Here is a 72,089-nt window from a genome sequence, read left to right as displayed (position 1 = left end):
CTACAATCTGTGGGGTGAGTGGCATCTCATCAGTTTTGGTTGGTCAGCCCATCCTCTGGCATGTGCCACAATTAGTTGTATATGTCATTGCATACTTATGTAATGTTGGCCAATAATATCCTATTGCAAGTATCTTTAGTGTTGTTCTTTTCCCTACAAAATGGCCTCCACATGGTTCATCATGAAAACCATGCAGTATGTCATATATCTCATCTTCCCTAACCCATCTCCTCATGACTTGATTTGGTCCTACATAGGAGAGAATGTTATCTATCTAGGAATATTGAAAACTCTTCTCTGCTAGCTTTCTCTTTTGTTTATGAGAGAAGTGTGGGGGCATTTTGTTTGCAGCAAGATAATTTGCAATGTCTGCATACCATGGTGTATGAGCTGCTATATGGAACAAGTGCTCATTTGGAAAGGTGTCTTCAATTAGAGTTGGATCTTCATCAGCAATGGTCAATCTAGACAAATAATCTACAACTATGTTGGATTTTCCTAGCTTATTAATAATAGTAATATCAAATTCTTGTAACAACAAGAGCCATCTTGCCAATCTACCAGTGATAGCTGGTTTGTTCATTAAATACCTTATATCTGAGTGATCAGTATGAACAAAAATAGGATATCCAGTCACATAATGTCTGAATTTGTTCAATGCATAGAATATAGCTAAAAGTTCTTTTTTAGTTACTGTGTAATTCAACTTGAGTCCATGCAGGCTTTTACTAATATAGTAGATAGCATTCTCAAGATTAGCAGGCTTTTGTCCTAATATGACTCCTAGGACATAGTCTGATGCATTAGTATGAATATGAAATGGAATTGACCAATCCAGTCCCCGTAAAACTAGTGCCATGGTGAGGAGTTTCTTAGGCTGCAAGAAGGTTTCATTAGATTTGGGTGTGCAAATAAATTCAGCTTCCTTAGTCAACAATTTGTACAAAGGACTAGCTATTTTGTTGAAGTCTTTTATGAAACACTTATAATATCCAACATGACCTATAAAAGATCTTACATCTTTTGGTTTTGTAGGTATGAGAAATGTTAGAATTGCCTCTATCTTAGTTGGATCCACTTGTATTCCTGTAGCTAATATGAAATGACCAAGTACCACTCCTTCCTGCATGAGCATGAAACACTTTTCACTATTAAGTGTTAGATTATGTTCTTTACATCTAATGAGAACCTTTTCAAGATTCATCATGGCTTCTTCAAAGGTGACTCCAAATGTTGTGAAATCATCCATATATATTTCCATACAATCATGTGATATATCAACAAAGATGTTGATTACAACTCATTGGAATGTTGCAGGGGCATTACATAGGCCAAATGGCAAAACAAAATATGCAAAAGTACCCCATGGGCATGTAAATGTGGTTTTGTCTTGATCTTCAGGAGAAATACTTATTTGATTATAGCCACTATACCCATCTAGGAAAAGAGAAATACTTCTTTCCAACTAGAGTGTCCAGAACTTGATCAATGAATGGTAAAGGAAAGTGATCCTTTTTAGTTGTGTTATTCAATTTTCTGTAATCTACACAAATTCACCATTTCTCTCCCTTTTTAGGTGCTATGACCAGGGGTGACACCCATCTACTATCAAATATAGGATAAATAAAACCAACATCAAGCAATTTTTGCAATTCAGTTTTAACTATTTCTCTAAGGGTTGGATTAATCCTTCTCTGGGGTTGACAAGGTGGCAGGGACCCTTCATTGATGTACATTCTATGAGTACATAGTGTAGGACTCAACCCTTTCATATCCCCATAATCCCATGCAAAGGCCTTTTCATGTTTTTGAAGTAGCTCTATTAATTGTTTCATCTATGTGGAAGATAATTTGGGATTGACGTGGAGATTATGACCTTTTGATAGCTCAAAAGTAGTTGTAGACTCAATTATAGAAACTTTAGAGATTGGACTTGTATCTAATTCACATGGTAAGAGTTGATGAATAATGTCTGGCTCCTTGAGTAGAATACAATTCTCATTGCATTCCTCATATGTGGTTAATTCTAACACGGAACTATAAGATACATCTTTTTCCACCACACAAGTGTTAGTAAGAAAACTCTAAATTATTGAATCCTCTTCCTGTAGCTTTATAAAAGATTGTCTATGTAACATCATAAGCTGTGCTATAGAGTTTAACTCTTCTTCTCTATCCCCTGAATTTGGCCAGACATATGTGCTTAAATCTAGTTGTGGTTGTACTAAGGATATAAATCAAATTTGTTTGTTGCTTGACCATTAGATATGCTCATATTCCCTAACCTACAACTTATATTTGCATCAGTTGTAGCTAACAATGGTCATCCTAAAATGATAGGGTAACTAGATAAATTGACTTTGGGAGAGAGAATCATGAAATTTGCAGGGTACTCTAGAGAGTCTAGGGTTACAACTATGTCTTCTATCATTCCATCAAGAGTGGTAGTAGAACTATCTGTAAGTTGTAGAATTGTTGGAGTAGCCCTCAATCCCTCTATTTTCAACTTCTTCACAGTATCCTTAGTCATGATATTTATAGTAGCACCAAGGATTAATTAAAGCATTTTTAACAGACTAACCATTTATAATCACATTCACAACTAGACTTCCTGGATCAAAATATTTAGGAATGATTATTTTTCCTAACATAATGTTAGCCAATTGTCCTACAACATGGACTATAGTTGGGTCCTTTTTCTTCCTTCTAGGCTTTTTTAGGCAAGCTTCTCTGATGGCTTTGCCATAGATAGGAACATCTTTAATAGCTTGGAATAGGGGTATTTGGACATGCATGTTCTTTAACTTATCAATAATATCAAAAGACTATTCTTTTGTTTGTGTAGGTTTACTTTGTATGAGCTTCTCTGGAAAAGGAGGGTCAACTACTGACTGGGCTTGAGCTAAGCTAGTGACATTAGTTGGGTCAACCTCTTTAGAAACTATGTGTTATGATGTTGTAGGAGTATTTAGTATTTTAGTTATAAGAGGTGGTTTAGGTGCTAGTAGGGTTGTACCAAATCTCAAATGTATATTTGCGACATTCAAAGTGTAAGCAGGATATTGTTGAGCATCAACAGAGTACATGGGTTGTTGTGACTATTGGTTATTTGGATTTAGTTGAGGTTGTGTAGGTAACTGGGTCTACTTTTGAGGTCCAAGACTTGCAGGTGGTGGCATTAGTGTAGGTTGTTGGACTAGAGGTGGTAATTGTGGTAATTGTAGATTACTGGTATTTTGGTTAGGCCACTATTGAGGTCCTCTCCATTGATTTGTTGACTAACAATTCCCTTGGGGTGGTTGCCATTGGTTCTACTAATTTTTCCATTGATTATTTTTTTGGTTTGGCTAGGAAGGTTGGGAATTCTAAGGCCATTGAGGCTACTGTGGATTATTTTGCCAAGCATTATTCAAATTAGGTTGACTATATTGTGGAGGGCCTTGGGTATTATAGTTTTTCCATTGATTACCATATAGATTTGAATTTTGAAAATGGTCCTGAAGCATACCTTGACATTGGGCCCATGGCCAGTGTTGAGAAACAAAGAATACTTGCTCATCATCTCCATCTATCTTGATGTACTCAGTTGGAAGATGTTGTTTTTCCATGCTAGCAACCAATTTGCATTGGCAATCTTTCTTTTGCTTCCTATAATGTGGGTAGTACTTAGCTAATTGTACCTCAGCTTCTGCATGTTTCTTCTTTGTAGTCATTGTGTCAAGATGTGTAGCAACATCATTTATAATGTCCTGCTTGAAATCTAAGAGCATATTAGATATCTTGAGCTTTGAAATACCCTCGCTGATTACTTTAGTAGTTGCAGTCTAGTGTCCTTTTCCTTTCTTCATTGTTGATCTTGAGTAATTAAGATAAATTTTCATGAGATCATTCCAAGAAGATTGATATAAATATCCTCCAGTCATCAAGTCTAATAGTTCTAGACAACTATCATTCACGCCTCTCAAAAAGACTAGCTTTTGCAAATCCTCAGATAACACATGCTGAGGGTTCTTCTACAATGTATACAAGAAATGTAAAACATAGTCTTCCAATGTTTCTTCCTTCCTTTGTGATATTCTAAAGATTTCATCTCCTCTTGAATCATTTGCTTTGCAATACTCTTTATATTTCTCTAGAAACAGAGTTTGTATTTTATCCCAAGTACCTATTGCATTGGCTCCTAAACCCATGAACCATTGTAAAGCTAACCCTTTCAGTGTTGCTAAAAAAATTTGAGCTTATGGGCATTAGTGTTGTAGTCAAAGCTATGGCAGAATATGTCAAACCAAACAAGAAGGTATCAAGATCTTTAGTTGCAAGGGCATAAAACTTTGGTAGAGCGTTTGGAGGTATATTTTTAAGATTAGCATTGAAAAGAAGGCTTGGGAGAGGAAATGTTAAAGTAGGTTGTGTCATTACTGGAGGTGTTTGATTATGAGGTTGTTGTTGAAAAGGAACATTGGGCATTGGATTGTTAACAATTGGTGGATTTGGAGCAAGACTAAGAAAACTAGCTAAAATTTCAGCAAAAGGTCAAAGACCACTTGTATCCAAAGGTTCTGCTCTTGAGGACGATTTTATAGGAAAAATAGGGCTTGCATCCAAAAAAGGCAACTCAGCTTCTTCTTCAATTTCTTCATTCAAATTAATAGGTTCTTGTGGAAGAAATCTCCCATATTCATCTCATTGTCTACCTCTTCAATGCATGCAATTGAATTGGTGACTTGTGAATCAAGCACTCAATCTTGTGGTTTCTAACTAACACATTAATCTAAAAACAGAGGACTCGTGAAGGTTCCTAGTTTGACACCATCCCTGGAAATGGTGCCAAAAATGGAGGTTTCCACAATAGGTTAAGATAATCACACCACTATTTCTCTCACAAGGATACTATATCAATTTTAAGGACTATCTATTCCATTATGAAAATACATTTGAATTGTCAACCCAAGGACGTAAGACTTGAAATGGTTTAGCACAGTATGTGTACTAAGTTCGTTTAAGAGTCTTAACACCTATGCTACAGGAAAGTTAAATGCATGAAAAAAATCTATACTACTAACACAGAACAGTAAACACACTTAGACTATAAACAAAGAACTATGAAAACTATGGTAAAGAGAATTCTAAACTAATTAACAATTCAAACATCCACTATGATCATTTTCCACAAGTGTTGCAAGAACTTTCACAGTAATTATGCTACAGGACTAATATAGTAAATCTATCTTAAACAAGAAATTGAAATAAATGAATCTACTCTACCTAAATCTATTCCACCTCCCATGTGGACCCCCTTGGTTGGCTTCAACTAACTAAGAGCACAACAGGTAGTCCAAAATCACTCTTTTATTAGAATTCTTCTTTTGTTACATGATTGAATAATTTGTAGAGAATAGAAAAAAACAACTTCAGAATCCTTTCAACTCACTTGAACTTTTTCCTTTTCTCCCATATATATACAGGATTGGAACTTATTACAAACATAACTTAAAAGAAACTGGGAGAAAACATTGTCAAAAGGAAAAGGCATAATGTCAACCATGACTTTAGAACATTGATTAAGCAATAGAATAAGGTCCGCAAATAATGTAACAAGTCGGGTCTTTTGGAATAACTCCCCTCACAAATGTGGCTTATTACCTAGAAATGACCTACACTTCTCATGCTATGACTGGTCTTCATTACTCCTTTTTAATATGGTGCTCTCCACTCTTTGCGCCACTTCTCCATTTTCTAAAAATTAGAAACATTTGAACCATATGCACAACAACATTTCTACTCTCATTCAAATATAAAAACATAGCTTAAAACATTTATGAAACACTGCACTTTATATATAATATTAAGTAAAGTATGTTATATCCACTATCCATAGGTTTAATAAGTTCTAGCTGCATTTAGCATATGTTCACAAGACATTTAAAACAAATATATTGGAAATGTTTTCCACACAGCTCAAAGAGTAAGTTCACACTATGTAAAAACTATATCAAATTTGAGACATTAATATGCCTCATCACATGATATCTTGGTTTTTGTGCATTTGGAGGGCTAATCCTTGTAGCTTTTTTCCAAGCATTTGAGTACAATTTCACTTATGGATTGCAGCTTGATTAGGGTTTCAGTGTGGTTTTTGGTGTTGAAGTTTGAAGGGAGTCCAAAAACATATCAAGATGGTTATCCATCCATTTGGAGGTAAAAACAAGCAATTGGGGTTATTTGTGTGAGTGAGAAATGGAAGCAAGTTGTTCTACCTTATTGGTGTGTGCCAACTAAATGAATAGGAACTATTGAATAGATTCCTATGGATCATAGGGAAGTAGAAACCCTATTTAGGTCAAGTGCATGACCTGAGGAGACCCTGAGATAGCTTGGGGAAATAGCAAGGTTAGTTGTCTCATCAGAGTGGTATCAAAGCAAGTTAAAAATTTGGGAAAAAGTGGTGGATGGCTATAGCTACTAGAGAATAACTAGGTGAAACCAACATGGTGACTAATACAGAACTAGTCAAGGAAGTTGATGAACAAAGTGAGAAGAACAAAGTTCTTGAAGAATTCCTAGAGGAGGTAAAGGTGAGATTGGATGTAGTTGCTAATGTAGCCAAGAGGAAGGAAAAAGAGGAAAATGAAAAGGTTAAGGAGATAGCAGAGGAGGATGTAGTCCCTGAACCTAACCGAATGAAGAGCCCTTCTTGAAGGCTATCAAAGCCCTAGGAGGAAAATCTTTGGAAGGTGTGCCACTTTTTAGTAGAAAGATGGACATAGATGTAGTCATGGATTGGATAAATGGAATGAAGAACCATTTTGAGTGTGAGAGGGTATCAAAGGCACAAAAGGTTAAAGTGGCTAAATCAAGGCTTAAAGGCTCAACTCTAACCTAGTGGAAATATGTACAAGATGAGAGAATCAATATAGGTAAGACTCTTATAGCTAATAGGAATGCTATGGGTACTAAATTGAAGGAGAACTTTCTACCTGAAGACTTTGAGATCCAACTCCACAAAAGAAGACAAGGACTGAAACAAAAAGACCTAGATCTAACCTCTTATACTAAGGAATTTCAGAGGCTATGTCTGAGATCCAAAAAGAAAGAAGATGATCCAGTCAAAGTGGATAGATACTTAGGTGGTTTGAAGTGGAATATACAAGAGGAGCTTAGTTTGTGGGCACCTACCACTATCCAAAGGTGTCATCCACTAGCTCTAAAGGTGCAAGAAAAGAACAAAAGGAAAGGGGATTCCAACTTCAAGGATAGAGGCAAGGGTAGAAATCAAAGATGAAAAAGAAGTGGCTACTAGGGTAGAGGTAGTGAACAGAAGAATCAAGGTGAGAGCAAGCTCACAGAGAAAACTAGTGACAACTCTTCAAGAGGTGGTTATAACAAAGGAAGAGGTAACCAAGGAGGAACATGTAGAGGAAGAGGACTAGGTTGATCCAACTCATACTTTGCAAGTATGAAATGTTATAACTATGGTCAGTTGGATCATTCAACCTATAGATGCCCAGAAAAACCTTCTTCCTCAAACTAAGACAAAAGAATGACATATGTGAAAGAGAACTGCAACAATGAATATAACATGGACCACATTAAATTTGAAAAAGGTGAGAATCTCATGTTTAGGAGAGTGTTGATCAAACAATTAGCTCCTAATGAAACTAGACATAGAAGGGCATTATTTAGGATAAAGTGTAAAATCCTAGGAAAAGTGTGCAAAGTGGTGGTGGATTCAGGGTCCACTAATAATGTAATATAAGAGGAGGTTGTTACTAAACTCAAATTGCAAAAGATACCTCATGAAAACCTATACAAGGTTACTTGACTTAACAAGGGGGTGGAGCAGCTTGGTTAATGAGCAAGTTTGGGTGCATTTTTTTACAGTAAGATACAAGGACAGATTGTTGTGTGATGTATTTCCCATGGATGCTTGCCATCTTTTGCTAGGTAGGCCTTGGAAATTTGATAGGGAGGTTATGTATGATGGTAGAGCCAATGCTATAACCTTTAAAAAGGGAGGAAAGACCTTCAAAACTCAATCTTTATTGGAAGGGGAGGAATCATAATCTAAAGTACCTATTGTGTTGTTTTGTAGTGGGAAATAACTTCTTAAAGATCTCAGAGATGAGGAATGTCAGAGTTATGTAGTAGTGTTGAAGTCTGAAGCAAAAGAGAGTGCAGGAAAGGAACCCTTAAAAATTAAAGTCAAAAATTTTCTTGAAAAGTACAAGGATATAGTGAGTGATGGCACTCCATCTACCTTACCTCTTAGGAGGGCTATAAGTCATCAAATTGGCTTTGTTCTAGGTGCATCCTTACCAAATAAAGCTTCTTATAAGCTCACTCTAGATCAAAACTTAGAAGTGGAAAGACAAGTCCAAGAGTTGATGGATCAAAGTTTGACACAAAAGAGTATAAGCCCATGTGTAGTCCCTATTATGTTGGCATCTAAGAAAGGGGGGAAATTAAGATTATGTATAGACTCAAGAGCCATAAATAGGATCACAATCAGGTATAGGTTTCCCATTCCTAGGATTGAGGATCTCATGGATTGCCTTGGAGGAGCTAAATACTTCACTAAGTTGGACTTGAAGAGTGGTTATCACCAAATAAGGATTAAGGAGGGAGATGAATGGAAAACAACATTTAAGACTATTGATGGTCTTTATAAATGGCTTGTAATGCCATTTGGTCTTTCCAATTCTCCTAGCACATTCATGAGGCTTATGAATGAAGTGCTCAAGGACTTCACAAGAGGATTTGTAGTGGTGTAGTTAGATGATATACTCATCTATAGAAAGACTAAGGAAGACCATACAATCATGTTGATGCAGTTTTGAAAAGACTTCATGCAGAGAAGTTTGCCATCAATCTTGAGAAGTGTGATTTCTTCAAACAATAACTTGTGTACCTAGGCTTTGTGGTGTCCCAAGGAACCTTGAAGATGGAAAAGGATAAGGTTACTACTATATTGGATTGGCCAACACCTAACACATCTACCAAGGTAAGACATTTCCATGGATCGTCTCAATTCAACAGGAAATTCATTAGGAATTTTAGTCGTATTTGTGCAACTTTGCTTGATACTATAAAGGGTGGAGTCAAGTCTAAGTTTAAGTGGTGTTTTGAAGCTAAGAATTCATTTGATGTTGAAGAAACAAGTAGCTACTCAACCTATGCTACAATTGCCTCATTTTAAGAAATTGTACACCGTAGAATGTGATGCAAGTGGCTTAGTAGTAGGTGGGGTTTTGAGTCAAGAAGGTAGGCTCATAACCTTTTATAGTGAGAAACTTAATGAGGCCAAGAAGAAGTATTCATCCTATGACTTAGAGTTCTATGCCTTAGTTCAATGTCTTAGGAAGTGGAGACACTATTTTTTGCCCAAAGAGTTTGTTGTGTTTACAGATAATCAAGCTCTTAGCTACATTAACACTCAAGAGAAGTTGTGCAACATACATTTAAAGAGGACGCAGTACTTGCAAGCCTTCACCTTCACAATTGAGCACAAGAAGGGGAAATTGAACAAAGTGGAAGATGCACTAAGTAGGAGGATCATGACAACTAAGGAAATTCAACTCTAAAGCATTAGGATAGAGAGTTTTGATGAAGCCTACAAGGTATGCAATGATCTTAAGAATCATTTTCATAGAAAATTTTCAAAATATACTTTGCAAAATGGGTTGTTATTCAAGGGAAACCAATTGCGTGTACCAAGGGGTCCAATGAGAGAGAACCTAATATAGGAGAAGCATAATGATAGCCTAAGTGGACATTTTGGTGTCAGCAAAACCTTAGAATTGGTGCAAAGTTTCTATTATTGGGTAAATCTTGCAAAGGATGTGACTAAATATGTGGAGCAGTGTATGGTATGCATGAAATACAAAAGAGGAATGAGAAATATAGGTCTTTATCAACCTTTACCAATTTCAAGTAGTCCATGGAATTGTCTATGTATGGATTTTATTATAGGTTTACCAAAAACCAAGCAAGGGTATGATAGCATTTATGTTGTTGTTGATAGATTCAACAAAATGGGGCATTTCATCCCATGTAGGACAGCTAATTATGCAAGTCATATTGCCCATCTATTTTCCAAGGAGGTTGTAAGGATTCATGGACTTCCACTAAGCATTGTGTCAGATACAGATGTCAAATTTATGAGTCATTTTTGGAAAACCTTGTGGAGAAAGATTGGCACAAACATGTCTTTTGGTTAAGCTTACCATCCCCAAATTGATGGTCAAACTAAAGTGGTTAATAGGACCTTAGGCAACCTTTATAGGTGCCTAACTAAAGAATATGGTCAGACTTGGAATGTTATCATCTCATGGGAAGAATATGCTTATAATGATAGCAGGAATAGGACTACTGGCAAGAGTCCTTTTGATTTTTTTTATGGAATGCATCCAAGGTGTGTATGTGAACTAAGATATCTTGGAGACATGGATCAAAGAAGTCGTCAAGCTGAAAACTTTGTTCAAACCATGAAGGAGATTCAAGAGCAAGTCAAGAAGACCATATAAGATAACACTCAAAAAATAAAAGCCAAAGTGGATGAAAACAAAACAAATGTTCAAGTTGGGGACTATGTAATGGTCCATTTGAATAAATCAAGGCTTCAAAAAGGTGTGCCTACCAAGCTAAAAATATAGAGAGTATGGCCTTGCAAAATATTGGCAACGTATGGAGCAAATACCTATAAGATAGATCTACCATCAGATTTAGGCATATCCCATGTTTTTAATGTTCTCTTGGTGGCATTCAAAGGTATATTACATTAGACTGGTCAAGATGTTCAAGATGACATTGAACCTACTACAACACCTAGTATGAGCAAGTTGGAAGTAGATAAGGTCTTAGACTCCAAAGTGAAGAAGTATACAAGGCACAAGGTGTATATGGAGTACCTTATCCATTGGAAGGGCAAGCAGGTTCAAAGGATACTTGGGTTACTGAAACAAATTTCAAGAAGGTTGGCATTCCCCTGGACATGTTGCCATTAGGTATAACTTAGTTTTTTTGGTGGGGGGAGTATGGTGTAGGAGCACCTAAGTAGGATAAGGGTAGACCTAGGGCTTCTTTGATATTTTTGCTTTTAGTGATTCTAGCCACATCACTAGTTCAATAAGGGGACTAACTCGGTTCTAGGGTGTGGATAGATAGATTGCAAGAGCCTAAAATGGCAATGTTGCTCATAGTTGCTCAAAATTGCTCATTTGGCTTAATAGAGCATTTTTGGGTTTTGAGGGCTAAATAGGTCAATTAGGTGTTTGGGGGACCTTATTAGGTGTTTTGTATCTATCTAAGGTATTTTTCATGGTTTTGTAGAAAATAGAGCAAGTTTAAGAAGCAAATATGTAAAATTGCAAAAATTGCTCATTCTTGCAAAGTTGACATTGACAACTTTTGCAATTTTCTTGCAAAATGAGCAATTTCTTCATGAGAGCTCTTCAACCACTAAATTTAGTTGGGAGTGTTCTTGGGAAGTCTTTATATGGAGAATCTTAACCTTTTCAAGGGGTTGGAAAAACTAGATTTGGTTGTGTACGAACTGTGCAAACAACATTCTTAATGACAATTTGTGTTTTTCAAATTCTTGGCATGTGTATAGACTAGTTTTGGTACTGTTAGTATTGGAAGAGTTAGTAGAAATTGTTTTGTGTTTATGTACCTAGTTTATTTGTCATTTTACCAAGCTTTGTGGGTTAGGGTTAGAATTTGTCATTTTACCAAGCTTTGAAACATATCAAAAAATGTTGATGCATCTTTAAAATCTTGAAAATCCTAATTATTTAGCATCACATGCATATAGGAAGCTTTTAACAGAGATAGATATAGAAAGAGATATTCAAGCTCAAGAAACATGTCATATGCTATTAGAACTTCCATTGGTGGAGTGCAGTAGAAATTTTGTTAATCTAAATGTCTCGTGTGAAGTTTTCAATCTCGTGGTAATCAATAATGATAGAAATAAGGAAGAACTCACAAAATATTTTGTTGATGGTTATAAAACAAGACCACTTTGTATGGAAGGTATCAATTTGATTGATGCAACAAGGTCCTAGATGTATAATTCTAAAAGAAGAGGAGATAATAAATGGGGTCCAAGAAAGACAATAACTATTGTTAGAGTTTTCCTAGGTATTTTTCTATTCCTCTGCAAGATTCTAATAAGTGGGTGGACTTTTGTTTGTTTGAGTTGTTACTATACAAACTTTTTCGTAATGTCGAGAGAGACATTGCTCATGATGATGATACTATAGTAGAAAATTGGAACTCACTAAAATATAATCCTTGGCATGTCGAAAGGTAAGAACATGCAGAAAATGATGAACCTTAAAGTGATTCAGAGATAGAAGACAATGGAGCCATTCAGGAAAATACTACAGAACATGAATGGGAAATAATATTTGGGTTACACTGTGGTCAACATATGCTAGTTTTTTAAATTGACATGTTGGGAAGAATAGATACTCATAGAAATACAAATTGGTGTAGTGAATTTCAAAGTGGAGAGGAGAGACAATCTAAGCAATAAACTTCATGGGTAAAAGCACAAATTCATGTCACCTTTTATAAAGGAAAAGGATCCCTAAACGCAAATTGTTCAACTTTAACAACATAAAAATGATATTTGTGTTTAGAATTTGAAGATGACATAAATTGATGAAATGTGTGAAATTGGATGCATTTTATGCCTATAATCTTTTTAAATTTCTTTAGTAAGAATGTATTATGTTTTAAAATTTTTGAAGTCCTTTTTTTAACTGTGAAAAATATAATGTGTAGTTCTCGCCAAACAAGTATATGCAAATCATCTTTTTTGGCTTTGATTTGACAACATATTATAGATGACATGTATAGCTAAGGAGGAAAAAAATAAATATTGGTTTTTGATGTATATTTTCTTTGTAATAAGTACTTGAGGTCAACTTTATCAAAAACCAACAATTTTTCCCTCTCGTCAAAACTTCCCTATCAAATCTACACCTTTCTAAAAATAAATCATATATTCTTGAAGATTACTCTCCTCTAGGGATAAATATAAATTATGACATTTTTTTATATGATTTACTATTTTTTTTTTTCATTTTTTGAATGAGCGTGTTTTCAAATGTTAAAATACCTACTTGTAATATTTTGAAATTATAACATATTATAATTATTCAAAATGCTATGAAATTTATATAATGATGACATTGACTCCAAGATCTACAAAAGGTACTTTTTGTTTTTGAAAAAAGTTGAGTTTTGATAGAGAAATGAGATTTGACCAAGCTAGGTTTAGAGATCCTAAAAGGTGACATAGATATGTACTTTTCCCCTCATACCTGTAATGAATTGAAAAACATGGATGTCTTAAGTATGATAACATTCCACAATGCATCAACTTTACAACTCTTAGTCACAACCAACAAAAGGCAATCAACATTATTATGACACATTACCATAGCAATCAAGTGGGCAATCCTTTATTTATGATAATTCAAGGAACAACAGGAATGGGAAAGTCTTATCTAATTGGCACCATCAATCAATATCTTTAGATGGCATCGATGGCAAATCCTTCTCCGCTTCTATTGCTTGCACCAATTGGAGTTGTAGGTTTCAATATAGGAGTGTCTACTATTCATTTAAAGTTGTGGATACCAATTACAGATTTTGCGCAACTAGAAGGGAAAAGACTTACAAATTTTCAACAAGAGATGAAAAATATCAAATATATTTTGATTGATGAAATGAGCTTCATTAGCCAAAACGTGCTAGAAAATATTAATTGTTGACTTAGACAAGCCTTCTCGCATAAATAAAACATTAGCTTTGAAGGTATCCCTTTCCTTACACCATATGGTGTTATTAATGTCTCCTAATTCTTATTAACATTAATCATATAGAATGCATATCTTGTGATTTTACTTTATGGGCGTAACTTACAATTTTGCAACTATCTTTTAGGTGTATCTATTATTTTAGTTGGTGATTTGGAGAAATTATCTCCTTTTAATGATAGACAAGCATATGATAGCAACAGGTGGGAAATGTTATTGTGGCAGGAATTGAAGGCAGTGGTTACACTAAATAAAATATATAGGCAAGATGGAGAAAATATCCAACAACAAAGATTTCATCAACTTCTCGTAAATATGAGAGATTTGAATCCACAAAGAGATGACTGGAACTTTCTCATGACAAGAACACCTATAAAATTAGATTTTGTAAGCAATGTTGAGTTTGATAAGACAACACATTTGTTCTCTACAAATGATAATGTTCGTAACCATAACATGAGGATGTTGTATTCTTTAAGACATCAAAGTTGCACATAGCCTTGCAACTAAGTTAGGGAATGATAATAGAAATGAAGATTTCTCAATTAAAGAACTTGATACTGAGTTATTGATTAGTAACAATGCAAGAGTAATGCTAACTATGAATCTATGGATAGAAGTCGATATTGTGAATGGATCATTGGCATGTATTAGAAATCTTGTTTATAAACCAAGAACTGCTCCAACTGAGCCACTGACATATGTTACAATTGAATTTGATAGTTACTTCAAAGTACCATTTTATGATAATCATCCGAACATAATACCAATAACACCATTGCAGAGGGGTAGGACTTTCCAACTACCATTAAGGTTGGCATGGGTGTTGACCATACACAAATCTCAATGGCTAACTCTTTCAAAAGCCACAATTGACATAGGTCCAAGAGAAAGAGAAAGATTGACATTTGTGGTTGTATCTTGTGTTAGGTCATTGGAAGGTTTGAGGATAATGCCACCCTTCACATATGATTGCTATGAGAAAATGAAAAGTGTACACATCTTTCAAAGAGAAAAGTAGAAGAATGTAGACTGAGAAGTCTTGAAAATCATTGATGTTTTGCAACATATTGTTTAATAATAAAGATTTATTTTCTCTCCTACATTACGTGATCATATTCATTAACTATTATGTTGTTATTCTTATTATGTACATTGATAGTTTATATTCAACACTTAATGTCAACTAAAATTGGATATGCTGAATGCAACATGATAACCTTATTATTTGCACATTTTAATAGTTGCAAGTACCATTAGGTTAAAATTTCATTATACTAATTCTCTAATTTTTAAATAATATATGATCATCAATTGGGTCCTTAAATTAAGGTAGCTATAACATTAATTCAAATTAGAAAGACCACTTCAATTGAAATAAATCATAATGATTATGCTTTATGACTTTCAACCAATACATTGCTACTCAATATTTGAAAAGTATGTTTGCGTATTCTTCACTATCTATGAATGGTCATAATATTACCATGTTTTCATGCCCAAAATTTCATTACAGATTCTAATGCAATATGGTTTTATATTGATTTTCTCTACACTTGATTATACTAAGTGACCTATTATGCTTTTCAAAACTATTATTGATTTAAAATGTATATCCCTCCAATTAAGTATATATGTGTTCTTTTTTGTTGGTGCTAATGATTTCAAAATTATTTTCCATGAATTTTTATAGGTATGGCAACTTCTAATAGACCATCAAGCATTGTCGACATGAGTCAAACTGCTTCTATAGGATCAAACCATTTTTTTGAGACACAGTTTGAGAAGTGTGCATGAATAATTAAACAGTTTTGTACAACTATGGTAAAAGCTCTTGAGAATTCAACTTTATCAATTGATCATGTACAAGAGGTGGAGATAATTGAGATGGAAGATGTTGCTAAATATGTATGTATGACATTTGCAAAAGTAGATGTGTTTCCACCCATGATGAAAGAGGTCTATGATGATCATTGTACAAACAAAGGTCATAATACAATTTTAACATCTGAAGAATATGTGATGTACTTAAATCATTATGGAGAAGCGTACACGTGGTCCATATAATGATTTTGCATCTTTCAATTTTCACTTATTACTTCATGTGAATAATTGGACTAGGAGATATAGTTCTCCTTTCATCTACATGTATTAGAATAATAACAATTGATCTCACTATTTAGTCCAAATTCTTCTCAAGTATACTTGCAAACATTTCAAACGTGTTACCTTGAACTTTGCATTTGTAGTATTAAAGCTTTTGCATGACATATATCACTACAATTTAGAAAGTATACTTGTAAACATTTCAAATATGTTACCTTGACCTTTGCATTTGTAATATCAAAGCTTTTACATGACATATATCACTAATATGTTGATCATTAAATTATGTATAAAATTGATGTGCTATTTCTAACTATTAACCTACTCAAAAGCATAGTATTCATTTTATACTCATTTTAAGTGTAATCATTACCTGAATAACATTTACTAGCCCTTTATTGTACACAATTCACGCTAAGCATAATTATCATCAAGCAATGGTCTATTTATAAATGTAACTAATAAAATCATAAAACTACTTAAGCAACATCATAATCCTTATATTGCTCTATTATGATAAGAGGCATGCATAACAAGAAGAAGATGCCCTCCTAAATGTAGCTCTAAACATAATCATAACCCTAATAATAAGTCTAAATCTAACCCTAATATTAAATATATGCCTAACACTAACTCTAACTCTAACTCTAACCATGGTCCTACTTCTTTCCCTAATCTTATCCATGATCGTGAGAATATACTTATTATTATATAGGGCACCTTATATAATAACAAATAATATATAAAATCCCAACCCTTACTCCCTTGGTAACTATAGTTGTGACCCTAAGAAAACTCCTAAATGTAACCCTTTCTCCAATCGTGTTTTCTAAGCTTTACATCTATCCATAACTCAATCAATATTATAGGTCCTAACTCTAACCCTAACCCTATCTCTAATGCTAACCATAGCCATAACTATAACTCTAACCCTAACCTTAATCCTGACTCAAACCCCTACCCTAACTCCCACCCTTCCGTTAACCCTAAATAAAAATATGCTCCATATAGTGAATTCAAATCTTTCAATTTTTACTTATTACTTAATGTGAATAATTCTATAGTAACCCTAACCTTAACTGCAACCTTAAATATAATCCAAACTCTAATAATTAACCTAACCCTAATCCTAATTGTAACCCATTATGTACCCCTATCTCTAACTCTAACCCTAACCCTGATCTTAACCCTAGCACTAACCGTAACCCTACCCCTAACTCTAACCCTAAATCTAATCCTAACCCTACCCCTAAACCTAACTCTAAATCAAACTCATACCCTGACTCTATCTTTAATGCTAACCATAACCATAACTTTGACCCTAACCTTAACCCTTACTCAAACCCTAACCCTGACTCCCACCCTTCCTTTAACCCTAAATAAAAATATGCTCCATATAGTTAATTCACATGTTTCAATTTTCACTTAATGTGCATAATTGTACCCTAACCCTAACCTTAACCATGACTTTAACTATAACACTGATGCTATGTCATGTCCCCAAATTTTAATGTAATAAATTTAATTTAATTAATTAATTAATTGGTCTTAGAATTTAAATAATATAACAAAATGACCTTTAATTAATTAATATAGGGCTTGAGTCAATAATATTTGTATTTGTGGTTATGATTGATTTAGAATATTTTAGACCCATTTTTTATTTTAACTATCTCTATAGATGTTTTCGTTGACTACCTTTGTAGACCCTCGAGAGTTCCTCCAAAGGGTATTTAAACATGATGTGTAGGTAGTAGTTGTTCTGCGATTTGGATTATTTCTTTGTACTATGAATTCTTGTTGGAATTCTGGATTGTACACCATTTCGGAAGTGAAAGATCTTCCCTACTTGACTTTCTAGTTTCAATGGGACTCAACCTTCACCCTATTCCATTCAAACTTCATGGCTCAACTCTAGAAAATTAGAGCATCATTATTGTTTACAAGTAACATTATTTGTAGAATCTATTTGTGTCTAGACTACATTTATATCTATCATTGTTTTGTGTACTGGCAAGATTGAATTCAAATTATTTCTAGCATAGATAGTGGTTAATTGTTTCCAACCCTCAGCTACCAAGCAATCACCATACGAATTCCTATCCATTTTGTATGATCATCCCACAATCACCACACTCACCCATGAACAACCATCATCCATACCCATTTCTCTGTCACCATTTAAACTTGCAACAACAACCGCACGGATCACCCTACATATCATATAATTTGACCATACGGTCCCTACTCTGCTACACCATATGGCTACACTCATTGATTGTATGACCCTTGGCTTACTACATCATACAACTGCACCCATTGATCATACAACCCCCTTGCTATATCGTACGACTCCACTGTCTTGTTTTGACTGTACAACCTACCTTGTTACTAATGTACAACCTCTACTCTTCCCTATGTATGGACATTGGGGATTACAGAAGTTGATTTGGATTTCAATGATGCATCTCTATAGAGAGGAAAGACACCCTTGGTCATCTTTTAGAAAGGAACATTACATGCCAACCCCATACATAACCCTAACTCTAATTATAAATTTAATCCTAACCTTAACCATAACTCTAACTATAACCCTAATGTTAACCCTATATAAAACCCTAACTATAATTATAAACCTAACCCTAACCTTAACCTTGATGTTAACTCTTTATATAACCCTAACTCTAATTATAAACTTAACCCTAACCATAACCCTAAATCTAAACCTTTCTCTACCCTTTTCTCTAACCCTAACCCTAACTCTAACCCTAACCCTACCCCTACCCTACCCCTAACTCTAACCCTAAATCTAACTCTACCATAATTGGACTTTAACCCTTACCCTAACTCTAACCTTAACCCTGACTCAAAACTCTAGCACTAACCCTAACTCTAACATTAATCCTAACTCAAACCCTAACTGTAACATTAACTCTAGTGGTTACTCTAAACCTAACCCTAACCCTAATTCTAACTCAAATTTAAACTCTAACTCTAACCCTAACTCAAAGCCTAACTCAAACTCAAACCCTAAACCTAACTATAATCCTAACCCTAATTCTAATGCTCTCTCTACCCCTAACTCAAACTATAATCCTAATCCTAACTCAAACTCTAATCCTAATTCATACTCTAACCCTAACCCTAACCCTAACCCTAACCTTAATTCTAATTTCCTAACCTTAACCCTAACTCTAATCTTAACCCTATTCCTACTCCTAAATCTAACTCTACCATAATTGGACTTTAAACCTAACCCTAACCCTAACTTTAATCCTAACTCAAACCCTAACCCTAACCCTAATTCTAACCCTAACCTTGACTCAAACGCTAACCCTAACCCTAGCCCTACTATAACCCCCTAACCTTGACCCTAACCCCAACCTTAACTCTAACCCTAACCTTAACCATGACCATAACTCTAACCTTAACCATAAACATAACTCCACCCCTATCTCTAACCCTAAATCTAACTCTACCATAATTGGACTCTAACCCTAACCTTGATGCTAACTTTAATCTTGACTCAAACCCTAACTCAAACCCTAACTCTAACCTTAACCTTGACTCAAACCCTAACCCTAACCCTAACCCTAATCATAAACATAACTCTACCCCTAACTCTAACCCTAAATATAACTCTACCATAATTGGACTCAAACCCTAACCCAAACCCTAACCCTTACCCTAATGTTAACTTTAATCTTGATTGAAACCCTAACCCAAACCCTAACCCTAACTCCAACCTTAATCCTAACTCAAATCCTAACCGTAACCGTAACCCTAGCCCTACTATAACCCTAACCCTAACCTTAACCATAACCATAACTCTAACCCTAACCTTAACCATGATCATAACTCTAACCCCAACCTTAACCATAAACATAACTCTACCCCTAACTCTAATCTTAAGTCTAACTCTACCATAATTAGACTCTAACCCTAACCCTAACTTTAATCCTAACTCAAACCCAAACCCAAACCCTAATCCTAACTCAAACATTAACCGTGACTCAAATCCTAACCCTAGTCCCACTACAATCCTAACCCTAACCCTGATCCTAACCCTGACCATAATGTTAACCCTAACCTTAACCATTACCATAACTCTAACCTTAATTATAACCATAAATCTAACCCTAACCTTAACCATAACTCAAACCCTAATCCTAAATCCAAGCTTAACCCTAATGCTAACCCTAACCCTAATTCTATCCCTAAGGTTAACATTAACTATAACATTAACTCTGTCCCTAACCATATATCTACATTTGACTATAATATTGTACATTACAATGTCCCAAAAATAAAATAATTTTTTTAAATCTAAATTAAACTCCATATATTAAATAAAAATAAAAGTGTTGAAGCATAATTTTATAGTAACTTTATACAACTATAATAAAAAATTAATTAACAATTTTATATAACCTTATCAAAATAAAAATTAAATTAAATTTTTTTCCTATTCCATTGCGATTCTTGAGGCGCCTATTTTCATAAATCCCAACTGCGGTTAAAATGTAGTGGTGAAAGATAAAAAGGGATTCTAAATTAAAAGTAAACTACTTTGTAATTAAGTTCTTATTTGTTAAACAATTATTTGTCATTAGTTTTAATATTTATATTAATTTGTCTTCAATATTTAACATTTAGGAAGTTAAAATCAATTTTATGAAATTGAATCAATAGATAAGTCTTTATTATATTTTATAATGCATAATGATGGATCCACCACAATTGTTATGTTTGCAATATGTTGTCTATATTGTGTTGCATAATGAATTAATAGTTGGATGGGCCATGATGACTATAATTTTTTTAAAGCTTAATATATATTTTATTTCTTTTATTTTCCTTGCACTATTCTTGGTTTTTATGTTAGTTAATATTTTTTATTAAGTGCCATATCTTTTTAATTTGTAGTAAAGAGTTATGTAAAGGAAAATAGTTCTTAAACTACATAATTAAAATTTTAAAATTAAAATCTACAGGTCCTCCTCCGTTAGATAGGGATTGTAGAGGATGAGAGCAAGGAATGACTTGTTAATTACCTCAACATGTTTAAAGCCTACATCCATCTTGGGATGGTTTTCGATAACATAGAGGCTTTGAACTTTTGCACTAGGAACTCAGAAAAGTCCAGCAGGGAGAAGTTCAACTTTGAATTCCCACCCAACTTTCAGTTGAAGAAACCCAACAACATATCAAAAGTCATCATGGTCTACTAGAAATAGGCGGCCTCTTAGGTGTTTCGTTGGCGTCTTCTCCTCATTTTTGTTTCCTTTTTGGTTGACCGTGAGTGTCCCCTATTTGTGTCCTATGTTCTCAGCTTAGTGGTATGTTTGTTCTTTGTTCTTATCCTGGTTTGGTTGGTGGTTTTTCCTTTTCCTAAGTATTCTAGGGCCTTCATCCAGTTTTTCTTTTCCTCCTTCCATTTTGTACTCATTATATATAGTATGGAAGGTATATAGTTTGATTTTATTATTCTCTGTCTGGCTCCCTTCGCTGCTTTAGGTTGCAGTTAGTGTGATCTTTGCATATTTGTCCTTTATACATGTATCTATCCTACTTAATAGATAAAAAATGTTGTTATATTTACGACTCATTTTTTCTAAATTCATGGTCTCTTATCTTGGATGCTTGGGAGGTTGCGTTCTCTCATTGATTCAGATATATGAGGATTTTTTTCTAGCAGTACATAGATTACGAGTTTAGTTTATAGTAACATTTTGTTTAATCGTATAGCTCGTAACTACTTTCCCTCTTTCTTCATTGGGTTAGATATATTAGACTCGTGAGCTAGAAAGTAGTAGCAATGATTATTTTAAGATGGGAAGACCACGACTAGGTTAGTAATTCGATCCACGTCTTTTATAAGATTCTTAACAATTTTAATCACTTGGATCTCTTACAGATTCTTAACTCTTTGTAAAGAATGAGGTGGAATGTATCTTAAATGTTTAGTTTGCCAAGAAACTCCCACTGTAATTTGTCATTAGAAGACTAATTTAGTTTGTCCTTTTGGTTGGTACATATTGATTTGTTTGTCTTAAGAATTAGCTGAAGATGATTTTTTTCAAATTAGAGTATATGTTAAGTTGTTTTTAATATCCTTTATAATAAGGTAGTAGCCATGAAACTTATTTCTGAATAGTAAAAGGATGATTAAAAGTACTAAGATTAATCTTTTGAATGGAATAAAACTAAAATTCATCAACTCTGTTTAGAGAGTTTGGCCTAATATTAATCGGTAATAATTCATTTCTAAAAGCATAATTAGAATAAACATAGAATTATCAAAATTATTGGTTTATGAGGATTAAGAAATATGTATCAATTGTCTCTCAATAGGAATTTCAATATGAATATATCTACTTCACATCTTTGATTCAGGAAAATAGATAGAAAAATCATATAAAATGATAGGTATTTCGCCATCCTCTTCCACATGTTTAATCTTGATCCAAAATTTGAGGATTATTTTTTATCTTATTTGATCCTAACTAGACTAATGTGTGCCTTAAGTGTGTTTCAGAATAATAGTTCTATAATTAAAAATGGAATCCAATTCAAGGATTGCGACATGAACCAAACTATTTGTATCATGATTCTACTCAAGATTAAAAGATCAAATGTATTACATATATTTCAGATTTCAATTATGTCGTAACATTCAAAACTGGGGTATACCCCTTTAAATATGTAATTATATAGGACTAAGCTCCTGGGCAAGACTTGAGGTTTTCTTCTCCGTTCTTTCCTACCAGTGCTTGTTCGAATGGAGCTACTTCATTGTTAAATTTCGTATTATTAATACACACACACACACACACACACACACACACACACATATATAAGGCCTTGGCCGTTTATCGATAAAAAATTTAAAAAATTTAAAATTAAAATCTAGAATTGTAAAGCAAAAAAGTAAAAGCCTATAACACAATATAAATTCACACATTCATATAATTTGTATTATATATAAAAGTTATAAATAAATTCTAATTAGGAAAAACAAATATATAATTGAATGCAATAGTACATTAATAATTAAATATTATCCATCATAATCCATCTAAAAACTTTTATTCTTTATTTAAATATAATTTTATGACCTAATTTTATTTAAATATAATTTTATGACCTAATTGTTTTCTAGATTGCTTTCTAAAAATTATTTAAAAATTCTAATTTAAAACTTAAACTTTACTATAAATTGAACATCTATATATTTCTAAGTGAAGTTGATTGCTCTCTCTTCTAATTTATAAACAATTTAAAAAATCCTAGTTAAAAACTAAAACTTTTAAAATGTTTCAGTTGTAGTATTTTTGGCTGATTTGCCTCAGCTCCATAAATTAATTTTGCTTTTGTCAATAAATAAAATCTAATTTAAAACTTGAAGTTTGATAAAAATTGAGTATGGTGAAAGTTGAAAACCGCCAAATGACAAGGCCTCTGGGTGATGATCGATTTATTGAAATCTAACGATGGGAAAAAAAAAACTGTATCGCGCTTTGTAATAAACAGATCTGTTTACTGACTACATTTTGATAGCACAAGATCAAAATGTCAAATTTCGGGACATCATTTTTTGAACTTAGATCATGTGGAAATTGATCTGAGCTCCAAATTGTGGATTGAGTGTGGCGGAATGTACTGGTGCGTGGATGTAATTAGGTGAAATCACGAAGGAAAACCGTTGCAGAATCATGGTCAGTACCACTTTGGCCTCCAATAGGGCAAAATTTTGCCCGATGCAAATCTTGGGGCCTACGGAAAATGGTATGAATGCATTCGGGTGTTTGGCAGCTTTTGAAATTCCTTCTCTAAACCGCTCTGGATTGAATTCGTTCACGTTGTCTCCCCAAAAAGCTGGGTCGTGGTGCATTGCAAGGATTGGAATATGAAATTCAGTACCTGCAGGAATTGAGAATCTGCCAAGCTTTATCGGCTTATCCGTTTGTCGGAGCAGAGCTAGTACAGGTGGATAAAGTCTCAAGGATTCATTGAAAATCATTCCCATCTGCATCAGTAAGTGTACACCATATATTAATCAAAGCTCGTCTTAATAGATTTGAGGAACAGAACAAATTTCTGGGAAACACAAACTAACTGCTAATCCTTGTATGCTTTATCTCCCAGCATTTCAAATGGTCTAAACAGAATATTATGGAAACCTAACATGTCATAGACCAGCAAGGAAAGAAATGAAATCTGGGGAGGGTTTATGCTATTTATTCTTACAATCTTTAGGCTATTCACGTTCTCTGCATTTGGAAAATCCTTTTTTCCACACATTGCTAAGACCTCCTCACGGGCTAGTTCTTGCCAGTCCTGATGCATTCCCAACAAGATCATGGTCCATGTCAAGAGGATTGTTGTAGTTATGTGTCCCGCTGTATAGAAAGTTCTTAATTCAGAAATAATTTCATCTGTTGTCATGCGAATGTTATTCTGCGCTTCTCCTCCTTCCAGCTTGTTGGTATTCATCATCAGTCCAAGTAAATCAGTACCGTAGTCCGCTGACTTTCCAGTGAGAACAGTACTCTCCCTGCTTTCAATCACCTGCCTTGCACATTTTGTGATCTCTTTTGTCAACCACCATTCTTGCATGTTCTTTTTAGTAGGAAGAGACCTGTTATGAATAAATTATTCCTAGAATATGTCAGTCCTCACTGAATTTGTAGAGAAGAGTTAAAACTAGACAAATATTTAATTAGTTAAACACGTCAGCAGTTATACACCTTTTTCTACGGTTAATCTAGGAATCTCTCTACACTGCTTACATCTTTACAGCATTATAAGTGGGGATTAGAAAGGAAAAAGGATTGGGGAAGAGTTTGCAGAAATTGGAATAATTGTACTTGAATAATTCCCTATGCTACACCAACTATTTTATTTAGGGAGAAGGATGGATCCTATTTCACGTGTTTTGACTACAGAATGGTAAATCAGATCACCATCAAGAACAAGTTTATGAATTGGATGCAACCTGTTGGTTCTAGTTTTATATGAATTTCTATTAAGCACCAATATTAACCATTTTTATAATTAGAAATACCACGAATAGATAAGAACATAAATAAAAGGTTAGAATTTCTGGATATAATGTTTGGACTTCTTTATAAAAATGGGTTGAATAGAATAAGGTTTCTGGTTAGCTTTTGGGAGAACAATGTACTTTTGTGCAGCCTGCTTCCTAGAAAAAATCGAAGTAGTAGTTGTATGAGAATAAACAGTAAGCATACACGGGTCAAGGCAGCAGTTTGTGTTACATGACATTCAAAAAGTTCTGAGGCAAAGGAGTTGAGCCATTAATGAGAATCATGAGAATAGTCTAATTTTCATTTATACGTTTGTGTGTAAAGGGCATAATTATATCTCTACTATCCTTGAATTATCATATCAATCTCCAATAAAGTTCATTGTTGAACTGAATTTCGCATTAGAAAAATAAGGTTTCTATTTTGAAAGTCATTTTAATGATTTAAGTTGGTAATTAGTTGGGAGTTAGGTTGCTGCAGAATGGTTTGGAAAGTTACACCCGAATGCAATGCTTATATAAGCATTTACACTATTAGTTGTTTCCCATAAATGAGGCAGTTACGGGCTATTTGTAACAGCATATTCCTTTGTATCTGAAATCTTTGAAAAACAATATTCGTATATCAAGTAGGTGTGCCTTGAGTCTTGACTAATATTGACCACTATGTTATTGGATTAACTCAGTGGACAACGTTCTCAGTGATGAAACATACATGCGTTATAAGGAAAAACATTTATAAGAAAAAATTGTAGAATTGTAATTAACTGAACGGTAAATGAAGGGAGAGAAGAATATTGGTACAATCTAAGGAAAACCCATGTAATAGCTATGCTTTATTGGCTGCAAATGTGAACTTTGCTTTAAAAAAATGACAATTAGATCCATACTAGACAATGGTGATTGTCTTAATGGATCCATACTTATTTTTTATGTCTTTCTTTCAGTAGCAGTATTTGTGCTAACATGAATAATGATACAAATATGAATCCATTGGTTGGTTTTCTCAAAGAGGCATCTTGTAGCGTGAGATATGAGGCGCATTAAACAGTTAGATGTATACAGCATTGCCAATGAACTTCTACAGGCAATTTGTAGTTGGCCATGATAATTAATGTTTATCAATCTCTATCTCCTAATAAATGTTTTGATTGTACATGAAATGGTACTCATGAAGACATGTGCGATATTTGTGACATGTGTTATAGAACACTTTAGTTTCTAAAAAGTAAAAGCACATTACAATAGTTTTTGATTAGGTAAGAAGAGTTTTGGAAGGGCCTAGAACCTTGTACTTAGAGGAGGATACAACCTTAATTGCAACAAGACAACAAAGAACAAACAAAAGTAACTAGAATGAGACAACAAACGACCAAACTGTACAAAATCTTACGAAGACCCATCCAAGGTCATGGTAATTTGAAGAAATGTTCCAAAGATTTCTGGTTAACCTGAGTACCAAGACCCTTCTCCCCCAAAATCATTTACTTGACATAAAGAGAATCCTTAGAAACATCAGTGGATCCCTCATGCAACATTGCAGCTTTAGGAAAGGTAAAATTATTAATAGGAGATTTCCCCCTATTATCCACCATTTTTTCCTTCACCCTAGAAGAAGACTGCTTAATTATAGAAGGCATTTGTTCCTTTCTCCTCTCGACAAAATGACATTCCTTTTTCAAAAACAAGTAGTAGTTTTATGATCCATTTCACCACAAGAATTGCAAATAATAGGAGATCTTTCAAATTCAATTTGTAGCACCCAACTACCATATACGGAAGATAAGTTAATTTGAGTGGGAAGCACCTTGTTCTTCTCTACTAACACACAAAATCTAGCAAATAACTAATGCTTCATGAATTTGGAGTGTCAGAAGCACAAAATTGCCCAAAAAAATTGGCAATGATCATGAATTTGTTTACATTCCAAAAGTCCAATGACGACCTTGACAAGTCAACGGAAACAGGAAACTTTATTAAAGTTATATTGTTATATTTAAAGGTCATTTAACCATTTAGAGAACATTAGTTAGTTTTAGTAACTTTCTTTATTTGTTTCAGTTCATGATTGTTTCTGTTTTAGATACATCATTTTGTAATCTTGTTATATGGAGTCTTCCTCTCCTTAGTTTATTCATTCGATTACCATTTCATTGTGTTAGAGCTGAGTTTTACTTTTAAAAAAAAGAATTTTAATAAAATTCATGCTTATAATATTTGTTTAAAAAATGAACATTGTGGATTGTTTTGCTGTACAAGTCTAAGGATTTTTTTAAGTACTTTATGTGGTTTTTTATCAGTAAAATATGTATTTTTATTGTAAAGAAAACTGCCACCTCTGCCCGTTTTTGTAGAATGGTGATGTTTAGTGGAGGAGCCATATAATTATGGAAATGGCCTGGTCTATGTTGGAGTATAGAAATGTTCTCAAGAAGTTTTTTACTTAGTAAATGTATACTGCAGTGTACTTTTAAACTGGTCTCCTACATGAGCTATCATGAAGAAGCCTCTAGAGGAAGCATGTTCTGGGAGCAAACCAAAAATCAACCACCTAAAAGTTTTTGGTTCGACATAATATGCTTGGACTCCAGATGAAAAGAAGACCAAACTAGATTCCAGAAGCTAGAAGTTGATGTTATAGGATACAATGACAATCATAAAGTCTATCAGCTGATTTAAGTGGGCACTGATTGTCTCACATTCAGTTAAGATGTATTTGATGAAGAAGGAGGGCAATTTTAGCTCTCGTCTCTCACATGAGTCTTGAAGATCAAGCCTTTGTAGGCTAAGGATTCGGGTGTTAGGTTTCCATTAGCTCCATCTAAAGGGAGGGACTCTGACGATTCCAAGCTTGTGGAATCTCCTAGGCACAATCTTAGACCACTAGACCTCCATTAGGACAATTTCGATCAACATCTAGATGATTTCATAAGGGCAGCCCAATTCATGATGATCATCTTGATTAGGAAGAAGATGCTTGTACTTTTCAGTCTAAGTGGTGGGTAAAGCTCACTGGTGATGTTTGGGATAATGAGCTTGTTGAGGGAAGATCTTCTACAGGCAAGAGCAAGAAGGGTACTGTTAATTTTCTCTTATGGCTAACATTCAGAATGTTTATGAGCATCAGGATTATTTATAGGCACAAGGTAAACTTGAATGAGAGAAGGCTATAATTAGAGTCTTTTGAGGAGCAACACTTGGGTTCTATCAGATCTTCCTCCAAGGAAGAAATCTATTGGTTGCAAATGGATCTACGAAGTGAAATACAAAGTTGACAGAACTCATGATAACACAAAGCTCAGTTGGTGGCTAAGGGATTCTTGCAGAGAGAAGGCATTAACTATGAGACCTTTGCTCTTACAACAAAGATGAGCACCATCCGACTATTTCTAGCCATTGCGTCTCAATTCAGCCGGAAATTTCATCAAATGGACATAAAAGTGCCTTTCTCAGTGTTCATATTACACATGACACAGTCCCAAGGTTTCATGGTTGCAGCAAAAAAGCACTAGGAATGCAGATTGGTGAAGGCTCTTTATGACATAAATTAGGTCCCCAAAGTGTGGTACATCAAGATTGACATATAATTGGATGCATAGGGTTTTCAGAGAAGCCTTTTAAATCCCAACTTGTATGTCAAGAGCACTGGTAGTGATATCGTTTTTCTTGTCATCTATGTGGATGATATCATTATTACTGGTAATGGAGCACATTTGCTTGAGCAGATCAAGCTGTCAAACTGAATTTGTGTCAAGCATTTGATATGACAGATTTGGTTCTTCTGCATTATTGTCTCTGTGTAGAGGTTTGGTAGATAGGTTGTAGTCTTTCATCTCTTATTTGAAGTATGGCAGGAAGAATAGTAGTGTTCATGTGAGTTTCATGACCACCCCAACATGCAGAATAAAATACTAAGTATTCTATCCTCTTTTGAACAAGGAAACCCCATATGCTAAACAATATGCTGATTGTGTGGTTAAATAAGGCAACCCCAAGATTTACCCTGCAAACTAGTGACTTTGTGTTGTATATAACTCAGTGAATGTGATGTGATATGCTGGTAACCACAAAGGAACTTATGCTGTTCATTCATGGACATCGACTTTCCAATGCAAGAGACTGTTGATAATATGGTGAAACTAAACCTATCCTTGCTTTGCCAACTTAAGCAACTGCGCAAGAGAAGGTGCAATCTTCCAAGGGTGCATGGATGATATTCAGATTGCAAGCATTCACTCAAATACCAAATCTTGGTGCAAACCAAATGAACATTCCCAATTGAATTTAAGTGCTTTGCAATGAGTTCAGCCTAACCTTGCATTGTTACATGCAATCAACAAATTCGTGGTTGAATCAACTTAGATTCCTAAACCCAATCCTTTCTGCACTTTGTTTTGTTAGATATAGTTGAAGAGCTCACACTGCCACATCATCCGCATTAGGAAGTTGATATCCATGAACTTGTTGATTGCCACCTCATGGTATAAGACTAGGGAATCCCATGGGCCAAAAGAGTATAAAGGGTGCTACCCTTCGTAAATTCTCCTTACTCTTTATGATGGCAAGTGAATGCATTAGGAATATTCTAGAATGGGAAGTTAGATAGAAGTGGGAAGATTGAGGGGAATGGTTATAGGACACCTCACTAGGTACTCCACCTCATATAGATGGCTTGGTCAACATGAGGCCAAGATGGATTGTATATCCGCTCTTGGGCCTTGGGTAGAAGTTATCTACGGCGCTCTATCAAGTTACCCTATCTTTTATGGTTGAACTTAAATTAAATTAATTTTTGCAATCTTGTAATTAGATCTATTTCTAAGACATGCTTATTTCCTATAAAGAGATCTATTTTATGAATTGTGAATATAAATGTTTCATAACTTCTTTAAAGTAAAAGGTATTTCTAACCCTACTTTATTTCAATTAAAATTTGTGACCTTCGGCAAAATTTGGGTATTTATAATTTGGGGACATTACAAGTGGTATTAGAGAATGTTCCCACTAGCCTAAGGGAAGAAGACTAGAAGGTTGGTATTTGGGCATACTCCATAAGAAGATTTAACATTATTTTGTTGAGTGCTGCTACTTGATTTTGGTTGCTGGAAGGTGTATGCCCTAGTCTTCTATTACAGGAAGTAATTGGTGAAATACTTGCTTGTTATTGACAGCGATCAATAGATCAATATATACAAATGAATAGACAATGTTTCCTTAAGTAACGTTTGTAAAGAACCTAAACACTCTATTCTAGCTATCAGTTAACTAACAACTAACTAAATATTAGAAACATTCTAATTTACAATAGATTACAAATAGATAACCATTAAATAATAATAGACAATAATAGAAACTATCAATTTTCATAATACCCTCCCTTAATGGTTAATCTATCCATGACACCAAGCTGTCCTTTGAACTTGACAAACTATTTAGGACCAAGAGTGTTACATCCCAATTTTTGACCCAGTTAAAAATGTTCTATAGCCATTGAGGTTTCACGTGAAGTCAGTTGACAATTAAAATTTGTTATAATCATGTGAAATGGTAAGATAGTTAATCGTTATAATTTCATATGAAGATGAAATACTAGTTAACCATTATGATGATATTTTAACGCTATTTTGGGAAGTTGGTTATTTATCGTGAATTCATGGGAATTGAAAAGGCGGTTAGCCGTTATGATTGTTTACGATTAATAACTTGTTATGATAACATGATTTAATTGTAGAGAATTTCCTTGTAGGGAACACATCAAAGGGGTAGAAGCATTGTTAGAAAAGAATTGGGCACAAGGGCACCACCAATACTACGCAAATAGGTATGAATATTGAATCACCATGGCTAAGGGTAAACGACTAGGCAAGTAAGAGTGTACATTGGACAATACAATGAGCTATTTGGACAACATATAAAACATTCATATATTTAAATATAATCAAAATTTGTACCTTTGTTGATCCATGTTGGCATCCTCATCATTTGCATTATACGTATATATATGCACATATGTATAAAGGTATGATGCCACCATGATATTAAAACATCCAAGCTCGTCTCTATTAATATACATATAAATATATACATGCATATATCTACATCAGGAGGATATGGAGTTAAAATAAATTCTCCGAATTATGCACGTATATAGATGAGCATATCCTAATAGGTATGACCTTGGATATAATAATAGTATGATGACATCATTTTTAAAAATTATCTATATATATATATATATAAACTATACAATTCTTTTTTTAAGGAACCCTTCGATTTTGCTTTTAATTTACAAGTCTCTATGAGAGACGACGAGTATAGTTGGCACTATTCTTTTTCTTATTTTGAATTGGTGAACCAAGAAGTCGATGATCTTGTTTTTAACTGCCATCTTGAGCCGTGGCTTCAGTTTAAGCTTTCTCTCTTGCCTAGACATATATTCAACTGCATTCTACTTCTTTTCAGCTTTATCTTCCATAGGACTCCCTCTTTCTTTTCGTGTTTATTCTTTTCATCGGCTCCTAATATTAGATGTGAAACTAAGCTTTGTTAAAACGGGAACTTTGTATTAGGCATCCGCCTTGGATGTTCAGAATCATTGAGAGCCGGCCAATCGGGACTACCCGAATTCATACCATCATTGATCAGGTTACATAGATACCTCCATTTCTTATTTGATATATATATATGTATGTATGTATGTATGTATGTATATATATCCGAAAACTCAATGCAAGTTTGGTTTAAGTATGCCAATGTTATTCCTCAAGGTATGCCTATGATACAAAAAGATGAATAATGTTTAGTTCAGTATGACCAAGCTTTATCACTTATATTGAATTGTTCAAATCAGACATAGATCGGATATGCAATGTGTGTATTCTTATTTTTGATTAGCTTGTCCTTTATTTCTGATAATACAAACCTCTGATTTTACAAGAGAGAGGTCTTTGAGTCACAAAGATGACTTAATGCTAGAAATAGTTTATCATCTTTGCATCAGCTGAGTGTCAGCAATGAATTGTTAATGGAAGGATTTCATTAATGATCAAATACCAATGACTCATCTTGGTTGGATGACCAATGAAAAAGAGTTAAGAGATAAAAGGAATTCCTGCAAAAACAAGGAACATAAATTAGAATTATCATGAAAACTTATTTACTTAAACTTAAAGAACTTTCTAGTAAGCTCATGTTTGTCCAATTCATATACCTTGTTGTCAAGTCGAGTGGTGGAATTAAGTACTAGGATGCTCAGTGGTTGGACAAGGTGTTCCATGTCTATTCGGGGTAGGGAGGGACTTTCTTGAATGAGATTACGTGGGGATATTTTAAGGGTCTGCGGTTGGGAGGTTAAGCCCCTGACAATGTTTCCCTTCTCAACAAGATGTCAGGACATGCACTAGACATAGATAAGTTATGCATTCAAACATTTGTTGGTAACAGGTATTTTATTTTTATGATGTCTGTTCAAGTAGAAGATATGATGGATTGATTTATATCATTGATTAAGTTATTTCCTTTAATGAAAGTAACTTTTCTCGTCAATGTAATTGGTAACCAGTTAGAGCGGTTGATCTTCCCGCTAAACATGGAATATATCTATATGCAAGAGATAGGTTTATCTGATGGATTGTTATTTCAGTCTTTCATTTATATGAATAATGAATATGATCATATCTTCTAACCGTATGTTATTGCCATAGTTAGCAATAGGAAGAAAATGAATGATACAGTGGTATCTGATGCCCTAAATGATACATTGGTATCTGATGCCCTAAATGGTACAATGGTATTTGATGCCCTAGATGGTACAGTGGTATTTGATAGTATTTGTCATTATGATATAGTAGTATAACTATTTGTTCCTAAAGCGATATTTATGGACTAACCTGGTTTTTGTAGAAGCATCCCTAGGCAATTTCAGTTTTGAATTCTACAGTACATAGATATTAAATTCCTTGTTAAATTCATTGATGGTGTCTTCAATTGTTACTTATGAAATTTCTGTTTAACTGATTGTAACCATTAATCTCATTCACATGAACGCATTTGTTATAACTATCTTCCTATGAATATGAAGTATTAACTATATTTCCTTAATATGATATGATGTCAGTTAAGACCCAGGAAAAGTGGTTGCTACAAAGAAGCTTGGTGAGAATGTGTGCAGTCTAATCCGCTGTAGGAACATACTGCAAGTCTATTGTCCTGTATTCAACAAGCTGTCGTATGTATTGACAACATCCATAGGCTTGGTTCGTTCATGGAAGAACGAATTTCGTGCTAATTTGATAATGCCTCCGTTATCAACAAACAAGTAGTCGGTCCTGCTGGTGACATCCCCAAGCATCTGACAAAGCCAAATAGCTTCACAACCTGCCTTAACCATCCCTCTGTATTCAACCTCCATGGAGGAGAGAGAAACTGCTTGTTGCTTCTTACTGGTCCATGTGACGACATCGGATATCAAATTGAACACATATTCAGAAGTTGACTTTTTATGGTCAACAACATTTGCCCAATCTGAATCTGTGAACCCATTGAGTCTAGAATTAGAATCCCGAGAGTAAAGAAGTCCATAATCTATAGTGCCCTTCACATAATGAAGCACACACTTGGTTGCCATCCAATAATCAACTTTAGGAGCTATCATAAAACATGAGATGTTGCTGATTGCGAAGCTAATATTAGGTCTAGTAACAGAGAGGTAGATGAGGCTGCCTACTAGTTGCTTGTATGTAGTATCATCAACTGGAGGAGACCCAGACTTGGTTGATAACTTCAGAGCTTTCTCCATGGGTGTGGATGCAGGCTTGCAATCTCGCATACACAATTTGTCTAATAGAGCCTAAACATATTTAGATTGATAAATGAATATACCAGAAGATTGTTGCCAAACCTCAACACCTAGGCAATAATGCACGAGCCCGAGATCAATCATATCAAAAGATTGACATAAACTTTGTTTGATTTCTTGAATCAAAGATGTCGACCTCCTAGTGATGATCAAATCATCCACATAAATGATCAGAAGGATGATATCACAGTCAATAGTTTTGATGTACAAATTTGAGTCCGAAAAACTCCTCTGGAAGCCTTGATCATTGAGGTACTTATCAATTTTCATGTATCTCTAATGTTCCCATTATAAAATAAATTATGTATCAAATTATTGTTAATGGGCCGATTGATTCAATATATTTCGGACCCATTTTTATTTTTGTTTCCGTAGTTTGTGTTGCCATCGGCTATCTTTGTACACCCTCGGGAAGTTTTCCGACGGGTATTTAAGCATGACTTGTAGGTAGTCTTTAGGTAGCAATTTATTTAGATTATTTCTTTGTACTATGAATTCCAGTTCGGATTCTTTGTAATTCGCCATTTTGGAAGTGAAAGATCTTCCTTATTTGGCTCGTGCGGTTTTGGTGGGATTCATCCCTCACACTAGCCCATCTTTGTACTGCTTGGCTCAGATTTGGCAAATCGGAGCGTTATTTGGATTATTTCTTTGTACTGCGAATTTTAGTTGGGATTCTCTGTAATTCGCCATTTCGAAAGTGAAAGATCTTCCCTATTTGGCTCGTGCGGTTTCGGTGGGATTCATCCCTCACCCTATTCTATCTTTTTACTGCTTGGCGCGGATCTGGCAAATCGGAGCGTTATTTGTATATGGAAATACTATCTGGTAACAAGTGTGTATCTTTTATACTTTGGCTTTTTCAAACTATTCGTGTTTAATATATGTTATCCTACATTATGAGTGGCATCGTTAAATCCCTTGCATCACCCCTACTTACGTATACCCTCTTGTACCATCGTATGGGCACATTGGCCTCCAATCATCACTGTATGGTTTACATTGAATACTATACGGCTTCATATACCTCTGTACGACCAACTCCCATGTTTGCTCCCACACCGTACGACCATTCCCCCTGCCTTCATCATACGGTCTTGATACCATACAGCCATTGCACCTTCCACTTCCCTCCACCGTATTGTCTCAGCCCTGTCACCGTACACCCTCACCTCCGTATGACCACTACAAAGACACCGTACGACCAACCCATTGACACTGTACGACCCATCTGCATCAATATTCTTGTTGCCTACAGACATCCTAGTTGTCATACTTGATCTGTACCACACCCTCCCATTGAAAATTAGTGAGGTCTTGTCTTCGACCGCAACAAAACATTATAGTATCATGCCCTAAGGCCCTGCTTAAGACCATAGAGAGCTGTCACTAACCTGAGAACTTGATGTTCTTTACCAGCAACCTTAAAACCAAGAGGCTACATCATGTAGATCTCTTCTTGTAGGTTACCAATGAGGAAAACACTCTTGATGTCCATTTGATGGACCTTCCAACCAAACTGAGCTGCCATGGCTAGGATTAATCTAACAATGCTCATTTTTTCTGTAGGGGCAAAGTTCTCCTCATAATTAATGCCCTGACGCTGAGAAAATCCCTTCGCAACTAAATGTGCTTTGCACTTATCCAAAGTACCATCAGACTTGTATTTTATTTTGTAAACTCATTTGTAGCCAATGGTTTTCTTTCCCGGTGGAAGATTAGAAAGGATCCAGGTGAGATTATTCAATAGACTTTGATATTTTGATTCCATGGCCTTTTCCCACTTTGGAATTCCTTTAGTCTCAGAGTATGTCGAAGGCTCAAACGCACAGTGAATGGTGGCCATAAGAGCAAAATTAATTGACTTTGTAGGTTTACTCTTTTTTCAAGCAGTTCTCCCTTCGATGAGCTTATTGTCTCGAAGATTAGCAAGTATCTTACCCACCACTTAGGCCAGAGAGGAGAAGAACCAACATCAGCATTAGGAGATGTCCTATGATCAGGTTCCTCATTAGAAGAACCTGGATTAAACTTAGGTGAAGCATTTACACATCTAGGTAATCTTGCAAGAGAAGTCGGAGGTGTCTATACAAGAATCACTGGTAGAACTAGAGCTACAAGAGCCCTCCCATCAGGTGGACCTAACGGAAGCCGTACTCCCAAATCACGAGCCTTCATAGGTTGATCTATTGGACCAGGAGCATGAGAAACATGCATGAACGATCCTCACTATTCATCAAAGACTACATCATGATTGTACAGGAGATGAGATGTCTCAGCCTCGATCAAGCTGTAGGCTTTGTGAAGACTACTATATCCAACAAGCACGAGTTTTTGACTCTTGGCATCCAACGTGGTTTGTGATGCATTAGGGATCCAAACACAGGCAAGAGAGCCAAAAACCTTTAGGTGACTGATTCCGGACTTGCGACCTGACTATACCTCTTCTGGAGTCTTACGTTGGAGTGCTGTAGTGGGTGACCGGTTCAAAAGATAGATAGCAGTGTTAAATGCGTTTGCCCAAAACTTCTTTGGAACATGTTTGTGTTCGAGCATGGATCTAGCCATCTCGGTGATTGTTCTGTTCCAATGTTCAACTACACTGTTTTGTTGTCGTGTGTGGGGTGTGGTTCATTGGCACTTAATGCCATGAATATAACAAAAGCTAGAGAATTCAGTAGAATAAAATTCCCTCCTTTATCTGTCTTAAGAGCAATAATAGATTTCCTAGACTCTTTTTCAACTAGAGGTTTAAACTTTTGAAATATAGTAAACTTTTAAAAAAAATATACCCACATCTTTTTATTGAAATCATCAACAAACAACAAAAATAACTTGGACCCAAGAACAAAGGGAGGAGCCATAGGGCTGGGATATTGGCATGAATGAGCTGAAGTACCTGAGAAGTGCACCATGAATCACCAACAAGAAAAGGTGTGCAACGTTGCTTCCTAGCCTGACATGCATCACAAACTCCAAGCCGAGTTTGAATCTCTGGCAAATTGAGGACAAGTTCTTCCTGAGCAAGTTGGGAGAGATAGTGCAGATTTAAGTTCACATACCATTGATGCCAAAGTGAGTTGATAGAAGACCGTTGAACAGCCAAAGAATCACTACAATCAACAAGTTTGAAAAGACCATGATCCTCAAGGCCAACTGTAACAACAGACTGGGTATCCCTATCAGTAATGGTGCACTGATCTAAACTAAAGGTGATATCGAACCGCGGAGAGTTTCACAACATTTGAGGGATTGAGGGTAGATTGAGTTCTATCCCTAGAACATAGCACACATTGAGGAAAATGAGATTCCTCCCAACAGACTTAATATGGTTGTTGCCTTTGCCGATAACAATGTACTCTTCCCCTCCACCAAAAATAACTAAATTTGAAAATGGTTGGTAGTTAGTAAACCAATCTCTATGGTGGGTCAAATGATGAGAGGCACCTGAATCAATGTACATGCATACAACTTTACATGATCTGCAGGTCTTTTAGCCATGAGGGCATAAAAGGAAGATTTTGTCTGTTAAGTGTGTTTTGTGCTATTTGCTTTGGGTTGTGAACCGGATTGCTTAGCTTGGGCAACTAAACATTTCCAACATTCAACCTTCATATGACCATACTTGTGATAGTAGTTTCATTGAGTGTTCATTTTCTTGGAGCCTTCTAATGTTGGAGCAAAGGACTTCTGTTGAGAAGACTGTTGTGAGTAAGGCTCGCCCTTATCCTTATGAAATGAGTCAACAACAATGGCTTGCTTTGTGGAGTTGGAGCTGGAATTGCTATTGAACTATTGTTTTCACTAATCTTGCTGAAGCAAAAGTGTGCAAACATCTGTGAATTTCAGATCAACACTAGTAGAAGTGATGTTGAGAGTTTTGATAAAATACTCATAGGACTTGGGTAAACGTTTGAGGGTTATTATCACGATGTCCTCTTCCTCCAGCTTGCATCCAATGGCAAGCAATTGTTCACGAATATCCTGAATCTTATTTAGGTGTTTTCAGAGTGATTTGCGCTCATCCATGACAATAGAAAACAGAGAGTTCTTGAGAAAGAAGGCCCTGCTTTTGTATGAAGTCTCATGTAGTTTCTTGAGATGCTCCCATATCTCAACGAGTATCTTGCCAAATGGAATCTAAGGGAGTTGATTATTAGCTACTAATAATTTAAGAAGCATCACTGCCTCCCGATTATTCTGATCCCATGTATTATGATTAGTACTAGCTGTAGTTGGATGCTGTGTAACACCCAAAATAATTTGAGCAATATCCGATATTCATAGATTATTAGCATCCACTGCTTCCATGTTCCTTAATTCCAACCATTGCATTTTAAATTTCCCTCGAGCAGAATATTTGTCAGGGATGCCATGGCATGCTTTTCAATAAAAATGTGGAAATCTGTGAAGGCACGTACTTCATGGCAAAAAATTAGAAGACTCAAAAAAATGAAGAGGTACCTAGAAGAGAGTTCGAAAAGCTCGGAATGAATATGCTGCTAGATTTTGGATCCACTAGCTCAAAAATCGAGGCACCCAAAAAAACGGGCAACCTAGTTGAGCTCTCAAAAAAACCATCAAGAATCTATAATTGTTTTTTGATCTAGTACTAAAAGTGAGGGTTTTGAAAAACAGCCTGGGCTAAAAATAAATTCAAAATATGGTGGAAATTTGCAAAACAATATAGTTGCTGGGCAGGGATTTGAGATTGAGGGTTTGAGAAACCCTAGACATCACTAAATAGAGCAAAAAAGACCATGACTTGGGTTTAAATCTGTTAAAAAAGCCAGCCATGATTTTGAAAAATGGACTGTTAGATTTGCCGTAGTTAATGGAAAAAGTAGTGTCATACAGATGTGTTTTGTAGGCAAATGACCATGAAAAAAGAGCTTTGGATGCACGTGGAAACCAGATTGAGGATGTGCAACCAAAAAACACGAACTAGAAAAAAGGATGAACTTAAATCAGAGACACCTAGTCAAAAAACCTTGTTAGGGTTTCTAAAAAAACAATGCCCAGAAAAATGATGCAGACAAAAAACGTTTTTCAAAAGTCAAGGAAAAAATTTCATTTGATTTTTTTCTTCAAAAAAAACAAATTGTTGTTCAAGTATTTTGCTTTGATACCATTTTACGGGAAGTAATTGGTAAAATACTTGCTTGTTATTAACAGTGATCAATAGATCAATACGTACAAATGAATAGACGATGTTTCCTTAGAAAACAATCATGAAGAATAGAAACATTCTATTCTAGCCATCGGTTAACTAACAACTATCTAAATATTAGAAACATTCTAATATTTACAATAGATTACAAATAGATAACCATGAAATAATAATAGACAATAATAGAAACTATCTATTGTCGTAATATCTTCTGTGGTGGTTTTGGAATATTATCTCTGCTCTCTTGGTCCAAACATGGAGTTCCCTTGGTCCTTGGACATGATTTTAGGTTGGTCAAGTGTCAATGCCTTTGCAGATTATTTATATTTAGTTTGAGGTCAGAAAAGAAATTCATTTCTTGGTATTTTTTCAAAAATATAATTAAATATGATTCACAATGCAATCTGATTTGTTTTCAGAAAATTAGCTAATTCCAGTCTGCAAAGTCCTTGACTCATTGAATGCATGGCAATGAATGAATCTTGAACTTGTATTGGAACAATCTTGGCATCTCTTAAATATGCAATGTATTGGAACACAAATCTGCAATGATATTGACCAGACCTTACAAACAAACATTACAACATTTGACAAAAGGATTGCATGTTAAAGATCATAGAACTTGTGGGTATTGGATTTTTTCTTAAACAGACTAGGGGTGTGACATTAAAACTACAAGACAGTGGTGTGTTTGAAAGGATGAATAGAACAATCATGGAGTGTGCAAGAAGTATGAGATTGCATGCAAGATCGTAATTATAATTCTGCGCAGATATTGTTGTTTATTTGAGAAATAGAGGACCTTCAAGTTTCTTAAATGGTGGTTTTCTAGAGGAGGCATAGATGGTATAAACTAAAATGTATACTGTACTCATTTCTGATCACCTTTGGTTATGAAGCATTTATTCATATTGACACAAAAAATAGAACAAACCTTGAGGCAAAATCTGAGAGGTTTACTTTTTAGAAAATGTAGTCCGAAAGGTGAGAAAATCAAGTTGTTCTACTACAAGACAACAAGTACCTCAAACTCCAGCATGAAGATCTATTAGAATAATAAATATCCTGAATAATAGTCTCCTTCATTGTATTATTTATTGACTGATTTTGGTGAAGTAGGAAGTTGTCAAGAAGCAATGCAGGTGGAAACCAAAAGGAAATGAGAGCAAGAAATAAAAGAGGAGAGGGATTCTTTGATACAAAACCAGATTTGAGACTTAGTTTAAATAACTTAAGGTAAAAGAGCATTGCAAAGCAAATGGCTTTACAAGCTAAAGGAACAAAATGGAGGAAAAAAAAGATACAAGGCTAGACTTGTGGTAAAAGGTTTTGTATAGAAGAAAAGTATAGATTTTGATGACATATTTTTTCATGTTGTTAAAATGACTACAATTTGAATTGTTCTAGGTTTTGTGGCTATAAAGGACTTGCATCCTGAACATCTAGATGTAAAACCTACTTTTCACCATGGACATTTGGAGGAAGTGATTTGTATGCAACAAACACATGGATATGAGATCAAAGGTGAGGACTACTTAATGTGTAGGTTAAGGAAGAGTTTATATGGCCTGAAACATGCACCCCAACAATGGTATTTGAATTTTGATAGTTTTATAGCTGAACAAGGTTATAATAGATGTCATTTTGATTACTGTGTCTCTTTTAGGAGGTAAAATAATGGTATTTATATTAACTTGTTATTAAACATTGACGACATGTTAGTTGTCGGATCTAAATGCGATATATCAATGAGCTTAAGTGGAAATTAGCAAAGTCATTTGTTATGAAGAATTTGGGTGCAACCAAACAAATCCTTGGTATGAGAATAACGAAAATCACACATTAACATTATCTCAAAGTGAGTACATAGAAAGACGTTTAAAATAAAATAAGTATAGTACACCTTTGCCTCGCCACTTTAACTTAAATAAGGAGATGCATGCCCAAGGCACAAGAGGATATAGATTACATGTCCAAAATTCCATACTCTTTAGCAATGGGTAGGTTAATCTAGGCCATGGTAAGTACAAGGCCAAATATTGCACATGTATAAGGAGTTGAGTTGATATATGAACAACCTTGGAAAAGAGCATTGGAATGTAGTAAAGTGGATTCTCAAGTATTATAGAGGTATTATTTCTTAGGCATTGCTTTTTGGATGTTCCAACTCTATTCTATAGGAATTTGTTGATTTATATCTAGTGGGAGATATTGCTAGTGGGAGGAGCACCATAGGTATATGTTAGTGTCACTATACATGTAACAATAATTCGTTGGATTTCACGATTACAAAAGGTTGTTGCACTTTCAACAACAAAAATAGAGTATGTTGTTGCCAAAGAGGCTAGTAAGGAGATAATTTGGTCACAAAGGTTACAAAGGAATTGAGAAAGAAACAAGAACATAGGGAGTTGTATAATGATAATCAGAGTACCATCCATGTTACATTTATTAGTCTCTAAGTGGAAGATTTTTTTATGTGGTGATTGGTCATGTTGTTGGGCTTAAATTTTGTTGTCTTTGTCAGCTAGATTTTCCCCCCAATTCAATTAATAGGGGAGCGTAAGGGGACAAAGCCCATCTTGTGGCACTTTGGGGTTATCACCCTAGGAAATCCTGACAATAGAGCCTATAATTGAGGTTTGGGATTAATGATCCCAGTGGGGGCTATTGAGGATAGTGCCCTGACGGAAAAATTTCCCATTATTTAATAAAGGGGTTAACTATTATTTTAGTATGTAAACTAAACCACCAAAAACGACTCAATAAACAAATGTATGTGTAAAGTAAAAAATTATTAGATTGTAATTCGCTCTACATTGTATAGTAGAAAGAAAGTGGGCGGTTGTTTCCTCATGGATGTAGCCCACATTGTTTGAACCATGTTAAATTTGTTTGTTATTGTGAATTGTTATATTTTGCCTTTTTTAATTTGCATTTTAAACAATAATGCTTATTGCTTTGGCCTGTCTTAACTCTGATACTTGTTTTCTCTATGTTTCATGTCTAAGTGATGGAGGAATCTTGTGTTCCTATGGTAGTTTTATGTCATTGTACTGTGGATATCTACTTCCAAAATATTTTCTCCTTTTTAATGATATTATGAAGGTTGTGGAGAACTTCCTTCTCTTTTAGGGATAGATCTTCTAGAGATCTATTAACACAATTTCTTTTTGAAGTTATGGCAACTTACATTAGGTAGCTTTCTGTCGCTCAAATATGTTACCAAAGCAATGCCAATTCTAGTGTTTTGTTTTCGTCTTACATCTTAAGTTTGTTGATTAGTCTAAGTAGAGTTGTCCCTATTACCTAATGGGTCCACAAATATTTAATGAGATCATTAGGGTTTAGGTGACAATTTTACATTATTTCAATTTTAAAAGGATGGGTTCCTTGCCTTGTATTTATATCCCAATTCTTCTAAAGAGAGGCATGGGCAAAATTAATTATTGAGGTCACAAATCCACATAGATCATTTGGAAGAGATCAGAAATCTACACAATTTGACTTAAATATGATTGTTTCCATTTTTTTGTTGGACCAAGTGAACAAAGTATCACTTAGCTCTATGTCAATTAGATCTTGTTTAGGAAAAATGTTACATAGATCAGCCATGTTATTCAAATAGTCCACGATTTGCCCCATTTTTGGAGTAGGATAGAGAGGGCCATTATAACCTCTCACAACCACCCATTTATGGCTCACGTGATGTTTTTTCAGTAGAATTAATTTTCACACTAAACCTTTGAATGATTTGGAGTGTTAAAACTGTTAGAAAGTAAAGTCCACCAATATAATTGAGAGGGGGTGGGTGAATCAGTTATCCAACTATTATAACAATTATCAACCTTAATAATTCTTAACCAAATGAACAATATAATTAACAACCATAACAAAATACTCATACACAATAACACCAGATATGATAACTAGGGAAACCCTTGATTAGAGGGAAAACCCCGGTGAGGATGGTACCCACAAAATGATCTACTAACATAAATGTTCTTTGTTAGAGGATGGACCCTGTTAGGAGTCAATGAAATACATTCAATACATATCAATCCCTGTTATAAGATTCCAACCCTGTTAGGAGTTGTAGAAGGCAGATGGAGCCATTGTCCTAACAGCTTTAGGGGCAAGACCACCGAACTCACTATTCAACTAGTCTCCATATTATTCCTTTTAGAATAATAGAAATGAACTGTACTTGTACTTACTCTATTCAGTCAACTGGATTGCCTCTTTTGATTCTTGTCACCAGATCACCAACTTCGCATCCAATAATCCCCTGGATCACTTACACGCATTTTCCAAATACTCTGCACTTGCTCTCTTGATCTCAAATTGCAATACATCTTTTACAATCACGGAAAATACCTTCCTTTATACCATATCCTCAAAATAATTCCTTGAGTCAACCCTAAGGCTTTCCCAATTAATTTTAATTGGACCTCATTAAGATATTACATAATTTCACAATTAGAAGTCACTGTCGGCTCACAGTCTTTGCAACTTCTCACATGTGCGACATCTATCCTTGTGCACTTGCTGATGTCATCATCGGGTTGTCTAATATTTCTTTCCAACTTCACACATCAAGATTCTATCTCTATTAGGAGATACAATCCAACCATCAGAAACTGCTTCTTAAGGACTCTGTCTGTGTACTGCTCTCTCTAAATCAATCATATCTTCTGCATGTCTTCAACTTACTGCTTGCGCTTTCATCCATGACATCAGAACATAGTGTCAAGTACTTCCTCAACAATGCTTGACCTAATCATCAATACTCTGTTTGTATCACCTCGTTCTCTGTCTGCTACTATGCCAATCTTCACAGAAACAATGTTGTGTTGACATCAATGACAAACTTAGTCATGAATGCAACATGTTAGTCATGCTAACATCCTTCCAATGCTTAGGGTACTCCCCCAAAGGAACATCATCAGCATTCATGCTAACAAAAACCATAAGCATTTGTGAAAATCCAAATGTCTCCAAATATTTTATGCTTGAAAAGCATGTTGAAAAAATTTATTCTTAAAAGTCATGAATCTTCCACCATCAAAGAATTCCATGGAGTGATAATTTCCCTTTAGGCACCTTTTGCATCAACAACATGAAAATGCAAATATAGCTAGATTCTCATGCTAATAGAACGAAAAGAATTCAAAGCCATTTTCATTTCTTGCAATCCAATGTGAGGCCCTTAAAACAATTCTTTATAATATTTTTCTTGGTGAGGGTTGTTGATTTTTCTTATTTTCCAAGTTGTGATACGCATTCTTTCCCTTTTCTAAAACATGGCAACCCTAGTATGTTTTGTTTCCCATTGGCTACCTCTTTTTATATTTCTCTCACTATTGTTTCTAGTTTTAGGGTCTACTTCAACATTTTTTAGTCCTCTAGAATTCACACCCCTTTACATCTTCCCCATCTAAGAGGTTGATGGTGAAGCCGGAAAGGACTCAACATTGATTGTTACTTTACCCCTCCTTTAAAGAGGAGGGAGGGGACTCTTCAATTTGGTCCTCTCTAAAGGGCAAGGTCTCCACCAATAAAGGCTTAAGGAATCCTTGGAGATTAGAATGCAATCTTCAATAGAAGGGGCCAACATAACTTCCTCCCTAGAATCTTCCTCATAGTGGCTAGCATTAACATTAAAGAGGTAGTTTCTTGTTCCTCTAAGTAGCTCACCCTCTAATGAAAGACATCCACATTAGCTAGGATAGAGGTTACCCCAATGCTAGCTTTATGCTCACTTCTTTTTCCTTCCGTTCTCTTAATTGTTTCCTAACTTCTCCCTTACTTAAACTATGACAAATGTTGACCACATGCCCTATTTTTGAACAATTTTGACAAAAGGGGCTAAGTTCCATTGAAAATGTTTTGTGACCAATGTCCAATAGTACTATGGAATAAGGAAGGATTTTGTTGACTTCAACCTTCACATAGGATTGTGGAAAAACCATTTTGCTTCCACTTTTATTGACATTTTGAAGAGTCCATAATTTTCTAAAATGGTTGGCAATACCTCTAATGATCTCCTCATCATAGTAATCTAGCAAAAGTTTTGGAAAGAAGAAAGGTCAAGATTTGAGTCAAAACCAAACTTCCATTCAAAGTGAGGTTGAACTTCTTGAAGAACCAAGAGCCAGTTACAAGGACCTCAATGCAATCTTCCTTCAAAGAGCATGAAAACAAGAAAAGTCTTTTAGGAAGGGAACTCATCTCAACATTTCCTTTGGCTTAATTTTTTTAGCATGTATATTTATTAATTAACTTGATTATAGGGTGTCTCCCAAAGAATTTGTCAACTTGAACGTTTTCATTTTCTTTATGAATAGTTCCTTTCATTTTCATTTTCATTTGGAAACAATTCTATCAATGGTTTTTTCCTCACTCTTGAAGGAGATGCTTTCCTCAAATGCCCCTTACGCCTTTAGAAAAGAAGATTTATAAAGATTAAATTAGGGAATTGCATCCTAAGTTTTAATAAGGCTTAACTTTTTGTAGATGTATACCCTAGTCAAAACAAGGGTGGACCCATGTGTGTAATGTACCTTGTCCCGACCAGTGTGGAAAATAAGGACAATCCAAACAATCCCTTTAAAACTTAAATTTCCAGATATCACTTTCTCAATCACGTTGCTTTTACCTTTGATATGGAGAGTATGTATAAGATGGTTAGGTATGTATGTTTGTATCGATAATGATCAGTCTTACCCTTACAAACTGTCATAGTTATATACTTTAATCTTCTTTATACATTGATAATAATTATGCATGAACTTCTCACAATGTTGTTGTGTGGAGGTGGAATTCTTATTTGCTCCATAATAGAAATCTCGATCTCCTTATAATGTTGACTTGCTTGTGTTATTTAATACATATTACAGCTCTAGGATTATCCTGTAATATCTTTAGTTAAGATTCATCGCACTCCACAAGGAAAATATTTCTCACGGTTTATGCCAATGTAATCATAATGAGCACTTTGATTATTCCTAACTCTATTACGAATACAATCTTAGAAGTTGGGGTCTATTATATGACTACTATTTTATATTTTTATGATTCTTGTTCTTTCGTAATTTCTAATAAGAGACCAAACTGTTGTCAGTAGCCATCTGTTCTCTTTCTTGAACTAGTAGCATTGCTAACTTTTCCAGTTTATACAGAATCATCATGGGTACAATTAGTAGCATGTCTTTAGACAAATTATTTGACTAATCTGACACCAAATCCCTATCCCAATTGTAAATATTTCTTGTTGCATTAATGAGTGGGTTCACTGAAGTAGGTTCTTTGGCATCGATGGAGAGAACAGTCATTTCTCATGTCTTTTTCCGTATATTAGTCGAAACTCATCACTGATTATATTTTCTCTTTTCCCCTTGATGGGATCGATAGTATTGGGCAGAGTGGATATTTTTTAAAGCTAAAACAGTTTCGTATCCCCTCACTATTTTTCTATTCGATCTGTTCATTTTCTTGTTTCATGTATTCTTTTATTTATTGATTCCTAATAGATATTGTTCTCATTCAGTCCATTAGGACTGTAAACAGTGGACAATTTCACTGTCTTCTATGAATGCTGGTAATGAAGTTTAATAGGGCATTGTGAACGTCTGATAACTGATAATCGGGATTCTTGCTTCAATACGGAGGAATGTAGATCTATCTACTGGCAACATGAGAATATTGTAGTAGGTTTTCTGATATCTCAACTCTATCTTAATGATTAGATTTATTAACATCATTGTTCATTTCTCTTTCTATCTCCTGTTCGATGTAGTACCTCCTTGCTTATTTCGTTTGTCCTTGCTTATAATCTCCCTCGCTGCATTTTGTGAATAAAATCGATATCTTCCCAGACTAGTCTTCCATCTGTGATTATAATCCATTCTATTAAAATGCTCGATGTCTTTGCTTGCGGTTGACTGGACTGTTCATTAAATGCTGTGTGCCACTTCCTTATTGCTCTTCCGTCTCTCATTGTTGTCCTTTCTTATGCTAAGGTCAGCTTCCAATTGTCTACTCATAATTCCCGACAGCTATCTATCATTTCTACACTTAATTTTTGTATATACTTAGATTGGCTCAGAGATGATTTGATTCTCCCCACAGCGATCAATTTGTTTTTAAAATGGATAATTGTATGTCTGTTTCTCGGTTGTTCTATCTGCTCAAATATAACCATTCCTCAAACATGTACAGTTCCTTAGCCGTCTTGTATCGGTGTCTGAGTTTCCCATCTCAGATTGCTGATATATCTCTATTGCCCGTCCAGTGAACTCCCGACTGTAGTTAGATCAAAGTAACAAGAATCGGAATCGGATCGGAATCGGCAAGGCCGAATCGAATCGTGAATCGGCAATGAATCGGCAATGAATCGGCGATGAATCGGCAAATTTGAAAAAACCCTTTAAATTTAAAGATTTTAACAATTTAAAACTTATTTCATGCACCCTTTATTGAATATAACTTAAACACACTATAACATCATCAAATAGAAGTTAAAACTTAACATACATAAACATGGAAGTTTGGAACATAAAATCCATCACATATGTAACTATGTTATCTAAAATGTAAATTGTAGGCTAGCTGAAGTAAATAGAAATCAAATGATCACAATGATTTAAATCATAGAATGTATGTAAGATGATCCATAAGACATCAAATCATAAATGTATGTAAGAATCTAAGATGAAGATCCATGAAAGTTTGAAACATATGTCTATCAATGATTCAGTATCAATATCTGTAAACAAAATATAAAAACAAGGCTCCAGCTCAAGCCTCAGACTCATAGTCATCATCATCATCCTCAACATCATCCTGAAGCTCGGCTGCAGCCTCAGCCTCAGCCTCAGAGTATCCAGTCTGCCTAGTAGCAAGGCGTCTAATGTAGGTCCTAGAGGACTGCCGAGCCATATCTCCCACATGTAAGATGGGCTCATGAAGGTCGCTAGGACCTGTGCCTGTGCGTGCACGTGTGCGTCTACCAATGCCTGAAGAACGTGCTCTAGCTGCCTCAGTCTCTATATCCACCTGGTCAACCCACACACGGTCTTCCTCAGTGAAGACTGGATCCACAACCTCTGTGAGCCACTCTGATTCTGGATCAATCTCCTCTAGAATGATCGGAGAGGAGTCAGTGCCCAAAATCTGTCTGATCCTAAGACGGAGGTTGTAATGAACAAAGACAATATCATTCAACTTCTGCACTGTCAACCTGTTTCTCCTCTTCGAATGGATGTGCTCGAACATGGACCAACTGCGCTCACATCCAGAAGCGCTGCTTGGCTGACTCAGAATACGAATGGCAATTTTTTGAAGTTTTGGGGTTGTGGCCCCAAACATTTGCCACCATCTATCTGCAATAAGGGAAAAATTGAAAATAGAAACAATTAGTCTCATTTACAAATTACAAGTTAACTCTAAAATTACATAATCAACTTTAAGATTAGAATCTAGATTCATGAACATTAAATATATTATTTAATTTTTACCTGGCTGTAGTGTTGTCTGAGCATTTATGGCCATCCTGCTAGAGAAAAGTGGCCCCTCTTTATTGTTGAACTGGTCTAGCTCAACAATCGCAGCAGCGCTATCTTCATCGCTCCTCAACCTCTGAATCACTGTGTATAAGCCAGTGAGAACCTCCGCATCCGCCTTGAACTCAGGACGGAAACGATATGCCGGATTCAGAAAGTAAGCTGCTGCATGGATGGGTCGATGGAGCTGATTCTGCCATCTCCTATCGATGATGTCCCAAATAGGGCCATACCTCTCCTGCACTCCTGCATATTGGGCTCTGATGGCCTCCTTGGCCCTATCCATGCCCTCATAAATGTAGCCCATAGAGGGCTTCTCCCCATCAGCAGTTCGTAGCAAAGCTACAAGGGGCTCAGTGACCTACATATAAAGTAAAACAAAAAACTTGAGTCAAAACTTAAATATAAAATAATATAACTTAAAGTAAAAGTAAAACACTAAATGTTAAATTGCAATAAATTTACCTGCAGGATTTCTCTAGCGGGTTTCCAAAAACCATCCTCATCAAATATGCAATCCGCCACATCTATCCCTACAGTGGTCGTAGCATAGGAAGAGGAAATCCACTCCCGCCCAACAAACATGCTCCTCAATTCATCCCTTGATGTCAACAAGGACTGCAAGGTGATGAAATTCGAGGCAAACCTCGTGATACCTGGGCGAGCTAACTCTTTTCCTTCTGTGTACTTCCTCATTGTGCTAAGGACAAATGAATGATTATAAATGAATTTGCATATGTTTTTTGCCCTTTCCACACATGACTTGACAAACTCAAGTTTGCCAATTTCCTCCAACATGAGGTCAATGCAATGTGCCGCACAAGGGGACCAAAATATGGTGGGGTGCCTCTCCATCAAAAGTTTACCTACAACAATTTTAAGTCAATTAGAAATTCAAATTTCAAAATTCAAATAAATTTATTTTCAAAACTTGAAAAGTTAAAAGTTTACCTGCAGCAACATAACTTGCTGCATTATCCGTCACCACCTGGATCACATTTTGTTCTCCCACCTCTGCTATGACTTCCTCAATAGCCTCACATAAGTATGTGGCATTTTTTACATGTGCGGAAGCATCAATGGATTTGATGAACATGGTATATCCTACAAGTAACAAAACAACGAATTAGAATATTAAAATTAAATGGATCATCAACAAATTAGCATTCAACAAATCAAAATTTACAATTATGTATGTAGGAAAGTAGAATGATCAATTACCTCCACAGGATACAAGAAAATTGAGGAGTGTTCTATTCCTCCTATCTGTCCAACCATCAGTCATGATGGTGCAACCCTTTGCAATCCACTCCTTTCGGTTCTCCTCGGGCTCAGCCCTCATGTCCTCTACCATCTCATCCAAGAGGTATCCGCTCAACTCAGCCTCAGTTGGGGCTTTAAACCCCGGACCACAAATAGCAACCGCGTCTATCATGTTCTGCCAATAAGGAGCCCTGTCACAAATAAAAATTTAGATGTCAAAGACTCAAATTATAAAACAAGTAAATATAATTAAAGTTTTACTTTTACTTTTAATTTTAACTTTAAAGAAAACAACGAAAAAAGAATCAATTACCTGGTTGCAATAAATGGAATGTTGCAAAAGTACCAAAATTTGCATATCTCCTTTCTGGCAGCATCATGAATTTCCTTGTTCAAACCCATGCCCTCAAGCGTGGGTTGGGAACCAGGAGTAGTGCGGGGCACAAAGTAACTATCCATTCTGTTTTTCCGCACTCTAGGCTGCAATAGGTTGGTGTGGGACTCTGTCTCAGTATGTGACCGACTAGCACCAGCACGAGCAGAAGAACTAGGATAAAAAGGAGGCCTAGAAGAACCCTCTCCAACACAACCTACAGATGCAGAAGCTGATGCAGATGCAGATGTGGATGCGGCTGCAGATGCGGATGCGGGAACATGGGAGCCAATACCCCTTAACCCTTCAAGTTGCATTTTCCTATTGGCTTTGTCTTTTTCAATTTTTTCTAATGCCATTAAACAAGTGCGTTTTGCCTCAGGAGTTTGGTGAGTGCAAATTGTAACATCGTGTCCAGGTATAGCAGCAATGTGGTATTTCAATCTATAAATACCCCCAGAAGTTATTTTTTCTTTACAAAAAATACATTTTGTTTGATATTTGGTTCTTCCAGGAAACTCTTCGTTATATTTCCAACATTCATCTTTTCTACCCATTGCGAATTTGCAAAAAATGAAAGCAAAGGCTGCTGCAATAAAAATTTATATGTAAAATATCAAAGTTTGAAGCTAATAAAAGCTACAAAACAACAAACCCTAGTTTGCAACTTAGTAAAAATAAAGAACATTCAAGATCTAAACTAAAAATCTTGAAAACTATAAAAATTTAACAAAAAATGCATAATACACTAACATGCAAAAAAAAAAAGAGCACTTACCTCTTGCAAATGAGTTGAGGAGTGTTGAGATTGGCTCCCTAATGCTCCCAATGCAATTGATGGCCTCCCCAAATGGATTGCTGATCTCTTTTGTGCTCTTTCTTCTTGCCGGTTAGAAACCTATGGCTTTTCTTTTCTCTTATTCTCTCTCACTTTTCCTCTCTTCTACTCATGTTAAATAAATAGAAGGCCCTTTAGGGTTATAACAAAGAGAAATGGTCAAAAACAAAGTAAAAAAACCAAGCAATTTTTTAAAATTTTACAACTCTATACTTTATTGGCCACGGGCGATTCCTGCCGATTTTTCTAGGCGATTCATGCGATTTTTTGCCTGAATCGCCTGAATCGGCGATTCAGGCGATTCACTTGAAGAAATCGGCAATGGCGATTTCCGACTCCAAAAAAATCGCCATTGCTGAATCTAATCGCCGAATCGCCGATTCAGGCGATTTTATGGCAATTCTCGTTACTCTGAGTTAGATATATGGAATCTGTAAGTCCTCCCCGTCCGTTGTATATCCCTTTGCTCATTCCATATTTCTTCTAATATATGGACGTGGCAAAAGGGTTGTGACTCTTCATTTATTCAATTCTATTTTAATAAAAAGATTTCATTATGCATATTTATATTTTAAAATAATATATAAATTATTATTATATTTAAATATATCACTCTATATATATTATTATAATAATTTTCATTATATTAATGACATATTATATCATTATAGTAATAGATTTAATATGTTTATATTTTAATTATAATGTATTAATTCAAAATTATAATTATTTTTATTTCTACTATCATTATATATCTAATAACTTTTATTAAAGAAAAATAGGGGACATGACAGATTTGGTGTCAGATTAGTCAAATAATTTGTCTAAAGACATGCAACTAATTGTACCCATGATGATTCTGTATAAACTAGAAAAGTTAGCAATGCTACTAGTTCAAGAAAGAGAACATATGGCTACTGACAACAGTTTGGTCTCTTATTAGAAATTACGAAAGAACAAGAATCATAAAACTATAAAATAGTAGTCATATAATAGACCCCAACTTCTAAGATTGTATTCGTAATAGAGTTGGGAATAATCAAAGTGCTCATTATGATTACATTGGCATAAACCGTGAGAAATATTTTCCTTGTGGAGAGTGATGAATCTTAACTAAAGAGATTACAGGATAATCATAGAGCTGTAATATGTATTAAGTAACACAAGCCAGTCAACATTATAAGGAGATCAAGATTTCTATTATGGAGCAAATCAGAATCCCACCTCCGCACAACAACATTGTGAGAAGTTCCTGCATAATTATTATCAATGTATAAAGCAGATTAAGTTATATAACTCTAGCAGTTTGTAAGGGTAATATTGATCATTATCAATACAAACATACATACCTAACCATCTTATACATACTCTCCATATCAAAGGTAAAAGCAACGTGATTGGGAAAGTGATAAATGGAAATTTAAGTTTTAAAGGGATTGTCCCGATTGTCCTTATTTCCCGCACTAGTCGGGACAAGGGACATTACAATGTGGTGGACATTATCCATAGTGGTTTTTTCTTGCTTGAAATCTATAGAACATGTTTCAAATTGCATTTAATAGTAAATGTTATGGTTCTAATATATGTAGTAATTTTTTTCTTAGGATGAATTTTCACTATTGTTGACTAAATTGAATATGTCATAACCTAATCGGCTCATTTTTTGTTGATGACATGTCTAATTAAATGGGTGCTACCCCTTTTTGGACTAACTCGATTCTAATCCTTCTCATGGTGGAATGTGCATGATAAATTCCAAAGGTCCTGCAGGTACATGGGTGATAACAATGCGAACTTAGCAACTTTGTTATGTGAGTGATTCCATTGTCAACCAACCCGATTTCTATGCCCTCAAACGTTGAGTTGCAATTAGTTGGTTGTAGTATCTTGCTAATATTCACGCTACAATGATGACTCCCAATCAGTCACTACGATGTTGGTGATCGTTGATTATTCCTTTTTGCCACCTAGACATTTTGTAGAAAATCACATGTAGAACACTAATTGATCCATTGAATCCTATTGGATAGGCATCAATTACTATATGCCAACGCTTGAATTCTTTGAGTTACCATGTTGCTAATCGATCCGTTGAACCCTATTTAAGGTGATCTAATCTACCAAAAGAAGCATTTGTTGGTGATCTAGTGTCGAATTGCAAGTCATGTTCAAGTCTACTTGATGAGAACCCTAATTTTGAGAGTTCAAAGTTATTTATCGATTTCAAAGTTTGAGTCTTGTTAATCTCATCATGGCTACACTTGTTGTTGATGTTACTAAAAGACCTCAACCAGAATTCAAGAAACACACCTTGATGTGGACTGAGGTTGATCCGGTGGGTGCGCTATCTAGTTTTCCCTACAGAGTCATGCATGATGAGGATGCGAGGGCTTACATCCATTGCGAATTGGAGAACTTGGGTGCAATACTAATATTCGATCAATATAAGGATCTATGTGATGACAATCTAGTAATGAAGGAGGCACATAAAATTTTAGCAAATAAAGGTTTGACAAACATTGTGTATTTTTCGAAGGATTTTAAGGATGAATAGGTGAGATATGTTTTGAGCTGCGTACATGATCGATTCATATGGCTGGATTGGTCTTATAAGATCACCAAGGAAGCAATCTATGTTCTTACTTGTTATTGTGCTAGCGTTAAGAATAACACAACAAGATGAGGTCACCCAGTTGACCAAATTGAGGATGGGATAGAAGGGAAATGATAGTGAATTCAATCATTGATCCTGAGGTGAGATTTGCTTCAAAGATCATTTGTTACAAAGTGTTTCATTCAAGTAGGATGACTATTATACTGGCAATGACCATTCTTATTGCATATAAGATGATGAAAGGGAATGTTGATTTTAATCTTTGTGAAGCTATGAGAGATCAATTGTACTTAACATGGAGAAGATTAAAGGGATAAGAAACAACCTTTCAAATTTAGTCGAGCATTCATGGGTCTATTCTTTTACTTTAAGAATTTCTTTCCCAATGTTGGTAGTATGACATGGTCAAAGGACGTGTGGACAATAGTTCATATTAAGAATTGCATTAGATTACTAGGAAATAACTTTACGGGTGAAATATAGGGATACTTCAAGAGTTTCCAAAAATAGATGCATCAAAGAGATAGAATCCCTTCTGCTATTGTTGAGCAATTCAAAGATATTGTTTTTTCAATGGTTGATACAAATATGTGTTTGATGGAAGTTGTAGAGACTAGAACTTCATGGGTTATGTCAATGGGCTATGAAGTTGAGGCTGGTTTATAGATAGCTTATGTGAAGGACTTATTGTCCAAGCCCAAATATCCTAATGTTCCTAGATTTGGGATATTTCATGAGAAAGATAGGGAAGTCTATAGCCGGTTAAATCAACCGGTTATTGAGAATAAAATTAGGAAGGAAGTGGAGCAATTTGCTATAAAGAAAGGTTTACAAAAAAGAAAATTGACAAAGCCAGACACAATATGAGGCACAATAGGCTGAGGCACAACAGGCAGGTACATCATGTATGGTAGGTGATGATGAAGTTGAAGTGTAATTTTCAATGAGAAAGCTCATATCAGGAGACAAACAAGAAGCACTACAATAAAGAAGGAGAAATCAACTCCATTGGTGAAGTTAGCTACGAAAAGAAAGGAAAAGGTTGCTAAAGCTGATAAGCTTGAGCCTTCCAAAGGCAAGAAAGCATCATAACGGGTGAAGACTACTGGCAAGAGGAAGAAAGAAAAAGCTCAAAGAGAGAAGATTGATAATTAGAGTGAAGAAGTAGGTATTGAATTAGATGAAGGCCAAAAGGAAATGAAGGCTAGTGGGAAGAAATTTAAGTAGTCGATGCCCCCACTGTGAAGACTACTCAGCCTGAGTATCATTCTGTAAATAAAATTGTTGGTAAAGTTAAGAACTGTGGTATTCTTGTTGAAGTCAAGAAATACTATGATAGTTTCAATGATGAAGAGCAAAAACAAATAGAGGATGTTGTAGTATTCAACATGAACAAGTCAAGTAAAGCCCTAATAGAACTCTTAGTTACCGGATTCGTGCCCTAGAGGGATCCGGATTCGTCTGGATTTTTTTAAAAAAAATTTTGAAAAAAAATTTTGATTTTTTTTTTTAAGTTCTTTTTTTCAATTATTTTCTTATAATCATTATGGATTTGATCCCTAGATTCATACTATGAAATGATTTAGAATCATAGATTCATCCTTTGAAATGATTTAGTTTTAGAATTATGTATATTTCTCTCATTTTTTAGTATATATAATGCATATATATATATATATATATATATATATATATATATATACACACGAATCCTCCACGAATCATAATTGGGAAAAAAAAAATCACGAATCCACGGATCCGATTCATGTGCCCCAATCAGATTCATTTCATGAATCGGTAACTAAGATAGAACTACAAGGGCAAATACCTACATCATTGTATACAAAAATAAAAGATGGGAAAATGCACTTAAGAAAGACAAAGAACTTATTGAATATGTCTTAGTTAAATTACAACCAGAATTGTCTAGGGAAGAAATACAAGAGATTCTTGGCAAAACCAGACTGACTTTTAAGACCAAGAAAAGGTTGACAAGACTATTGAATAGTGAGATCCAATTTGTCCAAGACGAGACACAAGCTACACTGAAGAAGTCTTTGGGACTTCAAGAACAGAAAAAAGAAGTGCTTCCAAAGGCAAGAAAGCATCACAACCAATGAAGACACTAGCAAGAGGAAGAAAGAAAATGCTCAAAGAGAGAAGATTGATAATCAAACTGAAAATGTTTTTAAGACTAGAAGAACCGAAAAAAGAAGTGCATGATGTTGATAATCAACTGGAACAAGGGGAGCCAGAGGTTACACATATAGAGGAAAGATGGGATATTGGAGTTGTAAAGGTCACAATGATGAAATCCCTAATGCTCCTAAGGAACCAATGGAAGTACTTGAGATGATAGGAATTGATCAAGTGATGGTTAATGATAGTACAAAGAATGCACCTACCGGTGAGGAAGAGTAGGTGCTGGTAGAAGACGTTACCAGAGGAGATGAGCATCAGGATGAGCAAGAACATACTAAGGATGTGCATGTGCAAGGAGAACATGAGAGGCAAGAACAAGCAATGAAAGGTACTGCATACAAGGAGAGGGAGCAAGAAACTGTAGTGCAGACAGTGACTTTTCTTCAGAAAAGTGTTGATGAAGAGGATGATGATGACATACCAGCCGTTCAAGAGCCAAGAGATGCCAGTGCTCTGAGCCCTAGTGAGCTAATGAACATGGCTACTGGAATGCAATCTAAGGAAAAGAAGCAAATCATAAGAGCACAGAAGAAAGAGGCTCAAGTTATCCTATTAGCTAGGGATGTACTGTTAGATTTGATGCCAGAAGTTGATTATGATGCATTTGCAACACTATTGTAGAAATGGGTGAGTGCAATTAGTGAGCAAAAACAAAGTCTAGAGGGTGCTGCAATGTTTATAAAGTCTAAAAGGACTATGTACAGAAGAGGTCAGCTAAACTGGTTCAATCAATTGCATTGGCTAGAGTCACTTTGACAGTAAATGTGAATCAAGTAAAGGAGGTACTACAGGATGGTGGTAAGCTACTTGCCACTATATGTGATTTTTCAAAGTTTATGCAAGGCCTTGAGCAGAGGAAGGCAGAGACACAAGACGAATTGAAGAAGTTAGTTGCAAGTTTTGATCTAGTGGCTAATTCAGCTACCAATTTTGAAGTTTCTCTAGGAATAGTATATCATAATTTAAAGACATACAATGGGCAGGAAAAGAGAGTTGCAACTTGCAACATTGTTACAGTTGCAGAGCAACTGAATCCCCTAGATGGTCCTGTTGCAAAAAGGACCGAACCGAAGGAAGCTGAGTTTGTACTTGATTTACTCGAATGTGTCAAGTAGATGCATTAGAGGAGTTAGCACTTTTGCTAAGGGGTCAGATAGTCATAGTGGGAAATCTATTGAAGACTTGGGAAAACAACTTTCAAGTATTGAAGAGAAATTTTGCAGATGTTTTCAAGAGGATCTAAGTATATATTGGTAAACAGTTTTGAACTTTTTCACATTTTGAATACCTTTGTCATTGTTGCCACGGGGGGAATAGCTGTATTCAGTGAAAGTTTTTGTCAGGGAGAGTACTTTCAGTTAACATTTTGTATGCTCATCAAAAGGGGGATTTCATGGAAGAAAGTTTTTATTTTTACCCATGTATTGACACTTAATCAAAATTTCCACTAAGTTGTTGCCATTAATGCTGAAGGGGGAGATTGTTGGAATGATGATGAAGTTTGGGGTGATTATAGGCATTAGAATATATGGATCATCATTATAGTGTTGTCATTGCTGATAATAAAGTAGTCTGTAGTTGATGGATTAGCCATACTGACAGAAGAATTGATCAAATAGTTAGCGAAGTAAGAAGAGATATAACGTCCAGGAACTGACACGATCTGGTACTAGTGAGCTTATGAGGTACGATCAAAACTTGCATAAGTTGCATGAGTAGGAATATAATGAATGAAAATCTATATCACTGCTACAATATTCCACATGTAATTTTACATGTGTATAGATAACAAATGACAGAAAACTAGAAAATAAAAATAAAGTCCATGGAGTTTACCAAACTAGATTCTAGAAAATTGGGAAAATTTAAGACCCTAAACACTTATTCTAGAGAAGAGGCCAACCATCCAACAAGGGTGTGGAACTAGGAGAGGAGTCATTTATCACGCCATTGATGGAGCATGGTGTTCAATGCTTCATGCTAGCAAGGGTAGCGAAATGGCAAGTGCTAGGGAGCTTTTTCCTTCAGATGACCTTGATAAAAGGGGAATTTTGGGAAGAATTTCACTGGGATGACCCAAAATGGAGACAAGAAATTAGAGTCACAACTGTGATCCATAGGTCTAAGGTGAGTAGGAGTAGAGTACTGCAATTTACAAGCTTCACATACACAATTTTACAACTTGGAGGTTTGGGGGTGCCATTTATTTCTACTGATGGGAACAAATTATCCCATGTCCCCAAGCAGCTGCCTTGCAACACTTTTTGCTTAATTTTAACGAGATGGAGCATCCCCAAGCAAATTTTTATTTATGGGAAAAGGATAAATTGAAAAGCTATTGCCTAGGAATTGAAAATAAGCTTTGGGAGAGCGCTGAAAATAAGGAGCAATTGCATATTGCCAAAAAATGATATGTGGCTCCACAAATTTCTTTCCCTCCTTTACAATTTGCCTTTAATCTTTTCTCTAATTTCTACTTGCAAAAATTATAACTAATGTTTCCAAAATAAAATAAAATTTAAGATTACTGCCTGAAAATAAGTAGAAGAATTAAATATCCATAGGGCCACCAGCTCCACAAATTGCTCCTTACAAAATTAAGCAGTGGCCTTTTATTAAGCTATGAGTAGCTACACACCCTTGTTGAGTATGGAACAAATGGTCTAGTGTGACTATTATAGGATCAATTTGCTTTCATGCCTCTTACCTTTTTTATGAATTTTTAGTGCATATTACGCCTCTAAAGGAACCATTTATTGTGTGTTGATAAAAACTTTCCCGTAAATCTGCCACTGATATAATCAATTTTTAATACTTTTGTGCTTGGCATTGTACAAGCCATTTCCATACATGTGATTCAGAGTAATATCAGTTTCTGAGAAATAGATTCAGTTTGGTTATACATGTCATGATTGAGATTATTGGCTACAAGGAATTGGTAAACAGTAACACATATTATTCATGTCTATCATATGGCTGATATTATAATGAAATTAAAAGAGAATTTAGAGGAACATATTCTTACAATACAAATGTTATACCTAGACTAATATATATCAATACCCAAGATAAACACACACAAACAAAGAAGATGCAATCTACTTGCTTTAGAGAAACCAAGTCAAAGGGAAAGGTGTCATCTGGCTGCTAACTATTTTCAAATTGAGCAAGGGATTCCTGGGTTATCTTGGTCTTACAATTATTTAATAAACCCTGGTAAAGTTTTTGTAGAATTTCACTACACTTTCAGCTTGAAAAGACCTTATATGGTTGTTGAATAGAGGAAATCAGCCTCTATTCGTAGTTTATTGACATAATCATGATGCGCCAACAGTATATACTCTTCCAGTTCTAGTATATCCAACACTAGCAATGTGATTCATTTTTTGTAACAATTTCCATGTCTTTTGTACATGAAATAAAATAGAACACTTCTTAACAAATAGGGTAAGCCAAAGATATTTGCATGCACTACTAGAAAATTAAGCACACAAATATGAATTTAACTTTGTAGCAGAAGAAGTTTTGAAAGATCTCTGTAAAACTAACAATTCTTCACAACTCATCAATAAAGCTATAAACTGTAAAAGTTACTCATCATAATTGGGTATATGCAAAAGTTGCTAAAATATAGCAGTGAAGAAAAAGTGTACAAAGGTAAGATAGGTGCGATGCAAATGGAAAAAATAGTTTAGCAAATGAACTGTTCAACAAACTGTTTCATGAAACCTAGTCTCTTGAAATCTATGGATGTTTTTCCCTGAAGTTGCAGCCTTCCCAAATGCTTGCCAACATTTTAAAAAGAGGAGATTAACTGAGGAAGTGTTTGATATTATAAAATTGCCTCTTTTTATGTAGCATCATATAACTTGGCTCATTTTTTACTGAGTTGTAAATGGCCTTGGCGACTAAATTAACTATCTCTCCACTTTGTTATAAGTCAGTTTATAGTTCTCTTATGAATAGAGCCTTAATCTTGATTGTGGGGTGGAAATGCAATATGTAGTGCTAACAATTAAGAACTGGCTGAATGATAAAATTAGGATTAGCTCCTGAAATCCTGCTAGAACATGGAAACAAACTCACATAATATTCCCATAAAATAGGATGGCATCAGTAATGAGGGTTGGTTTTGTGTACATCCTTTCCAGAAGTGTTGAAATTAAAATAAATTTGGTAACTGTGATCTTGGATAGGCTTCCTTCAAGCTATGGGGATTATTCCTACCAAGAATGAGTTTGGAAAGTCCTCCAATTGATCTCTTGTAAATTGGGCTTATGAGGAGTTAAAGATTTATATGTAACCCACTTGGAGGATTAAGTTATAAATTCAGAGATTACATACTTCCTATAAGAGTGATAGGTGGGCTTGGATATTAGGTGGCTGTTCAATTGGAGGGCAGTTTTTAAAATTCATGGTTGCAGGATTGTGTGAAATAATGTTCAAATACTTCATCCTAAGAATAACAGCCAGAACTTGTCATTAATCACGGCTGATCTAATTAGCCTAAATGATTATTAGGTGTCGCTGATTTTGTTACATTCCTCACATGCAAATTTTGGGATGTAGTCATGAGCCCTGGGTGCAGGAAAATCTGAACCTTCATTAAGGTGGTTTAGTTGGCAGTCACTAGTCTTGTGTAGATGATGGATGCCAAGAGCTCTTCATTATATCTTCAGTATGATTTAGGAGGGTTTATCTGGTTTTTACTAGTACCGTGTAAGTAATAAATGCCAGGAGATTATAGATCTATTAAGGGTTAGCCAGTTATCACCAGTAGCATGAAGGTGATGGATGCTAGGGGCTACCCATGGTATGAAGGGGTTTGTTGGCTTTCACTACTACCATATAAGTGGTAAACGCTAGGAGCTACCTCAAACTAGGATGGACCAACTCTTCACCAATGGCATAAAGGCAATATATGTTTGGATTGGCTGGCTCAACTAGTTCGATAGTTTTGTGGTAATCTTATTTTCTACCAATGATATCTTGTGGGTATGTGTTGTGAGGTTTTCACACCATCGCCCCAAAAATTTTGGGGACCCCTTTTTTTCGGGCAAGCCTTGGCAATTTTCGCGGATTTTTGGAATTTTTTCGGTTTCCTTAGCAAATATTTTTTTAAGTTGTTCCAAAAATTTCCGATTTTAGAAAAAATTTCACCTTGGACACCTTCGGGCCAAGGGAGGAGGTTAGATTTGTTTTTCACCCGATTTTAGCTTGATTTTCTAAAACTGGCAATTTTATCTTTAGGCCGAACAAATTTCAAAGACAACATTTTTTCGATAATTTGGGCTATACTTGGCAGGATAAATTTATAAAAGTTTGGATATAGACGGTTTTTATTTTGAAAACTAGATGTAATTATATAATCTTTAGCATTTTCAAAATTATTTTTTTAGATTTAATTGTTTCAGAAAATTTTAATTTGTGGTGAAAAATTAATTTTGTGATGGTGAAATCAAATTGGATAATCGATTTTAGATTCTAGAGAAATGATTTATTTTTGTTAAAAAATTAAAATTGCATTGCAAAATCGATTTTTGGATTAAATTGCAAAAATTGGCATTAAATAGGTTAAGTTTCCCTTGAAGATTTTAAAATATTTAAAGAAATTGGTAAATTAAAATTGAAAAAATCGATTTTAGCTTGCTAAATCTGATTTTAAATGATATTTTAATTACTAAAACGTTATTAAATGGAAATTTTAACATCTCCAAGGCTTTATTAATTTTATTTTTGCAATTTTGGTCTTAACCGGCAATTAAAAATGCAAAATTCATTATGGCAAAATTAATTTTTAGCTTGGCATTTAATCTAGACCAGAATTGTGCACTAATTAAATTTTCTCTCTCCCAGGGCTAGTAGGCCAAGTAGGAGGAATGTGTAGAGTTGGGTATAAGAAGGCTTCCCCATTCCTTCATTTCTCATTCCACAAGCAGGTCTCTTCCTTTCCTTGGCGATTTTGAGGCAGCCTTCTTCCATTTTTGGCGATTTTTCTTTGCAAAGGGAAAATATTATTAGACTTAGCGATTTTTGCATGGAGCAGATTTTCATGTTTGAGGTCTGATTTTTTTTCTTTCATAGAGAGCTGCGAACTTTGTGGAGCCGAACTTTGTGGAGGTCTGATTTTCCTAGGTTGGATGATTTTTGTTGATGAAGAAATACATGATCAAGGACCTGATTTTTGGCACGTGCATGGGCAATCTCAAGAGGACAGAATTCTGATTTTTCCAGTTAGGGCATCATTATTTGCAAAGGGCTTGAAATTCTCAGGTCTGATCCGAACTTCAAAGAAGACCCCGCTATTGGTAAAGGTGAATTCAATTCATTCTAGAGTTGAAGGTGGTCCTTAAGCGGATTTCGCTCCTTGTTCTTCTCTAGTTTTGTTTCTCTTGGTTCTTCTTGCATTCATCATCCACCACTTCATCATCCCATCTATAAGTTGAAGATTGAAGAGATAAGTGTAGAATCCATGATAGGACATTTGGTGAGGTAGAAATAAGCTAGACCACCCTAGGAATTAAGTTGGGAGAGATAAGTGTAGTCCATCCTAAGGTAATGAAGAGATAGAAATAAGCGATAGTCCCACTCCTAGGTTAAAGATTGAAGATTGTTAAGTGTAGTGATAGGACTTGGCGAGGCAAAAATAAGTTAGAATCTATTGATAGAAAGAAGGTTGGAGATCGATAAGGGTAGTCCATATCACTTAGAACGAAGGGGCAGAAATAAGTGTTTAGGATGGTAGATGTTAGTGCAAGCAAGAATCCTAAAGGAACAAATACTAAGAAAGACAAAGAGGACATGATGCCCAAAACCACCTTCTAAAAAATGAGGCGAAATACCGATGCCAATATCGGTACAATAAACAGGATACAGTTGAGAGACAAATGATGGATTAGGCTGCCAAGTTCCACTAGTGTAATCAAGATGCCTATTTCACTCTCCTAAAATAGAACTGGGTACATGAAGGCAAGAAGGGAGTCACCAAGACGTCAAGGTTCACTCGATCAGACTTCAAATCAGAGTATGGCGACCTCATTGTGCTACTCAAATGAGTCATGTGCATCTCACAAGGTACGCAATTTGAGAATTGGATGTATTACTTGACTGATGAAATTGCAAATGGAAAGGGCAAATTCGATTGGGTTAGAATTATAAGTGAAAATCTAGAATTACAACTTAGGGCAGTGCAAAACTAGAAGCAATTCCACATGGGGTCCTAGCCCTTCTATTTGATTGCAAGCCGACAAAGGTTGAAATGCAAGCTTTGGTGAAGAATGAAATTGGGTGAAGGGCGAATTTGATTGAAGATTGAGATTCAAGAAGCCCCACAATTTCAAGAAAGAGCGGATTAGTAGAAGAGATTTGAAAATATTTGAGGCTAGGCAAGCCTTGGCTATTCGTGCAAGCTAGCTTGGTTGGATTCGAATGGGAAGGTGAGAAGACCAGGAAGGTTAAGGAAGGCAAGGATAATGGGGGAGGTTAAGTTCGATTTCAAGGTAGTGGCCAAGAGCAAGGCTCTCAAGTTGCTAAGAAGTTCACATCCAGGGAAGCCATCGAGACCAAGGCAAGATTACCCCAAGTGCATGAAGACCTCATCCTTTCAGGGTTAGGACATCAAGTACAAGCAAGTTCGAGTGGTGATGAGAAAGTTTCTAAGGACAAGCTCAAGCATCCAAGGCTTCACCTTATCTCAAGGATTGAATAAATTTATAAGATAAGGTTAATGAGGTGGCACTTTCATGTGCACGCAATCAAATCATGCCAAGTGTCCTTTGTTCTCATTGGTTGACAAATTATTGTAATTTTCTCATTGGTCCACAAAGTTGGTGCCTCATGTAATTGGTTGAAAAATGGTAACCCTAATTAGGGTTTGTAAGATATAATCTTGGCCCTTGATTTTGCCTCTTAATCTTAGCCATTCATTGTAATTTGGAGCCTCTATATAAGGCCATTTTGCTCTCATTTGTGAGGGAGTTATGTTGGAGAATTGTTACCAAAGTACTATCAAAATTGTTCTCTATTCATTGTTGTGGCTTGCATGGTGGATATACATGATCATTTTGGTGTATTGCATGGTTTTTCTCATCTCTCAAATTAAAAGTAGGATTTCAGTTCATGTTGCTAGAGTAGAAGTAGATGGCTAATTGTATGGTGATGTTAGTGAATGTTTGATAGGGACTTATATACTAGGCCACTAGCATCCTAGCGGCTTGTTAGGAAGCCTTGTGTGGTAATCTAGTCCAATCACTCATAAGTTCTACTTGCATATAATCTTTCTGCTTGTACTTCAAGTTGAGTTTGAAGATAGTTGTTAATGTGAAAATCCTAAGAGTATCCCTTAGAATCATCACACCAATGGAGGTAGTGCCGTTGGCAAGCTTTCATTTGGTTAGATCCCTGTCCATTTCCTAATTTCTCCATCCATAGGAGTAGTAGTAGAGCAATAAGCATTTAGTGGTAGGAGTAGTTGAAAGTGAAAGTGATCAAGGAGAAAAGAACAAGTCAAGCAAGCGAAGTACCACCAAGTTATCTTCGAATGAATAACGTAAGCTCGCCTATGTGATTACCAGCAAATCACATTAATATACTGAGTTAGTATCCACAGGTGTAAGGAACATTGGAGTTTTGCTTATGTCCGCATGAGTATTAACTTTTCAAGAGAGGAATTGAAGATTTGATATTCTATATCAAGTGTTCGATTGCTATATGTTATGTAGTGGTACAAAACTGACATCAACAGTATGCTTACCATTCCCCTTTTAATGGCGGAAGCAATCAATTTGAGAGGCTCTGTCCATTACGCCTGGTATGGAATAAGGATGGAACCGTGGTGTAGTATGGGATGCACTGCAGTCCTCTTTTTAGCTGCCAGCTTGCACACTGACTATATGCCCAAGTATGAGGGTGACCACACTATCTCAAAGAATCTCAATTTCTTTACGAGCATGCCTGTTGTGTCAGATCGTTGCATTTTAATTTTTCTCATTGATAGACTAGCTAAATCTGCTTATGTCTTCTTGGTTGGAGTGGATAGGGTTCCTTATCCACATGATTGGGATTGCTTGATTCCTTCCATCAGGAACTAGAACCCAGGCAGCCCCATCGCAGAGTTGTGCTAACTCAAGCTTGTACACCATCAGGTACTCCTTAATTATGATCATTACATGATAGATTGTGCTTTCTGATTGTACCATGCATTTTGCTAACTCAAAGCAAGACTGACCATTCTATCCATTGGATGCATAGATAATCAAATGGGGGCTGGTATATGTCTGATTTATGAGATACTTTTATGAAGCACACTATTGTAGGGATTGCTACTACAATTCATTCTAACACAGGGTTTGTCAATAATAGGAACTTTGGCTTGCAGGTTCTTCTTTATGGTTGTTGCTGTGATTGGAAAAAATACTTACACAAGCAGAGACAAAACAAAACAAAAAATCTGTAGGATGATTTTCGCAATATGATGTCTACTGGATGTTTATTAATTAGAGCTCTTATTACAGGATGCGGAAGTTATTCAGTTGAAGTTCTATCCTGGAGGCACTAAGGCTGATTATTTGTAAGTGCATTGTAGCTACTCAACAGCTTGTGTTAGTTTATAAATTGATATATTATTGAAATGAATGTAAATGAGAATACGTTTTGTGGAGTGAAGGAAAAAAAAAACCTTTATCGGCTGCTTTCCTTGCGAGTTTAATTTGTACATCAGTGAAAATCCTCTAATTTGTTCCAGAAATCTTCAATCTCATATGTGGTTCTTCTATCTTATTTCTATCAATTCCTTATGTACTTTAGTTTTACAAAATAAGAGTGAATTCTTAAAAGAAGAAAGCACTTGAAACACTTTATGTAAACAGAGTAACAATTTTTAGACATAACTTTAAGAAACCAAGCGTGAAACTTTTTTGAGAAACTATGCATGATGGAAAAATGCAAAAGAAGATGCTCACATGTTTAAGCATCCCTATAAAACATGTCTAGGCTAGTCCTAACAATAATAACTTGTAAGGCTAAAATTACTAACCTGGAACCTGGAATTTTAATACTTCGAGATCTTTCAAATATGAGCATCACTCGCTGGGAAAGTAAATGGAACATGTATTTTCCTTCTGCATAACTGCTTCCAAATGCCGTGTGTGAAATAATATCTGATGTAAGACAAGAAAACTCTTTCAAAACATTAATTTCATTGGCACCTGAAGATACCAAGTTCTTCCATTCTTCAATCATATTGGTCCCACACTCTGCAATTTGAGGAATCATGCCCTGACAGAAAATATATAATAAAAATTATGCTTCATTAGTAAATAGAACAAGCATAAATGTGGAACACTGGTGTAATTGAAGATAACATTACATAGATTCTATGGGGTGAGGGAAAATAAAAATAAATCTTAAAGCATGTTGTAATGGTTGTGAAAATACCAAATACCCTACCAGAAGTAACTCTGGTGGGAACAAGATCTAGGATGAAGTATCTATTCAAGCTCTCAGAATTGTGGAATTTCAAGATTTTACCTTCAAGACATCCATATGAAAAGAAGGATTAATGATTCTTCTATGCTGTACCCATTTTTCACCCTCCAACTCTACAAGCCCCTGATCTTTTATTGGCTTAGGATTAAGGCGAACCCTTTTGTAGTTCCCAAATTTATTAGACAGTATCTCTCTCACCAGCTGAGGATCAGGAACATAAAGCCTGGGTTTATTCCCAAACCAATAAACATACTCATGCCCTGCATCACAAATAAATACACGTACTTAATCAATTGGGTGGCATGATCCCCCTCCCCATCTTGCTACTACTCAGCATAGTGCACTGCATCACTCTATGATGAGCAGCGACCATGACTAAATCCATAGATATAAAATTCACTGAGAAATATTGAACTAGTCTTTCGACCCCATTTAAAAGTTTTCAGATGGAGAAGATAGACACTTGCCATAGGTTTTGCTCCATTCATGAAAAGCTGGAAGAACTCGAGGAACTATGTTGTGTCCTGACAGCGACTCTGTATTAGATTTCTCCCGACTGGCCATTTTAACAATATCAGGAGCATTCCCATAGATAAACTTGTAAGAAGGGCCTTGAATCCCTTGAGCTTCAAAGAACTTTTTGAAATGCAGCGGTTTCACCCATATGGCCTTAGCAACTTCCAGTAGAATGATTGCTAAACCAGCTGAAACCACGGTGAGAGCCCAGAAAAGAAATCCCATATTCTAAACCAAGAGATAAATTTCTGGTTTTAATAAAAACAAATTGAAACCAGCACTGAACTGCGAGCTGAGATTGAATTATTTGTGTTTGAAAGCACCATGTACGGGTACATTTATAGACGTAGAATTGGATATATACTAGTTTGCTATACGAACGTGGAGACCGGTTTTAAGAGCAATTGGAAAAAGTGACTGTATTGTTTTATTACTATATTTGACTTTGACGTAATCAATGACAAATCATATGTAGCAGACGTGATCAATGACAAATCATATGTAGCAGACTTATGACTTTGACGTAGTCAATGACAAATCATATGTAGCAGACGTGATCAATGACAAATCATATGTAGCAGACGTAATCGATGACAAAATTTACGGAACAGACGTGATCTTGGTGGTTTCATATTTTGACAGAGAGGAGTATTTACGTAACCTTATTTGGCATGATTTATGTATCAAAGAAGTCAGTCATTGCGGAATTTTATTCGTTTCTTTTCTTCTGTGGATGAAGATTTGAATTGAGCGTATAGGTGTTACAAAATGTTTTTGATAACGACAAGATTTACGACTTCGAGTGTTTTTTTAAGTAATTTTAATTGGACATAATTTATGTATTAAAAACATAGATGGTTATGAAATATTATTAGTTCTTGCCAAAGGAGGATATTATTTCTTCCATTCAATTTAATTTTTCAACTAAATTGATCAATCGATTAATAGGATTTAAAAGATTAAAAGAAATTTCAAATATCTACATCTTTTTCTAATTTTTCATTATTTTATAAATCACATTTTTCATTCATTCTATTGGACCATTCTATTCTTGGTAAGGAGAAAATTCATTTTTTCCAACAAAAATGCAAATATTTTTTAACAAATCTATGCATTAATTATAACTTTATCTTTTCCACATTTGTGATGAGTACATTAGATTTTCAAAAAAGTAATGTTTTTATCTTCACCTCACAACACTTTATCACAGTTTTTTTCTTACCAAGTTCAAATATAGAGTTAACTATTTTATATTTCTTATTTTAAATATATTTATTAGTTCTACGTTGATGTTTATTTTTGCCAATTGTAAAATGCTATTTCTTTAAGTTTACACTATGTTTTACTAGCTACTATTTTACAATCTTGCTCTAATTTTTTAATATCATTTTACAAATTGTTAAACTAATACTACCCTCCAAACTTACTAGATATTAAGTAATCAACAATTTATTTTTTAAAATTAAATATTTCAACTTATAATTGAATTGGTAGAAATAAGTAGTTCATTCATATAATATAATTTCTATTGTTACTTATATATATCTTAAAATAATATAATTATTAATTTTTTTAATTCCCTTCAACTCTCTCCATCATTCTACTTTTACTTGTCATATTCTCTTTTAGCTCTCTCTTTTTATCTTTCATTTCTATCTATAAATCTCTATTTTCCTTCTTTTCCAATTATTGGTAGGAATTTTGATGCATTGCATCTCTTGTTGATAAGATGGGATGGATAGGTAATTTTAATTGCACTTATATATGTATAAAACATGTGGATAGTCATGAATATATTGGTTATGGATAGTTATACAATTTTAATTGAACACATTTATGTATAAAAAATGCAAATACTTACAAAATTTTATTGCTTTTGATTAAGTAAAAACAGGTTTTGAAAGGACCCAAAACCTTTTACAAAGGACAAGAAATATATAACAATGAGGATCTTAAAACAACTATGAAAAACCACCTGACAAACTAAAGGGATACACCAGAGTTCCCAACAAGAGGGCAAACAACCAAGAAGCCACAGACCATCAAGATTTACATTTTGGTCTAGTCTTTTGTGAACGTAAAGACATCAAATGAAGGTTTGGAGGATTTGCCTTTTTTTTCTTTAACTGATGTCCAACCATCTTCCACCTTCCTAGCAACCTTTTGCCAATCCCCACTAACTCCCAAAACCCCTGTAGCAGGAGAATCACCAGCAATAGAGTCAGCAATAGAAAAAGGGATAGCATTGACATTTTGACTCAAAGCTGCCAAAGGGGCAATAATCAAATCAATAGAAATAGTAGCAGGTGACGGGTCAGAAACAACATTCTGATTCAAATCCATCGTAGGGACAACATTCAGACCATCGGAAACAACAACAAAATTTTCAACCATAGTGTTAGTATGAGAAGAGCTATTTGACCCATCCACATTTGTGGATGCTTTCTGAATTGTATACTGATCATCCAAAACCCCCAACGACCAAGAATGCCATTTCTTCGATCTAACAAAATCTTATTGGTTGAGATGTGGATTGTTATGCAATTTTGTTAGTTTTGTATTTGAACTTGAGAAGAGTAGCAAACAATTATGTATAAGAAGTGTAGATATATACTCAATGGTTTTATATTTTAGAAGTGATTAAATTGTGTGACCGAATATCAATGTATTAGTAAGCATATAAAACTAAAAAATTAACATTCTTATGATTTATAGCTAATTTTTAATTTTAAATAATTATAAAAATGTCAGTTTTCTTTTTATTGGTTCATGTTGAGAGAGTTAATGTAAAAATCAAATTTTTATTAATCTTTTTGGTATATTACACATCCAATGCATTTAAATTATTGAATCAAATTTCAACTCATTAATGACTTGTAAAGATGAGCATTTTTCTGGGTTGGTAAAAGTTTTAATTTTTTTTACTATTAATCCCAATATAGGGATGGTTACATCGGTAGAACCATCTCCCTACATAGAGCAACATTCCCACATCAAGAGTTATATCGTAGATAAAACATTAGCTAAAACGAAATTAGAAATGAAGATTTTTGCATCAACCTTAAGATGGGAACAAAGGATTGTATCCAAATATTTCTTTACTTATTTATCTTATCTTTTTTTCATTTTTACAATTTACCATTCATCGTCCAACCTGACAACCTCTTTTTGCCATTCCATGAGTTGAACTTGGCAACCCCAACAATTACCATGTTGTCTTGGAACTATAGTAGAAGGGCGGTTCCCTTGATCTCAAGACCCAACTGGTCTTTTCTTCTCTTTCCCTTTAGAGTTATAACCCCCTTCTTATGCATCACCTCCTCATTACAGTTAACATTGATAGTATTAATATTATTCAATGCATGTTGATCAACCTGAATTGGGTCCCTAATATAGTTTTTGAGACACAACCTCATTCACTGCCTTTAAATAACTCTTTTGTTGTTCACCCTTATTTTCCATGGTGTAGTAAATGTGGGAAACATGTGTTTGTTAGCATGAATGCTGATGGTATTTCTTTAGGGGATTATCCTAAGCATTGTACATATGAATGACATGCTTGACATGTTGCATTCATGACTATGTTTGTCATTGATTTTAACATAGTATTGTTTTTGAGAAGACTGACAAAATATCAGACAGAGAACGAGATCATACAAATTGCACATTGATGATCAGGTCATGCATAGTTGAGAACATATTCTACACTGTGTCTTTGATGAAGTGGACGAATGTACGTCCATAGGAGAGTTATTCAAGAATTACAGAGGATAGTGTGTAGACAGAGTACCTGATAAGTAGTTTTTGATGTTTGGATTGTATCTCTTAACATGGAAAGAATCGTGATGAGCACAGCTAGATAGTGACAAAAGACAAATTGATGATGACATTAGGAAGTTTTCAAGGTCAGAGGTCGTATGTGTGAGAAGTTATAAAGAGTGTGAGCCGAGGATGTTGTGTAATTGTAAAATAATTGTAATATCTTAATGAGGTCCTATTATAATTAATTGAAAGCCTCAAGGCTGACTCAAGGAATTATTTTGAGGATGTGGTATAAAGGAAGGTTAATTTCCTTGTGGTGAAGAATGAAAGCAATGTAAGCAAGTGTGATATGCAAAGTGTTTGGTAAATGCGAGTAAGTGACCCAAGGGATTATTTGGATGCGAAGTTGGTGATCTGGTATTGAGATTAAAAGAGAATTGGTTTGGTCAAGAGGACAGAGGAGTTTGAGGTATTCATTTATATTATTTGCAAGGAATAATATAGATATCAATTGGACCGTGAGTTTAGTGGTCTTGCCCCTAAAGTTGTTTGGATAGTGGGTCCATCTGCCTTATACAACTCCTAATAGGATTGACACAACTCCTAATGAGGTTGGATTCTCCTAACAAGGATTCAAAGTCTCTTAATAGGGACTAATATGCACTAAATGTATTTCATTGGCTCCTAATAGAGTCCATCTTCTTACAATGAACTTTTATATTAGTACATTTTGTGGTTACTATCCCCATTGGATTTTGCCCTTTGATCAAGGGTTTACCTAGTTAGCATATGTGGTGTTATTGTGTATGTGTATCTTGTTATGGTTGTTGATTATATTGCTCATTTGGGTAAGAAATAAAGGTTGATAATTGTTATAGTAGTTGGATAACTGATTCACCTGCCCCCTCCCCCTCTCAGTTATATTGGTGGACTTTACTTTCTAATAGTGTCCACTTTGTAGCTATCTTATCTACTCTTATTTGTACATTGGGTAGCTATATATCTTGTTTGAAAGCACCTTCTATATCTAAAGGGTACACCTTTATAATCCAAGGGCTACACCCATAGTCTTTTGAAGTTTTGATCAATAGTTCTACAAGGAGATATTTAGTAGTATCCATCTCCATTAGAATTCGAGAAAAAGTCGAATGTAAAAGGTTTGAAGACTCTTCATCTACCAGCTAAAAGTTTTCTAAAAATTTCCCTATAGCCTTGAAGTAGGAACAAATCATAAAAGTAAAAGCAAATTCAGAAGTCTCACCTAAAGTAGAATTTTGTCAAAAGCTTCGATAACAAGGCAAAACACTAGATACAAGGTTTTTGTCAAAAGCTTTAGTAACAAGGCAAAACACTAGATGCAGAGTTTCATCATTGATGGTTTCATAGTCTACCAACTTCAAAAAGAATCACATTAAATCTTATTTTTATCTTGAAAATTTTCAAAAATCACAATGAAAAAATG

The 72,089-nt window shown here is 35.1% G+C and overlaps 2 protein-coding genes and 1 long non-coding RNA gene across 5 annotated transcripts; 1 reads left to right on the top strand and 2 right to left on the bottom strand.

Moving 5' to 3' along the window:
• Positions 1 to 23,366: 23,366 nt before the first annotated feature.
• LOC149565059 (cytochrome P450 734A1-like) lies at positions 23,367 to 67,209 on the bottom strand. The gene is made up of 5 exons (XM_089818613.1): positions 66,817 to 67,209; positions 66,392 to 66,609; positions 65,898 to 66,139; positions 24,186 to 24,576; positions 23,367 to 23,964 (listed from the first exon to the last, which is right to left on the bottom strand). The coding sequence occupies exons 1-5, from the start codon at positions 67,088 to 67,090 to the stop codon at positions 23,539 to 23,541; spliced, it is 1,551 nt and encodes a 516-aa protein (XP_089674739.1). The 5' UTR covers positions 67,091 to 67,209; the 3' UTR covers positions 23,367 to 23,538.
• LOC149565060 (uncharacterized) lies at positions 23,839 to 65,651 on the top strand. Its single transcript, XR_016361994.1, has 2 exons — positions 23,839 to 23,972; positions 65,377 to 65,651. It is a non-coding gene; the product is annotated as an uncharacterized LOC149565060 (long non-coding RNA).
• On the bottom strand, positions 47,634 to 51,400 carry LOC149565061 (uncharacterized). 3 transcript variants are annotated; one of them, XM_089818611.1, is made up of 7 exons: positions 50,989 to 51,400; positions 50,151 to 50,799; positions 49,796 to 50,028; positions 49,526 to 49,678; positions 49,040 to 49,440; positions 48,530 to 48,935; positions 47,634 to 48,394 (listed from the first exon to the last, which is right to left on the bottom strand). In XM_089818611.1, exons 2-7 carry the CDS (start codon positions 50,765 to 50,767, stop codon positions 47,811 to 47,813), a joined length of 2,394 nt encoding a protein of 797 aa, XP_089674737.1. In that variant the 5' UTR covers positions 50,768 to 50,799; positions 50,989 to 51,400; the 3' UTR covers positions 47,634 to 47,810. The 3 variants fall into 3 exon arrangements, with proteins under 3 accessions (XP_089674737.1, XP_089674738.1, XP_089674736.1); XM_089818612.1 differs by having other exon boundaries at positions 50,151 to 50,796; XM_089818610.1 differs by having other exon boundaries at positions 50,151 to 51,400.
• Positions 67,210 to 72,089: the final 4,880 nt, after the last annotated feature.

Source organism: Cupressus sempervirens, chromosome 3 (assembly GCF_028749045.1).
Source record: "Cupressus sempervirens isolate cs-2001-9-10 chromosome 3, ASM2874904v1, whole genome shotgun sequence".
NCBI lineage: Eukaryota > Viridiplantae > Streptophyta > Pinopsida > Cupressales > Cupressaceae > Cupressus > Cupressus sempervirens.
Note: the sequence above shows the minus strand (reverse complement) of the source record. Positions and strands in the feature narration are given on the sequence as shown.

Coding starts and splice junctions, on each gene's coding strand:
- LOC149565061 (XM_089818610.1), bottom strand. CDS start 50,767: ATGGGTAGAAAAGATGAATGTTGGAAATATAACGAAGAGTTTCCTGGA. Junction 49,679..49,795: donor TTTTCTTGTATCCTGTGGAG/GTAATTGATCAT, acceptor TGTTACTTGTAG/GATATACCATGTTCATCAAA. Junction 48,395..48,529: donor TCAGACAACACTACAGCCAG/GTAAAAATTAAA, acceptor CCCTTATTGCAG/ATAGATGGTGGCAAATGTTT.
- LOC149565059 (XM_089818613.1), bottom strand. CDS start 67,090: ATGGGATTTCTTTTCTGGGCTCTCACCGTGGTTTCAGCTGGTTTAGCA. Junction 24,577..65,897: donor ATTAAAATTCCAGGTTCCAG/GTTAGTAATTTT, acceptor TATTCATAACAG/GTCTCTTCCTACTAAAAAGA. Junction 23,965..24,185: donor ACGTGAATAGCCTAAAGATT/GTAAGAATAAAT, acceptor TTACTGATGCAG/ATGGGAATGATTTTCAATGA.